Here is a 70,112-nt window from a genome sequence, read left to right as displayed (position 1 = left end):
TGCTTCCAAAGGTTAACACTATAATATATAATTTCAGTTACATGTGAAAATCCAACATTCGCCCTACAGGAAGAGAAGTATTCATTCACCAGTGCTATACAACATTAGACTCCTCAGTGAGAAGAGTTTTCAGGTAAACAGTAGCAAACATAAAAGATTTTTATTAGTAAGTTTCTGCAGTAGCACACTGTAAAGAAGATGTATAAATGTTATATACATGTTATCATAGACTTGACAACCATTAACCTGGGTATGGAAAAGAATTATTAGAATTATTTATTCATTATAGAGAAAAGAGAACCAACAAACCTAAAGTAAATGGGTAGCAATCACAAATAAAATATTTGTTAAAGTAACATTGTCCCATGGTCAATTCAGCTTCAGCCATGCTAGGAACAAAACTAAATCTAAAGGTCAGTAGCAATGCCTTAGGAAGCATACTGGGCAGAAATGAGAGGCTCGTTGTTTACAGTCATAACAAACATGAATCCAAATGGAAATCATGACTGCCTATACAAGCACCCAGCTCTGTATTTAACAGAACTGTCAAGTGCTGTACATACCTCAGTCATCAGTTGGCAATGTAATCTAAAGCTACTCACCAGTGAGCTGAGGATATTTCTAGATGTTAAAATATTAGCATGGTCAGTTCTCATGCTGTAAATCGTGATACAACTCACTGCCATTTGCACTGACTGTGACACTGATGAACTCTGCCCAGACAAATGTAACTCTAGTGACTGATGCGAGACGTATTAGAATACCACATAAGAATACAGAATCAACTCAAAATTGAAAAGTAATAATATTAGAGTTCACGGGATTCATATTTGATTTCCATGAAGAATTTTGAGATTTCAGGATTTGTTTCACTTTTCAACTAAGAAGGAGAGTATCTTTAAATATGAAGAATTTTCCAGAGTGTTTTAGATCAAACAATGTATTGCTAGATATAGTCAAAGTATTTTATGTCAATTTAGCTTAAGATAATTATGAAATGGATATTTTTTTACTTTTAAAAATGAAAAGTAAATCCTTCTGTCCTTATCAGAACTTTCTTCAACTTATGTTGACTAGGGCCATACTAACCACCGTACAACCAAAAGCTACAACTGTAACTGCCTAGCTTTTAGCTGTAAATAGCATTTAGTGCATTCCGGTACTCCACAGATGAAACCAAGTCTCTGCTATGAATCACTATTTTAATTAATAATAATTATTATTATTATTATTGTTGTTGTTATTTCTTTGAGGAGTGGACTGGGTGCAAAGAAGACTCTGTGGTGTCCCATTCATAATGCCTACAAAAGAGGCCCCTACACTAAACTGAAAACCAAATCTCTCTCTTAGCTTTTCTTTAGGAACATGCCAGGTTTTTCTGCTCCAGAAGGGATCTTACTAGTGAGTAGTCTATACCAGTATTGATAGTTAGGGGAATGAGGCTCTACGGAAAACAGATTCCAAACTGTCAGTACAGATACAACTTTTCAATTTTTATCTAATATCCAGAACTATCACATGGATGTCGAAGACCCATATCTAACTCCCAGATGTCTCACAAGATGTGCAAGCACTTCTTTCTGAAATCAGAGGTGGTTGGAGGAAAGGCCTATCTCAAATTTTCCTGATGAAGTGGTTTAGGAGCAGAGAGAATAAAAGGCAAGAAAGACAAGAGCTGGTTGGGATCATCCTCTGTAAAAGAGGAGACTAGAAATTCCCCATTCTCCATTTTCACTTTCTGTGTTTCTAGGGGTAACTGGTTGATAAACTTTTGGTGGCTTCTTGGTTTTACAGATGTTGTCTATTTTGAATTGCTTATATTTAAAGTACTCTTTCATATATGAAAATTGTCTCTCATATGGTGAGAGCTTTTTTCTCAAAGCCTGAAAGAAAAACAAAAATCCAACTTTTTGTCACCAAAAGAGGGTGCTGTGCAGTGTGGTTTGAAAAACAGGTATCAGAACTGCCACTGATGATAATTGTTTTCCTGCCCTGGGAGCCTGATATTAGAGGTGCGTTTCAGTAAGGTTTTGTTTGGTGAGAAGCTGGTTAATCTAGGCAGGATTTCTAACCTTTACAGCAGAGCTAGTGGTCAGTCTTTGGAACCGGAATTCCTCTGGAATTTCCTGCCTGTGCTCCTAGGACTTTAAAAATGTGAGTGGTTTAGAACCATGGAGTGGCTGAGGCTGGAAGTTGTCTCTGGAGATGGTCTAGCCCAACCCACCAGCTCAAACCAGGGTCAGCTAGGGCAGGATGCTTAGGGCCGCATCTACCCAGACATTTTAACATGCTGTTCCAGTGCTCCATCACTCTCACAGGGAGAAAGGTGTTAAACACTTTCCTGTATTTCAGCTTGAGCATTTGTTTCATGTCCTGTCTCTGGACACCACTGAGAAGAGTCTGGCTCTGCTGTCTTTATTCCTCTCATCCGTTATCAGAGTTTATGCACATTGATAACACCCCCTGAGCTTTCTCTTCTCTAGGCTAAACAGGCCCGGCTTTTGACCTCTCCTTGTATAACAGATGCTCCTGTCTCTTAATTATGTTGGCTGCTTTTCATTGGACTTGCTCCAGCATGGTCGTGTTTCCCTTGCAGCAGAAAGTGCAGAACTGGACACGACACTGCAGCTCTGGGGGTGCCATCTCTGAGGAGAGGGGAAGCACCACCTCCCCTGACCTGTTGGTGAAGCCTTTTCTAACACAGCCTGGGATGCTGTTGGCCTTCTTTGCCAGAAGGGCATGTTGCATGTTGTGTCCTGTATATTTACTACCTATATTGCAAGTTTATCACTTTCCTGTGGTGTACATCATCCAGGAAACTCCAGGTTTAATCTGCTCACTCAGCCATGGGCTCCAAATGCCCATTTTGAAGAGCTACAGAAAAAGTCAGGTATGAGAACTTAGCAACACTTTCTGATGAAAAGTCAGGCTGGTTTTGATGATGGCAAAAATGGATGCCTGAATTAAGCTCCTAAAGTTAGGCATAGAAACCAGTAGTCTGATTCTCTGAAAAAAATCTGAGTTATTTAACGCGTTGCTTCTATGTATTAGACATCTATGATGGTCCAAATTTGTCGCATACTCAGAAACATACTTCGCTTCACTGTCCAGAGGAGCAGTAGGAAAGGTAGGTAATAAAGATACCAAGTAATGTTTGCAGGTGCTGGAACCTGTTTGACCGTTGCTTCTGCACAGACCACGGTGCAGCATTGCCTGCAGGAAGGTGAGGCTGCACTGCAGTTCCTGGGGCTCTATACGGAAGGAAGTTTTGGTTAGGAAAAAAGTTAGGGTCCTGTTGCTAAAAATCTTATGAGGCACCTCTTATTCCACATCATCTTGACCTCAGTGTGTTTTCTTATTGCGGGTGTATCGGGATATGCTCCCTTTGAAGTCTGAGAGCAGCCTTTCTGTCACTACTCTTTTTTGTCTTCACACCTATTGTTTCTGCAAGAAAGTCACGATAAAGAAGTTACAACAAACCCACAGTTACCTAGTTTCAGGCAACAGATCTGTAAAGACACAAACGCTTACTCTTTTATACCAAAGGCGTTGTGCACGGGTGGAAGCAATGGCTTCTGATCTACTTTTTGGGCAGGCTGAAGAGGTTCTCATTCCAATAGAGCAGTACAAGAGCAAGCCCTCCACAAAAAGAGGCTTTAATCCTCTGGGAGAGAAATGATTCGTCTCTCTTTGATGCTGCTCACACCTAGGGGAAAAAATTGCAAAGCCTACTCTATTTTTTACAAACCAGTGGTGTAAGGAAGGTTAGAATTTACACGGGGAAGGTTCAGAACACTGGCAGCATGAAATTGTAGCAAGGGACATTGTTTCAACATAATATTACTAAGGAAGATAAGGCAAGAAACATGAGTAGCAAAAAACTATCTATTTTAAAATCTTTTCTTGTTTTAAAAGTATAAAATGCAATGTTTAAAAATCAAAATCCTGGAAGGTACTCTGGTGAAAATGGCTTCTAAAACACAGGACTACTCTGTAACAACTGCCAAGCAATGTTACAGCTCCTGAAAATCCCGCATTAAATGGGCAAAGGTACGATCCAGCTCAAGTAACCCTTTTCAAGAGCACTTTACACCCCATAATCCAGGAGTCAATCTGACCAGTCTCTAAAGAATGTGTCCAGGAGCTCTGTGGCTACAGAGCAAAAGGGTTGGCATGAATTATAATGACTTTAATGCAAACATCATTAAGAGGTCGGTAGGTTTTCTCATTCACAGGCTGCTCCTCCAGCTCATCCAGGGTCTCCAAGCCATCACTAACTCTGGAAAAAAAAAGCAGAAGTACTAGAATCTCCTTCCAATAACCATTTAATTTTCACAATTTAGAAATCTCAAAGCACTTTGCAGTTTAAGTGTCATAGACCAAGGACTTGGCAAGCAAATGATACAAATAAGACAGCCAAATCATTACATGTAGCATATAATGTATTTTGAAAGGAAATACGAAGCATCCGTGAAGGATTCTGATAAAAAGGAGGAATCACTGTCCTGACTATCCTTTTCTTTATCAGCCACAGCTGCATAAAGACCCTGGCTGCACTTCCTAGCAGGCAGGACTGACCACTCACAGTATTGCTTTAAAAAGCAGCAAGAAACTGGTCATACGCAACTTCACTGTGAATTACTGAAATCCTGTTGCTGGAAAATCAACTTCCAAATGCAAGATTATAATTTCTAACATTCTGACTCAAAGACAAGATTGGACACAACCACTAATATCTGTGTAGATCTAGTGGCACGTATGTGTTTAGGCTTTCAGGTTTCCTGTTCAGGCTGAAGAAGCCGCAAGAGCCGTGGTTCTAATGAACCTTTTACTTTTGTGTTTAAATAACCAGCTCTGGTAAATCGTGGCAGTTTATTTCCCCCTAACGGACGTGGCAGAAAACATGTTGTGCCGTTCTCAGTTCAGTTAAGTGACATTCATCGCCTCTTTGAATCTAGGATGCTAAATTGTGGCCTTCAGGGCCTGCAGCCGCTGTTCTGCTGATTGAGCCAGCAGTGGCCCAGGTGGCCAAGAAGGCCAATGGCATCTTGCCTTGTATCAGAAACAGCGTGGCCAGCAGGTCCAGGGAGGGTCTTTTCTTGGTTTCACCGGTGAGACTGATGAGTCTTATGAGGAGCGGCTGATAGAGCTGGGGTTGTTTAGCCTGGAGAAGAGGAGGCTGAGGGGAGACCTCATTGCTCTCTACAACTACCTGAAAGGAGGTTGTGGAGAGGAGGGTGGTGGCCTCTTCTGCCAAGGGATAGGGGACAGGACAAGAGGGAATGGCCTCAAGCTCCACCAGGGGAGGTTCAGGCTGGACATCAGAAAAGATTTGTCACGGAAAGGGTCACTGGGCCCTGGCAGAGGCTGCCCAGGGAGGGGGTTGAGTCACCTTCCCTGGAGGTGTTTAAGGGACGGGTGGATGAGGTGCCGAGGGGCATGGTTTAGTGTTTGATAGGAATGGTTGGACTCGATGATCTGGTGGGTCTTTTCCAACCTGGTGATTCTATGATTCTATGACTGTGCCCCTGCACTCGGCACTGGTGAGGCCGCTCCTTGAATCCTGTGTTCAGTTTGGGGCCCCTCGCTGTAAGAAAGACATTGAGGGGCTGGAGCGTGTCCAAAGAAGGGCAACAAAGCTGGGGAAGGGGCTGGAGCACAAGTCTTACGAGGGGCGGCTGAGGGAGCTGGGATTGTTTAGCCTGAAGAAAAGGAGGCTGAGGGGAGGCCTTATCGCTGCCTACAAATGCCTGAAAGGAGGTTGTGGAGAGGTGGGTGCTGTTCTCTTCTCCCAAGTGACAGAGACAAGGGAGAACAGCCTCAAGTCACACCCGGGAGGGTTAAGATTAGGAAAAAAATTTCACTGAAAGGGTCATCAGGCACTGTTAGAGGCAGCCCAGGGAGGTGGTGGAGTCAACATCCCTGGTGGTATTTAAAAGACGGGCAGACGAGGTACTTAAGGATATGTTTTAGTGGCAGGATCACACACTTTTCTTAAGAATTCATAAATAACCTCCGTAAGATTTAAAAAGGCAGTTTCCCAGGATCTAAGCAACTCTGTCGGCCCAATGTATCGCAGTGCTCCCACGGAAGGTGCTAAACTATGCACAAACAACTACTCTGGGGCTCAAGTGGGGACACGTGTGACATGTCACCTCCCTTGAGGCTGCTGAAGAGGGGTACTGAGTCACAGGTGGAGGGGAGCCAGGCTGAGGTCTGGTGTCAGCTCCACATCAGCGGCCACATCAAAGCCCGTGTGTGCAGTGAGGATGAGTTGGCGAGAATGAGCTCACCATTATGTCTCTGCCACTTGTTTGCCTATCGGGATGGCCCAATTGGCTTCTGGTCATCCTCGCCCTCACCAGAGTTACACCAGAGCTACAGAACAAAGATTCAGAGGGGATCATCAAAGCAAAAGTATTAATAAAATTGGTGAATAGAAATCAACATATATTGTACCTGGATGATCTATAAATATAGATGCCCTAAGTTTTGTGTGATGGAAATGGCCTGATGTACGATCCTGGAGTTTCCTGGACCCTACACATCGGTGGAGGTTGCACCAGCAAGGGCGATGAAGCAACCCACCGTGTCCCTTATCATGGATGCCACTGACAAAAGGTAAAGAAGATAAGGAGCTGGGCCCACTGACACCCCAGATTTTATCACTCCAGAATGGACTAGAAGAGAATGAGAGGAGCAAACCATATTTGCAGCTCCCTCTCAGCTGGTCTAAGATCCCCCACCGACATCAACATCATAAGAACACCGGAGCATTTGCAGAAACTTCACTTGCAGCAGCTTTGGGGAAACATCTAAAAGACTTTATCACTGAACCCTGTACTCCCTCACAAACCCTTGCAGGATGCTAACATCGGTCTAGCCTTAAGCCTACACTTTTGACAAGGAATTGTAACATTATAGGTAAAAACCTAAATGTTGAAATACTGTTCTGGGTCCTACTGTGTCCCCCTCAGTGCGTGACATGTGATGCCTTTCCCTAGCTATTCGGCCCTTTTTCTAATCTGCGCAGAACACACGGGTGGGCTCAGAGGGTCGTGGGTCAATGGGTTACGCAGAGCTGGTGACCGGCCGCGTGTGGGGCTCTGCCAGGATCCGTCCAGGGCCAGGACTCAAAGGAATAGCAGGAAGATCTTCCAGGGGAGGTTTACATTGGATATCAGAATCATAGAATAACCAGGTTGGAAGAGACCCACCGGATCATCGAGTCCAACCATTCCTATCCTAATTCCTATCCTATCCTAATTCCTATCCACTAAACCATGCCGCTTAGCAGCTCGTCCACCCGTCCCTTAAACACCTCCAGGGAAGGTGAATCAACCACCTCCCTGGGCAGACTCTAACACTGCCCAATGACCCTTCCTGTGAAAACTTTTTTCCTAATGTCCAGCCTAAACCTCCCCTGGCAGAGCTTGAGGCCATTCCCTCTTGTCTTGTCCACTGTCACTTCGGAGAAGAGGCCAGCATCCTCCTCTCTACAACCTCCTTTCAGGTAGTTGTAGAGAGCAATGAGGTCTCCCCTCAGCCTCCTCTTCTCCAGGCTAAACAACCCCAGCTCTCTCAGCCGTTCCTCATAAGGCCTGTTCTCCAGCCCCTTCACTAGCTTCGTTGCTCTTCTCTGGACTCACTCCAGAGCCTCAACATCCTTCTTGTGGTGAGGGGCCCAGAACTGAACACAGGATTCGAGGAGCAGTCTCACCAGTGCTGAGTACAGAGGGAGAATAACCTCCTTGGACCTGCTGGTCACGCCGTTTCTGATACAAGCCAAGATGCCATTGGCCTTCTTGGCCACCTGGGCCACTGCAGGCTCATGTTCAGTCTCTGTCAACCAACACCCCCAGGTCTTTCTCCTCTGGGCAGCTTTCTAGACAGACTTCTCCTAGTCTGTAGCTCTGCACAGGGTTGTTGTGCCCCAAGTGCAGGACCCAGCACTTGGCCTTGTTAAACCTCATGCCATTGGACTCAGCCCAGTGGTCCAGCCTGTTCAGATCCCTTTGGAGCCTCCCTACCCTCCAGCAGATCCACGCTTCCACCCAGCTTAGTGTCATCTGCAAACTTGCTAAGGGTGCACTAGATGCCTTCATCCAGGTCATTGATAAAGACATTGAACAGGGCTGGACCCAGCACTGAGCCCTGGGGAACCCCACTTGTCACTGGCCTCCAGCTGGATTTAACTCCATTTCCCACCACTCTCTGGGCCCGGCCATCCAACCAGTTTTCCGCCCAGGAGAGTGTGCGCCTGTCCAGGCCAGAGGCTGACAGTTTCCGAAGCAGAATGCTGTGAGAAACTGTGTCAAAGGCTTTACTGAAGTCCAGGAAGATACATCCACAGCCTTTCCCTCATCCAGCAGCCGAGTCACTTTGTCATAGAAGGCGATCAGGTTTGTTTGGCAAGACCTGCCTTTTGTGAGCCCGTGTTGACTGGGCCTGATCACCTGGTTCTCTTGCATGTGCTTCATGATAGCACTCAAGATCACCTGCTCCATGACTTTCCCTGGCACTGAGGTCAGACTGACAGGCCTGTAGTTCCCTGGATCCTCCCTGCGACCTGTCCTGTAGATGGGCACAACATCAGCCAGCCTCCAGTCCAGTGGAACTTCCCCAGTCTTCCAGGACTGTTGGAAGATGATGGAAAGGGGTTTGGCCAGCACATCCGCCAGCTCCTTCAATACCCTTGGATGAATCCCATCCGGCTCCATAGACTTGTGGGTGTCTAGTTGGGCTAGCAAGGCTCTGACCACCTTCTCTTGGATCATGGGAGCCTCATTTTGCTCCTCTAGCTCCTGGGTTTGTACACAGCTGGAACAACTTTCTTTACAATTAAAGACTGAGGCAAAGAAGGCATCAAGTACCTCAGCCTTTTCCTTATCCCCAGTCACTGTTGTTCCTTCTGTGTCCAATAGGGACTGTATGGCCTCCCTAATCCTCCTTTTATTATTTATATATTTATAGAAAGATTTTTTGTTATCTTTCACAGACTTGGCCAATCTGATTTCTAGTTGAGCCTTAGCCCTTCTGATATTTTTCTCTACACAATCTGACTTCCCTCCTGCAGACCACCCAAGAGGCCCGTCCCCTCTTCCAGAGCCCATAAACGTTTCTCTTCTTCTTGATATCACTCAAGATCTCTCTGTTCAACCAAGCTGTTTTTTTCCCCTGCCAGCTTTTTTTCTGGAACTTGGGGATGGCTTTCTCCTGAGCTGCTAGGATTTCCTTTTTGAAGAGCTCCCAGCCCTCATGGGCTCCCTTGCCCTTAAGTACCGTCTCCCATGAAACTTTGCCAACCAGCCTTCTGAAGAGTTCAAAGTCTGCCCTCTGGTAATTTAATGCTACTGTCCTGCTAACCACCCTCTTCACTTCACCTAGGACAGAAAATCCTATCATCTCATGATCGCTTTGTCCTAGGCATCCACCTACTGCAACATCCACCACAAGGCCTTCTCTGTTCACAAACAGCAGGTCCAGGAGGGCACCTTCCCTTGTTGGTTCATTCAGCAGCTGTGCAAGGAAGCTGTCTTCCATGCACTCCAGGAACCTCCTAGACTGCTTCCTTTCTGCTCTATTGTACTTCCAGCAGATATCAGGAAGATTGAAGTCTCCCACAAGAATGAGAGGCATTGATCTAGAGATTAACCCCAGCTGGTTATAGAAGAGCTCATCAGCTGCTTCTCCTTGGCTGGGTGGTCTGTAACAGGCTCCCATCACAAAATCTACCTTCTTGTGGGCTCCTCTGATTTTAACCCACAGGCACTCAATCTCCTCATCACCACAATCCATCTCAACGGTGTCCAAGTCCTCCCTTACAAAGAGGGCTACCCCGCCTCCTCTCCTACCCTTCCTATCCCGCCTGAAGAGTTTGTACCCCACCATAGCTGCACTCCAGTTATATGAGTCGTCCCACCACGTTTCCGTGATGTCAACGACATCATAGGCTCCTTGCCCTACGACAGCTTCCAGCTCTTCCTTCTTATTCCCCATGCTGCGTGCATTGGTGTAAATGCACTTCAGCTGAGCTGCCAAGCCTTCAGCCCTCTTAGAGAGAACAGAGTTTGTTCCCAACTGCCTGCTCACTGGAGTAGCTAGCACCAGAGTGCCCATATCTTCCTTAGCACCCCGAGGTGTGTTCTCCCCTACTTTCTGTGTGTTGAGGTACTGGTGGTCCTCACCAGCACACCCTCTCCGAATCACCAGTGCCCCACGTCCAGGCTCACTCCTGTCTAGCCTGGTCTCAACCCCCTCTCCCTTCACATCTAGTTTAAAGCTCCATTTATGAGCTTTGCTAGGTTTTTAGCAAGGGCTTTAGCCCCCCTAGGAGACACACATGTCCCATCCTTAGCAACAAAGTCTGGGGGTGTGTGAGCCACCCCATGATCAAAGAAGCCAAAGCCCCTTTCCTCACACCAGGCCTGGAGCCAGGCATTGATCGAATTCTTCTTTCTGACTTCCAGCTCCTCTCTATTTAGCCTTGGGATGGAGCAGAATACTATTTGTGCCCCAGAGCCCTCCATCATTTTCCCAATGGCCCTGAAGTCTTTCTTGATGGCTTTGGTCTTTCTGTTTACTAGACCATCGTTACCAGTTTGGACTACTATGAGAGGATAGTAGTCTGTCTCGTGGACCAGGGAAGGAAGTTTTCTAGCTACCCCCTTCACCGAAGCCCCTGGTAAGCAGCAGACCTCTCTGTGGAGCGAGTCCGGTCTGCAAATGGGTCCCTGCATTCTTTTTAGGAGAGAGTCCCCTACAACAATCACCCTCCTCTTCTTCTTAATGGAGGATGCTTTTATCTTTCTGAGGATGGTGCGGCCTAGGGAAAGATTCTAGGCTGTGGGAGCCATCATCCTCATCCTCAAGGTTGGATTCCACCTGCAGCACATGGTACTTGTTCACCAGGGGGATCTGGGGTTTTGGTGGCTGGGTGAGGGGAGCAGGTTTCCTTCGTCTGGCAGGAACTTGCTGCCATTCCTCATCTCTTGTTCCCCCAACCTTGCAGCTTGCAGGTGGATGATGTTTGGACACACCAGCTCCAGCAGGCTGCTGAGTTAGCGAGAGGGCCCTGCTCCACTGGTCTATCTCTCTCTCACACTCCCTGATGGTCCTCAGCCTCTTTCCCTCCTCCCTCAGCTCCTCCACCATGTGAAGGAGTTCCCCCACTCGAGTGCAGCTTTCACAAGTGGAGCCAGGACCAGAGGCACGAGCCGGTGTGGGAGGGGGCACTGCCTGCAGCCCAGGGTCTGGGGAGCTGCTGCACCCGCTGCGGCTCTGGCTGGGTGGCAGCATCCGTCCTGCCTGCTGCAGCACACGGAGCAGCTTTAATCTTCTGCCGGGTGGCCGCCATGGTCTCCGGGGTCTTCTGTCTAGCCTCTAGGTCCTCTCTGCGCCCTGCCTGCTCGAACTGCCGCCCAAACCACCACACTCCTCTTCGCGGGGCTCCCAGGGGACCAGCCTGTGGGGGTTGTCGGGACCCCCGCCCCTGCCTGGGTTTTTGTGGGATTTTCGTGGCTCAGGGAAGCTCCCACCACCTCAGAACATCCGCCCCGCCGCAGAACTCACCGTCCTGCTGCCGGGTGCCGCCAAAGAAGGGGTTCTTCTCGCAGAGGGTGGTGGAGCACTGGAACAGCTCCCCAGGGAAGAAGTCCTGGCGCCAAGCATCACCGTGTTCAAGAAGCAGTTGGACAACATGCTCAGCTGCGTGCTGTGAATGTTGGGGTTGTCCTGTGCAAGGACGGGAGCTGCACTTGATGAGCCTTGTGGGTGCCTTCCAACCCAGGACGCTCTATGATTCTATGATAAATACCAACCGTAATACAAAGAAACTAAATGCAGCTCTTCAAGGAAGCGCACAGATGATGAAATTCTGTCCCCACAGAATGAAAGAAACCGGCCCCTCATCAAAGGATCTCGTGCTTCCTCTGCTGCTCGCTATTACTGCACACACGATGGTCTAATCACGGCCACCCCTCTTGCCACCCCGTGCCTCGTGGCAGGCACTTCAGCCACTGCCTCTCAGAAGGAGCTTTTCAGCCTGTCAGCCCTCTGAGTGCTTAACAGAAAGGCTCAGGACAGCTCATAACCTGAGAAAGAGCTGCTGGAAGAGGAAAGTCTCTACTGCTTCACGCCAACAATGACCATTCACAGGTACTGGTAACCAGAGTACCCCTCCTAAAACTAACAAAAATAATAATTCCTTATAGCAGTGCAATCTCGTTAATACTACAGGGATCTTCTTTTCTGTATAACTTTTTTCTTTCACCAAATAAAGGCCATCCTCGCGCTTACCAGCAAGGGCTGTCCTTGTCCTCTTACCCAGAAAGAAAGCATCAGCCACTCACTCAAGGGTAAACATCAGCCTTAGGTCTTTTGCTCTTCCAATGGCAGCTGGGTAAACCATAATTATATTAATACTTTCTGTCTCTTAGGAGACCTATAGAGCAGAGGGTGCTCTCGTCCACACGATAAAGGTCTCCCAAGATTTTGACTTACTGAGGAAACAAAACCGGGCTCATCAGTTTCTTTTTCTTAAAGAAGTTTTATTCCAACAGGCAAATTAAATGACAGCATTGCTCAGTAAATAAATAAGTAGATAAATACTTAAGAAAGATTAAAAAAATAAATAAATAACAAACAATTAACATTGTTAATTAACATTGTTTAACATTGTTAATTAACATTGTTTGTTTACGTTTCTTAACAGGCAGACAGAGATGTTCGCCTGCCTCAGCTCTAGGAGGTTGTGTGCTTTTTTTGCTCTTCGGTGGGAGGAAGAAAGGATGTTCCAGTGCTTCTGCCAGAGTAATGCGCTTGCCTGGGTCGTATTCCAGCATCTTTTCAATCAAGTTCAATCAGGTTCTCATGGTCACAATTGTGGCAGGTCATGAGTTCCTTCATGAAGAAAACAACAAAACACGGGCTTCCAATCTTATAATTGCACTGGGAGCTCCTCTGCCCAGAAGCAGCATCTTGCCTCTGTAATCTTACCTTCAGGGGTTTGCAGCACCTTGAGACGTGTTGCCCAGCAGCACTGTTTTCATCCCAGGCCAGCTGGCCGTTATGAAAATACTTCTTTTTTGTTGGTGAACAAGTTCTCTTTATCATTTGCTCTGGCAAAGGCCCCAGCAATCGCTCCATCATCACCAGGTGCATTGGTCTCGGGGAAAGTTAAGAGAGACGTTTTTCATTCTTGGTTATGTGGAAGTTATCAAGAAACACACGCCAGCCTGACTTCATTTTTGACAGTACCCTGCAAGCAATAAGCTGAACTTGGTCAAGGAAAAAGGAGAGGCTTGAGTTCTGTTTCCTGAAAAAAGTTACAAAGTTTCTTCCCCAAGCCTCTGCCAAAATGTCTACTGGAAGCAACTTGTTAAGATCTGCTGCTGAGATCAAGTTCCTTGATGCCTACATCTTCCATTCCGTTCAACTTGGCATTACAGAGAAATACAGCTTACTTCCTTGCATGGACCGTTCCTCTGAGTTCCCAACTCTCCGTAGCCACTGTTCATCAACTGGGGGAGCGATATGCATGCTGCACCCTTTTGGGTTCATAGTTCCCTACTTTAAATACTAAGTCTCCAAGGTAGTATTGCAGGAGAGTACATCCTATGCTCCAAACATCGCATGGCTGTGACCATCCGAGCTCTGTGAAAAGATTCAAGTTTTTCATGTTTAGACCAGACTGCAAACATTCAACAGCTCAAGCAAGACACCAAACACTTCTCTAGCTTCGTTCAATAGCACTCAAAAACTCATACGTGAAAAATCAGCCAAACAAACCGCCTTCTGCTTACCAAGGCCCACTTCAGGAGCTCTGTAGGCTCTGGCAGTCACCGAAGTGTTCTGATGCTCATGATCATACGTCGCGCACCCAAAGTCCACAAGCCTGATGTCTGGTTTTCCTGGTCTGCGTTCCTTGCGTTTCCGTGACGTCATCTCCCCGCGCCCTCCCGTCCCCGCGGCGCCGGCGCCATGTCGGTGTGGCTGTGCCGCCTGGGCCGGGCCGCGGCCCGGGGCCGCCTGGACAGAGCCGCGGGGCCGGCGGTGAGCGGGGCGGGGGAGGGTGAGGGTGAGGAGGGGGTCCCCGCGCCCGGAGGAGGGTAGCCTGGCTGCGGCTGCCGCCCCTCCTCGGCGCGGCCGGGCGGTCTCACCTTGGGGAGCTGGGTCGCCGCGGCCTCCCCGGGCGGCTCCGTTCCTGAGCGGGTTCGGGACCGAGGGGAGAGCGCGGGGGCCTGGCGGGGGAGGCCGGGCCTCCGGGGGAGGCCGCGGTGAGTGCCTGGGAGCCGAGCGTGGTGACCCGGTGACCTTCAGCGTGTGGCCGCTGAAGGACAGCCAATAGCAATAAAATATAACGCGTTGAAGGGAGATTTTCCGCTGCTCGGAGTGAGCTTGTGTGAATTAATTGATAAATTTGGCTGCACCTGGTTTGTATGTTTAATTAATTTTTTGTTGGGAATGGTTGGACTCGATGATCCTGTGGATCTTTTCCAGCCTGGTGATTCTGTGGTTGTGTTGTCGTGTAACTCTGTCTTGTAAGATGTGGCTGGTTTAGGTCAAGAGAGAACCTGAAGAATTTATTAATATGCTTAGTTTTCTTGTAAGATGGAGCTGTTCTAGGTCAGCAGATAACCTGAAGAGAGTCTCCGGACATGGTTGGATAATCTAAAAAAATAATGAACGTTCTTTGAGGAATTATATGGTGCTTTGTCTAAAACTAGTATATATACCTACTGCTTTTGTAAGATGTTATGCCTTTTTCAGAAGGGCTTCCAGTTTAGTGCTGAATTGTAAAATAAAAATATTATTGCCTTTTCTTAGAAGACCTTGTCCTTTTCAGTATTTTACCAGTGAATGAGTGTTTCTCAAGCTCGTTCAGTTTTCACGGGGTGCTCTGGGCAGCTTTGCTGTGCTGGGCTCAGTAAGGGGCTGCCTTCAGCTTCATTGGCCAGGTGAGTGCTTCCACCTCTGTGCAGGGATTGTGCTGTGCAGAAGTGGAGCTGTTGCTGTCCCGAGGGACTGGGAGAGATTTCCAAGGGGCTGGGCAAGGGTTTAATGTTAATATCAACCCAACAACAAGCAGACAGAAATGCAAAGAGAAGCCAGCTGTAGTGAGTCCAGAGAAGGCCATGAAGATGATGTGAGGGCTGGAGCAACTCCCCTACAAGGACAGGCTGAGAGAGCTGTGGTTGTTCAGCCTGGAGAAGAGAAGGCTCCAGGGAGACCTTGTAGGTGCTTCCATTACTTAAAGTGCCTACAGGAAAGATGGGATGGACTTTCAGCAAGGTCTGTTGTGACAGAACAAGTAGCAAACATGTTAAATTAAGGGAGGGGAGATTTGATTGGATGGAAGAAGAATTTTTTTACACTGAGGGTGGTGAAACATTGGCACAGGTTTCCCAGGGAGGTGGTGGATGCCTCCTGCCTGGAAGCATTCAAGGTCAGGTTGGATGGGGCTCCGAGCAACCTGATTGAGGGGAGATTTAGATTAGATCTTAGGAAGAAATGTTTTCCTGTGAGGGTGATGAGGCCCTGGCCCAGGTTGCCCAGAGAAGTCGTGGCTGCCTCACAGTTGGCTGGATGAGGCTTTGAGCAATGTGATCCAGTGGGAGGTGTCCCTGCTCATGCCAGGGGAATTGGAACTGGATGAGCTTTAAGGTCCCTCTTGGCCCAAATCATTGTATGATTCTATGATCTCCCTTGGGAACTCTAGGCACACCGTGTGCCTGTGGCCTTCAGGAAGTCTGGGAAGGTTCAGTCATTGCTAAGGTTCAGAGCATAGGTCTGACAGAGCAGTCCTGCTTCGAGCCTTAAGCACACTGGAAATGTTTTTGGTTTCTGTCTTCTCAGCCTTGCGTTTCATAAACAGCTACTTAGTCTAAATACCACTTCAGCTATGAAGCCGAAATGACCGCTCTAACTTTACTGCATGAAAATTCCTTGTATTAATTCCAGAAGCGTGTATCCTCCTGCACGTGCAGGTCTGCAAAACCTGTGTTTTAAGTGTGCTTAGTTCAGCTAAGAAAACTGAAATCTGTTAATTTCGTTGTGCTTTCTTTCAGGCAAGGATTCATGTCAGCCCTAAGCAGAATCTTCAGTATGGGTGGCTGGCTTATATATTGGGAGACAGAGCTACAAAAAAGTTCACTGACTACAGCAAAGTCTTTACGGTGGAGGGAAATTTAGCTTCTGGGAAGGGCAAGCTTGCACAACAAATAGCGGAAAAACTAGGTACGTCTTATTTTACCTATTTCACTAATAGTTAATAGAATTTAACATTGTGATTGTCATTCTTGGGTAAAGAAAGTTAGTTCACCAAAACAGCTGTTCTTGCTTAGCAGATTACTGGTTGGGCAATGCTGCAGTTAATGTGGAGGGACTTATAGATAAGGGGAGAAAAAAGTGGTGGCATGGTTTGAGATGAGGATGGGGCGCTTGTGAGAGCTGCAGAACACATATGGAGGTGTGGTTTGTTGTGAATGAAATTCCAGTTCCCCTGAAATCGGTTTACTCACTGAGCTCTGGGCTCTGGTGGAGACACTGAGCACCTTTGGGATGTTCTGCATGAGTGTATGCGAAGCGCCAGGGGAACTGGAGGATTCGTGGCAGAAAGGTTCTGCTTAGAATGGCAGCTCAGCTCTCGCTGTGGAGTTGAAAGGTGGCAACGCTTCACATGAGAGTTTGTGTGTGCTCCATGGTGGGATTGATCAGTTTTTTGTGCTGTTTTCAGGAGCTGTTTAAAGTAGAGCTATATATTTAAATTAGCTGAATAAGTGTTTGCTCTAGACAAACAAAACTTATTATTTTGATTGATGTTCTGTTGTGGGTTTCTTTTTTTTGTCAGGAATGAAATATTTCCCAGAAGCAGACATCCATTACATAGACAGGATTACAGGAGATGGGACATTGCTGCATGAGAAATTTAATGGTTTCTGTAACCTGGAGAGATTCTACAATGACCCAAAATGCCCTGATGGACACTCTTACCGAATGCAAGCTTGGGTGTTTGGTAACCGCGTTTTACAATATGCTGATGCCTTGGAGCATCTGCTGGCCACAGGTAAGATTTTACAGTAATTAAATGTAATCTCTAGATTAATTTGAGTGCAAGTAATCTGTTCCAAAGTGCTTTGCTAGTATCTGCATTTTTAACTGAAAGACTGTTATGATGTTAAGCTTTTTGTATTCCCCTCCTCAGTGAGTACAGGTTAACAGTCCTTATTTTGTTAGAACAGTAACTTGTATCATTTCTAGTGAAGGAAATAGGAACCAGTGACCAGGGAAGGAGGAGGAGCAGGTGCTGTTCTCTTCTCTCTGGTCTTCCGTGGCAGGACTGGAGGGAACAGCAGGAAGATGTGCCAGGAGAGAGCTAAGTTGGATGTCAGAGAAAGGCACTCAGAGAGTGGTGGAGCACTGGAACAGCTCCCCAGGGAAGAAGTCACGGCACGGAGCCTGACAATATTCCAGAAGCATTTGGACAATGCTCTCAGACACTGGTGTGATTGTTGGGGCATTCCTGTGCAGGGACAGGGGTTGGACTCGGTGATCCATGTGGGTCCCTTCCAACTCGGACGTTCTATGATTCTAGGGTTGTTTCGAAGTGATATTTTAAATGTGCCAAGGCAGTGGCGAGTTGTACAGCCTTTTAAAACTCTTGCTAGACTTAGTTCCTGATTGTCTCTTTTTTTCAGTCTTTAATGGTTTCATTAAATAGTGGGTTTTTTTGATATTGTTATAATTTGACTGCCTTCTAGTGAAAAAAGGTTTTGTACACCAACACTGATGTACCTGTTGCTTGTATTTAATAAGTGTTTTCCGAAAAAGGTGACAAGGTGTGAATGCCAGGAAGTCTGAGACAAATGGAAACACAGCTCTTGAATCTAGAGCTACGGTAGAGATAGGCCCGATGGGAGAATGTGGGTGAGACAGGAATGTTCAGCATATGCCCCCAGTACATTTGCGCAAGCCGAAAACTTGCTCTTTTAATTAAAATCTTTAGAAAAGTGATGAGGAAGTTGACTGTGAGAACAGCACTGTCTTTAGTTCTCATTGTTGTTGCTAGCAGTTTCTTTGACCTCACTGACTGGAACCTACTTTCACTTACAGGACAAGGTGTGGTGCTGGAGCGCTCTCCCTACAGTGACTTTGTGTTTCTGGATGCAATGTTCAAACAAGGCTACATCCACAAGAGATGTAAGTTACTTGCATGCAGAAGGAAGTAATTTTGCTGTTATCTCAGCCAAAAGTGTGTGGTAGTTTAGTTTTTAAAAACAAACAAAGAAACAAACAAGCCTAGTTGGGAGATGACTTCTTTAAATACTCTATAGAGTTGTTCCTAAGGTGCTTAGCACCTTGCTGTTCCAGGAGCAACCTCAAGCCATGAGACTTTCAGTTTTAATTCAAGGCTTTAGTTCTGGTTGTGTTGAAGATAACAAATACATATAAAGATAACAATTCATGTTAAAGAACATGTATTCTGTGTATTGCTTACTTGGACCCTGTCAGCCAGAGACTCCTGCAGTTCCCTGGAGATGTGGGTAAACGTGCTTAGTTCCTTCGGGCAGACCGTGATCTCACAGCATTAGGTGGGAGGTAGATAGTGGATCAACAGCATTTGACTTACCTCAAAGAGCTGGCTCCCTTTTGAATCTCTAAGAACACGAGTGTTGCTCTTGTCTTCAGGAAGGATGAGGAGGAGGATGCAGGGAGCTACAGGCCATCAGCCGCAGCTTAACCTGCAGGAAGGTGATGGAGCAAATCCTCGTGGAAGCCATTTCTAAATATACAGAAGATGTGAAGGTGATGGAGAATAGTCGTCATAGTTTTATGATAAGGAAGTCATGCTTAAACACCTGTAGTCAGCTCCTCATAGAAGACCAGCTCTGTGGATGAGTGGAGAGCAATGGGCGTTGTTTATCCTAACTTGAGCAAGGATTTCATGCTGTCTCTCATAGCCTCCTCATTGACAAACTGATCAAGTATGGAATAGATTCGTGGGTAGTAGATTGAAATGTTGCTGAGCTGCTGGGCTCAGAGGGTTGTGGTCAGCATGGCAAAGTCCAGCTGGGCTCAGAGGGTCCCTGGAGCGAGGGGGGAATTGGGTCACGAGTGCTCGCTGAAGCTGCTGATCCAGCTGGGGCAGGGTTAAATTGTGACACTGAGAGATTCTGTGGTTTGTGTTTATGGCCGCTGAGCTCCTGAGCAGCGCAGCATTGTGCTGGTGCCATGTGGGCAGATGCATCCCATGGCTAGGAGTGGAGCAGCTATGTCTGGAGCAGGTCTCTGTACATCGGAGGTCAAATGTGCAAACATACAGCTGTGCAGAAGTTTGTCAGTCTGTAGGAGATCGCTGTAAAGCCTAGTCGTCAGCTGACCTTTTGGAAAACAGCTGTTGAAATTTCTGTTTCTGCCTGGCAGTTTGGCCACTCCTGAGGTGAAGGTAATTGTTTCCCTGACTGCCTGGTGTTTTTGCTGTCTTATTTGATTTGGCTTGGGTTTAGGAGGTGCTATTTGCTTTTTAACACCTGCTGTGAGTTGTAGATTCTTGCTGAAGGAGTTTGAGAGCTGGTTATAACAAACTGTCTTTTACTACTATGTTGGTGAGACAAAGCCCAGCAGCCTACAATTTACATTTGATATCAAATTCCAACAATGAGCAGTGGGTTATACTGAAATTCTTAAACAGCAAACATCTTGATTAGAGGTACTGCTGACTGCTGCTTACTGTGATGCAGAGCACATTGGGCTTTTTCATGAACCATTTGAATTTGAAAGCTTGCACTATGTTTCTAGCTAAGCTGGTGAGCCTTGCTGAGGAAAGCTTGTACTTGAGCTAGATTCAATGGATCCTGTGCTAGTCATGCCACCTAAACTTGAGTAGACGCTTCCCCTGAAACTACATGGCTTCCTAATCCCCAACTACTACCCCAAAAATGCTTTAGGCTGTTGATATGGGAGAAGAACCCAGTTGCACAGACCTGACCAACGTGCCTCAGATACATTTTTCTATATAGGGAAGTGTGGTCCTTCAGTCCTGTTCTCCAAAGTGGAGTCTGGTCGTAGAATCATAGAATAACCAGGTTGGAAGAGACCCACCGGATCATCGAGTCCAACCATTCTTATCAAACACTAAACCATGCCCCTCAGGGCCTCATCCACCCGTGCCTTAAACACCTCCAGGGAAGGTGAATCAACCACCTCCCTGGGCAGCCTGTTCCAGTGCCCAATGACCCTTTCTGTGGTCGTTATGTTTTTGGAGAGAAGATCCGCTGTTGCTTGCGTAAAGGCATTGAGTAACAGCAGTTGCAGTGCATGCCTTCAGCACAGGTGGAGGAGGACACTGCTGGGTTGGTGACCTCTTAAAATATTTGCTTTACCTCATTGTGTTTTTGTGTGTACATCAGAGGACACAGCAAATGCCTGCCTGATCCTTTGATTTCCTCCCAGGGTGGGAAATAGAGTACTTCATAGAATTATAGAATAGTTAGGGTTGGAAGGGACCTTAATGATCATCTAGTTCTAACCCCCCTGCCATGGGCAGGGACATCCCACTAGATCAGGTTACCCAAGGCTCCATCCAACCTGGCCTTAAACACGTCCACAACTTCCTGTGGCAACCTGTTCCAGTATCTCACTATTCTCATGGTGAAGAAATTCTTCCTAATGTCTTATCTAGTTCTTGGAAAGCCTTCTTGAACCATGTGACTTTTTTCCATCACTACCTTTGCCACGCTGTCATCTTTGTGGTAGGACGGGGCCATTTATTTCATGTATGAGGCTGTAGCAGAAGGCAGCCACAACCAGAAGTTACCTCAGGTGACCTGAGTGCTGCAGTCTCTCCCTGATGTTTTGAGAGGCCATCACTAAATGAGGGGGGAAGATCTGAGGTTTCTCTAAGCTTCAGTCAAACATAAATCCCTCCTTGACAGAGCTGATGTTAGAGTCTTATATCTCAGTGCAGGTAGTTTAATTGTGGCTTACCTTCTGTTTCTGGAAGATGGCTTATTCTAAAAGCTTCTTGAATCCTCTTTGAGGAAAATTCTACCTTAAACTTGGTGTATTGACCAAAAAGAGGAGACTACAAATACAAAGGTGTGGGTGATGTATTTGCAAATAGAATGTGTTTAGAAAATGAAGGAAAAAACATTCAAGAAATGATTGCAGATTCATTACCTGATAGGTTATAATTTCGGTCACTGTTCCCGTTATGCTTGTCCTCATTTGCAGTGTGCATTTGTGTTCAGCTGGGCTGCCTTTAGCTCTTCAGTCTGTTTGGGTTTGTTTTTTACACAGGTCTTGATCACTACAAGGAGATCAAAGAGATCAGCATCTCTGAATTCCTGCCACCTCACTTGGTCATTTATATTGATGTACCTGTCCCAGATGTGCAGAAGAGGATTCAAGAGAAAGGCGAGGTAACTTTGTCTCTTTCCTCTACTACTGCCTGTCAATGTCTTTTTATTGTGCTCTTATGCAGGATTTGCTGCAGGATTCTGCTTCTGAAAAGCTTCTTGTCCTCCAGGATCCAAGAACTGCCTGTTGGTGATGGCTGGGTGCTTGCTATGAAAAAGTAAAAATAATTTATTTTTTTTTTACTGCAGCAATATGCTGTCATTTCTGTAATGAGAAGCTCTGTTTAAAAGCCATTTGCCCTTAAACAGCCTTTGTAGCTGCTGTTTAAGGAGTTGTGTCCAGGTAATATGCTTCTTGCAGTGTGCTCTAAGATTATCTGTGCTTCTCGAGTGCCAGAAGCCTCAACTCTCTCCCCTTCTCCAGCTTCCTCGCTTGACTGCTGTTTCAGGCCTGTGTTGATGTTAATGTGTCACTTGTGATCAGCAAGTTCAATTAATTTTATGAAATGAAGAAAATTGCTGCTTCACACTTTTGTATTAATGCATCAAACCCGCCAAATTTAAACTTCAAACTAATTTTGAACAGGTATTCCATGAGACAGAAAATGTAGAGTGCTTTCTGGCAAATCTAACAAAAAGTGATAAATACAGTTGTTTTTTGTCACTTGTGCAACTTCAGTCTAGTCCAAAGTCAGGATATGTGACTCTTACCTATTGTTGATCTTTGGCCGTTGTGGAGCATTCTCGCTTTTGCTCTTAAACCATTTTGAAGGCAGCATACCAAGTTGTCTTTTCATTTATAAGTCAGGATATTGAATGGAGATTGCTCTTAAAAGAAAACTGACTTAGGCTGCCATGATCCACGGTCTGTCCCCGTGGTCTCAGTCAATACCATGGTCTCTGTTGTCACCATATCTGTCCTTACAGTCTCTTGCCACAGTCTGCATTGTTGCCGTTGTAGCTGTTGTCTCCATGGTTCCTTGCCATTGTCACTATGGTCTGTTGCCATTGTTGGTTCCCATTTTCCCCACTGTCCCAGTTTTTCATCTTTGCATCTGTCCTCATTATCTCTGTCCCCGTTGTCCATCCCCATTTTCTCTGTTGTCCTTGTTGTCTCTCTACCTTGTCTCCATTGTCTGTGTCTTTTGTCTCTCTCTGTATAAGAAATTGGATTACTGGCTTATTGAAATAATTTTGGGTCAGGGTGTTTCTGTATAATGAGTTAAGCTACATAAGGTTTTTGGTTTGGGAGTTTTCTTCCCCCTTCTGTGATATCTGGACGCGTGTTTGTTCTCAGATGTGTTGTGAGGGTTAAAGGATGTTAAATGACATTTACCTTCAACCTGGCTCAAAGGCTGAGGGAAATTGTAATCAAGCAAAGTATTTGTCTGTGGATAGTCTGGTAGATGCAAAAAAAAGTTTAATTTATTGCTAAAGAATTCTGAGGTCTCAAATGCTTGGTGGCGCCTGCTTCTCTGGTTGCATGTCTGCGTGTGTGAGTGTGCTGGGGTGAGCTGAGGGTGTTTCACAGTGTGGTTTCCTGCTCATTGAAGAGGGAGGCTGATGATTGCCAAAGGGAAGCAACTTTCAAGCTGTAATTATAAGGCTGTACTTACTGCTTTGTGATCTGCATGGTCTAAGCTGTGTGGTCAAATGCTTCTCCCCTTTTGCCCTGTGGCAGTTTAGGCCTTGTCTGAATGTGCTTCTGCGCTTTAGGGAACAAGATACTTTTGTCTAGGAAAACCATAGCTATTTGTTTCAGCAGCTCCAGGGCCAGAATTAGAAACTTATTAATGTGTTGTGGGAACTTGTGAGTTCTTTGCCCTTATGAGCACAGAGGTCAGTGGCATTTTTGAGACCCTCTGGCAGAAATTGCTGCTGTTATTTGTGACCTCCTTGGGGCAGTGGCACTGCTGAATGCCAGTACTTCTTTGGGGCTGGTATCTTGGGGCATGCTGCCTTCTTGGCAGATGGTGTTTCACTGGTATTGAGCTTGCTCTTGCTGCAGAGCACTGGCAAAAGAAAAGCTCTCCAGTGGGCCCAGCAAGCAGAGGCACTTTCCGGTATCAGTGGACATCTTGGATGAAGATTTCAAGCAGGAAATGTAATGTGATTTTAGGATTGAACTGAAGGAGCACATAGTAGATGAGAAAAATTCCTGGTATTTTGCAAATATGGCATTAAAGTGCACTGTGTGGAAGATGAACTGTGTAACGGCAGGTGTAACCATGGAACGTCAAAGAGATCTTGGAGTGGATGGTTGCCCATGTACTTGTCTGAAACTGAGAGTGGATGCATGTTGGCCCTCCAGTTGAAAAGGCAGATTAGGACAATCTTCTCTTATTTTCTGAAGAATATATATGAATTCCTGGAACGTGCAGGTATCTAGGGTCATTTGCTCCTTGGAAAGCTTATATTTTGAGGCTGCTGGTGTATGGATCTCTTGCTTTATGCAAACTTGGGGAAAATGAGACAATTCCTGCAACAAACTGAAGGAAATTGGCTGAAAGTTTATTGCTTTTATGGTTTTCTGTTTAACTTGCCTTTCTTTTTCTCTCTGGATTCACTGGCACATCAGAAAAATCTTACTTTTATGGTCAATCATTAAAACCATGGACATAATAGTACAGGGTAAAGCAGCAATTAGTGTGGACTGACTTGTTCCTTAGGTTACTTCAGGTACTTAATGCCCTGTAAGAAGTTCTAACCACTCCAGATGTCTTAATTCTTGAAACCTTTGAGTGTATGTGGTTCAGTTGGATGTTTGACTGCTAATAAGAGAGTGAGCTCTTAGCAGAAGGTGCTGCTACACCATCTGCCCCTGAATCTGCGCTGGTGGGAAAAGAAACTAATTTCACATTGTTTTTTTCTGTTTGTTTCTAGCCATATGAGAAAAAGGTGTCTCCTTCTTATCTTCAGCACATTGAGGATGCTTACAAGAAAACCTTCTTACCAGAGATCAGGTTAGTAACCAAAATGTTTTGTCTGTTAACTCTGGGTAAAAATATTTGCAAAGCCTAAAATCTCTTCTAAAATAAACAAATAAAACCAACATCATGTGAGAAATCCTCCTTGTGGTATACTGCCATGATCTAATGATTTGCATCCAGGACATACCAGCTCTGTGTCCTTCTGTGTTGTTTCCTCTGGAATCCGAGAAGCCTGATGCCAGGCTAAGATACTGGAAGATAAAAAATCAAGTCTTTTTAGGTATGAGCTTTGTAAAGCAATTTTTTCTGACTCTTAACAGAGTGGATGAAGTGTTGTAGTATACAATAGTCAATTCATTGGATTTCATTAATTGACCTACCTAATAGGCTGCAAAACTGGTGAGCCCTGATCTGCAGTGTGTTTTTTCATCCTGCTGTCTTTGGGCATTGCAACTTTGTTGTCATGGAGTCAGATGCAGGGAAACAAACCTTTTCATAGTTAAAAGAGCACTTTAGGAGAAAAGCTGTTTGCTGTGCAAAACCAAGTTCCGTCTCCTGTTCTGACAGTGACTGGCACCTTTGCTTCTCTTTCTGTTAGCTTGCAACAGTGGTTGGAGCTCTTTCTTGGAGTCATGTCCAGAATACCATGGCTATAGCTGTCTGTTCGTGTGACTTGAGAGTGTGGTGTAATCTAAGCTCTTCTCAGGCCTTTTTTGAGGATTTGGACTTTTTCTCTCCTTAAATGTCCTTTCGGTTGTTGTAGCTCTGGCTAGTTTCTTGATAGTGGTGTGGAGGGAGAGGGGAAAGGCTTTCAGGATAAGGGACCGTTTCCTTTTCTTGTTCTGTTTCTCCACCTCAGTGAGGCATAAGACCTGACAGCCTTCCGTATTTGAAAAGGATTTGATGGACTTGTTGGTGCTGGTAAATGAAGACTGCACTGCTGCCTGCTCAGAGAGACTGAATGGGCTCTTCTCTGGGCTCCTCTGGCCTCCTCTAGCTGGGAAGCAAGCATGTACTGTAAACTTGAGACGAGAGTGTTATAGATTGTCAGCAATCCCAATTGTTATAAAAGAGCTCTATCAAAAATCTAATTGTCCTAAAAATCTAAAAGCACATGAACTTAAGCAGTTTTGGTCCCTCAGAAACAAATAGCTTTCTGAAAAGGAAGCTCTTAAAGGTCACAAAGCCAGGCCTACTTTACATGGAATAAGCGATAATTGTGCAAGGTTCAGTGTGTGCATCAAGCTGATTGTTGAGTTACACTTAAAGTATCAATAGATCTTCAGGTATATTGTCGCCTGCTCGTTTCTCCTTGCTTTCTTGCTCTATCTCCCGAGGTAAATGGATGTAATTGTGCTGTCAGCTGTTGAACTGAATAACTTCACATTGAGTGTGTCATTCATAGAGGGCAGGAGCTGTTGGCACAGGGTATGGGCAGCTGCCCCCCAGTGCATCCCCCACAGATTAGTGGACAGCACGTGTCTATCGGAAAGGAATGGGAGGTAAGGATGGAGAGGGAGAGTGGGAACCTTGAGACTGTCATCCACCCAAGGGCAGAACTGTTTTGAATTTACTGGTGAGGAGGAAAACGCTGCTTGATCTTTGCATCAAATTGAGCCACAGAAATACACTGTGGTGTTCAGTGAGGCCAGCTCCTAGACTAGCAGGTCCTGCTGTGATTTCAACTCTTTCCCCTTTGTCTGTACATGGTCAGTGCGCTTGTTAAGCAAACACCCTCTGGTTGGCATCCTCATCAGCAGATGGGCTTACAATAGCTTGTCAGATTAATCTTTGTGGTCTGGTCTGAAGGATATCTCTGTCCCCTTGGTGTGGGGGAGTTGTGGATATGTGAAACTTCAGCTTTGCGCATCTCCGGACCTCACCAATGGCTTGTGCATTGAATAAATGTACAGAAGCTTCAGCTGTCTTTAACTGTTTCCCAGCTTGCAGAGTGATACAGTGAACTGTGTTCATGCCTGGCTGTTAGTCTCTAGGCAGGCTAAGAAGGATTTGATTCTCTGATTCTTGAGGATGACCAAAAGCTGATTCAGAGAAGCTAAGGAGTTATTATAGACTGTTCAACACACTACTGTATACTTGCCGTGTTCGGGCTTATGTTTGCTTGTTCTCTTGCTGCTCTTGAAATGCAGCAGCAAAGTAGTCCAGTTAGTTTCTTAGCAAAATCCCTGTTATCTTGTTCCATTTAATTGGAACAGCTTAATGCTGCTTGAAGTGACTTGTTTTATAGTGAATACTTGGCTATCCTAAAATTGATGCTGCCTTTCTGATCTGACATGTTGATGAATGTCTTTTCATGTTTCTTTTGATGGCAATTTGTGCACCCAGTGTTGTGGTGAGAACTACCTTGTGATTTTCAACAGCTTTTGGTTTCAGCTGGATTTTCTTTTCCTGGGCCAAAGCTTAGGGCCGCTAATGGTCTCTTTCATATCCAATACTGCTTCCACCAAGCAGCTGTTTTCACTTAATGAAAGCCTTAGAGCATCAAGTGATTTGATCTGCATTGTTAATGCAGTTGCTGGTATCAGTCTGACCTCTCCCTTTAATTGCTGATGGTTGATCTTGAAGATGTGAACCCATGTGCAGCACTGTCACAGCAGCTCCCCTGGGAAGGAGACCATTTGTTTTCTTTCTTGGCTGAAGAGTTGTGTGAGGCTTACGTTCTGTTCTCCAGTTGAGAATCAGTTCTCTTATGTGGTTCCCCTCCTAGGAGCACCAGTTGAGTGGCTGACTGTAAGAGGTAGGGGTTGTAGGAATAAAAGGCTTCTTATAAATGTGCCAGAGCCCTTTGGACTGACAAGTGTTAATGCAGACCAAGACTAACTTGGACGGCTGCAGTTACAAATTATTTGAATACAGTGACAACTTAGACCACCAACGTTTAGATTGCCAGCCTTAATCTGGATTGAACTTTTAAGTGATTATGCTAAGCAAAAATCTGCGTATTTTTCCCTATGCCTTTGCTCTGTGGTGTTTGCTGCACCCTGCACATTGTGCATCCATTTTATTTTCTCTTTAAGGCTTTACTGGCTAAAGGAAAAGTCTTCCAGGGCAGCTGGGGCAGGTTTGGGAACAACTGTTACTGAGGGTGGCTGTGCAGATGTGGTAGTGAAATATGTTCAGATAGGAGCTCCTATCGTGGCCCTGCTCTGCAAGTGACTTTTCTATTGAGGCTGCGAATAAGGAAACAATCTTGTAACTAGGAAGCTGTTACCTGTTTTAAATGCTTTCATACTTACAGATCCTGCTGCTCACGTTGTATCAGTCAGTTAATTCAGTCTTAGTAAATGGTGATGAATGAATATATTTCCCTTAGAAATTACCCCCAGGTGTTAATGTACTTATGAAAAGGAAGGTCTACTGAAGTTTTGGGTTAGGCTGGTGAGAAATTCCACCTGGCTTCAAATAGATTGGGCAATTGTAACTGGGGCAAATGTCCGCATTAGTGAAGTGGAGACAAATTCAGCACTGGAATTTTTTTCATTTTAGTTTTTTTTGACTGAAATTCTGTAGACACCACAGGCCATTTGCCCTTTAGAAACAATTTTGCACCAGGAAAGAAACAACTTACAGTTGTGATAAGAATTCTATTGCAAGAACTCCATAAGTATTCTAGAAAATAGAATAGGTTCTGGTTCTTTGTATGTGCCATTGAACTTCATTTCTGCTTCATTTTGGAGAAGGCCAGGGGATGCATATAGCAGTTGTGTCACGGGAATTCAAATTTTTCTTTGCAGTGAGTCCAGTGAAATTCTGCAGTACACAGCGACTGAGGCAGAGGACGTGGAGAAGGTAAGGATTTGCTGTATGTATTGATTTTTTTCTTAAGCTTCCAAGACTGAAATGTAAAGAGAACATGTTTTCCTAGATAACAAACTAACGCATTTAGTGTTTGTTTCTATGGCAAAGATCTGAGCTGAGTCTGTACTAGAAACGGCATTTACTGAATCTGTGCTTGGCTGCACAGCATTTGGCTGTTCAGTCAGCATCCCTGTTCGAAGTGGCTGGTTGCATGGGCAACGCTTGGCTTATCTCAATTTGGGAGCCAATGGCATTAATCAAGAGGTAAGTCACGCGCAGCATTCAGCTTAGACTTTGCCAGTTTAAGGCCTGTCTCTGGCTTTTGCTGTTGTGCAGCTTCTTATGAGCAAGGTGTATACATAGGTTCCTGTGTGACAAAAAGCTGTTTTCTAAAAGCCAGTCGTTATTCGGTTGTAGCAAACAGCTGGATAACCAGAGCTGTTATAAGTCCCTTTCCTTTGCAACCCTGGGTTATTCATCTGTATGAACTAGTATGTGGTATCTAAAGAGCACTTTTTTTCTCCAAATGCTTTTGCCAGTCATGTTGGCCCTGGACCAAGCCAGATAAGGTGCTGTAAATGAACTTCTCTTATGCGACAGGGTTAACGTAAGACCACTGTTTCCTCCTACTCCCCTGTGTTATTTTTGGGAGTAGGTGAAATGCATTTGCCATTTTTCAGCAAACACTCGTGCTCATGGAGTGTTACTAGCGCAATAATAGGAAACTTTTGCTTCTCCATTATTAACTTTTCTCTGTAGCTGCTATTCTCTGCTGGAAGAAACAACAATCTTTTTGCAATTCTAGGCAGGCTTGTAGTGGGCCCATTTCAGTTATAGGGTTGAAAGCTATTCCTCATGAATTAAGAAACTGCTGCTCTTGCCTGGTTGGGAGGCTGATACTGTTGTTAACTGGTCTCTTCTCATACTGTAAGGAGTGTGCGAAACTAATTTGAATAGAGATTTATTTTTCCCTTCAAACGTATTTAAGACTGGAAGGAATGGCAGGAAGATGTGCCAGAGGAGGGTTAGGTTGGACATTAGGAAAGGCTCTTCACCCAGAGGGTAGTGGAGCACTGGAACAGCTCCTCAGGGCAGCAGTCACGGTGTCAAGCCTGACAATATTCCCGAAGTCTTTGGACAACACCCCAAGACACACAGACACAGTGTGAATGTTGGGTTTGTCCTGTGGAGGGACAGGAGTTGAACTCAATAATCCTTGTGGATCCTCTCCAAATCAGGTCATTCTATGATTCTATATTCTGAGCCCTGTTGTTAGCAACTCTTAGCCCTGTCATCAGCCATAGCAGGGAGTTTCCAAAGCTTTGCTGTGGATTGGAGCACTAATTGCTTTTGCATAGTGAATGGGAAGTATAGAGGAAGTTCAGCTTCTAATTACATAAACCAAATAATGGATATTTGAACTAGCTTATTGTACAGCTTTCCCTCTCGTTACATCTTTGAATGCTTATCTTGGGGAGTTACGTTACAGCAGCTTGGTCGGAAGAAGCAGTTTCTAAACACGATTTTGAAAGCTCTTCTAAATGTCTGTGGTGTCATTTTCTGTAGTGTTTTTGAAGATAGAAATATTTTTTCCATGAACAGCTGGGTTTGCCCTTGGTGTTTTTCTTTATGTGAAAAATAGATTTCCTGTGCTCTCAGTTACAGTACCTGGCTTGCCAACTTTGCCTCTTTGTAAGAGATCAAAAGTGGTTAAAGAGCATCTAGACTTGCTCAAGGTTTTAAATATGCTCTGGTGGTGTCATGTCAGCTGTTCTTTTTAAGTTTTTGTCAACTAAATTAGTATTTTAAGAAATATAAATGCCTCAAGGAAGATGATGATGCAGCCATATCACTAAGTCATTATTTCTTACCATAACAACATAATACTGGTAATAGAATGGGCCTTTATATTCAAAACTACTTTATAATACAATTTTTTTTGTTGCCTTTTAAGTGGATGGGATTTAGTGTCTGCTGTGATTGCAGGGTATAATTATAGTGGATTTAATGTACAGTAAAGAAGCATTTTTCATATATTATTTTCACTCACATTTTACTGGCATCTGCTTACTTGTTGTCAGTGGATTGACAATGTGTCATCAGGATTTCAGTCTTGATCTCATGACTTTATCGTTTTCCTCTGGAAAAGGCCTCTGAAGAGCGATGTTTGGACCTGTAACAATCTACTCCTTCCAAGTTGCTTCAAGGGATTATATCCACCTCATTGTGCACCTTAAGTGCATCTTTCTCGCACTAGGTCAGGTTTCCTTCAGATCCAGTCAGTCATGTGTGACACCCTCAGGCTCGTGTTAAGCAATTACCCAGTGGACCAGCAACAGTCTGTGTTTTGTGATAGAGCCGGGCTGTAACTGAAGCTCAAATATGGGATTGATAAATTTAGCAGTGCTGGAGGAATGATTTGCTGAGCTGGTGTTAATTCTTTGAATGTTTCTGGGTGCTGAGCTGCGAGTTTTACCTTTCTGCTCAGGGTGCTTGCACGCATGGGTAGGTCATGATGACTGATGAAGCCATGAGCCTTTGGGCTTCTGTCATTGCGGCTGTTTCATGTGTCTTTGAGTTTTTCAGCCTGGAATGTACCTCAGTGTCTGTGATGTGACCCACAGCAAGGGAAGCAGTTCCCACAGCGTTAGTAGTGTTGCTCTTCAGCCTGTCTCTATTACTGTGCTACTGAGCCGCCTTGAAACTATACCAATAGCACGATAGTTTTTTGCAACAAAAGGGTGTTAAATTTAGAGTTATTTCCACTTTTTTCCTCATTCTGCCTTAGAGTTTAGGTTGTACCTTTTTGCTTCGTTTTAGCCCAAATAGCAGGGTGAGGAAGTATCTTCGATCAGGTAAGAGCTTGGAAACAAGGCACATCTCAGCCCATTTATTCCCTGCCACCAAGGCTCAAAGCACTGGAAACCTTAGAGCTGGCCCCCACGTGTCTGCCCAGTGCTTATGGCCAGGCCACGACCTCGGAGATATGACTAGGAGATAATGTTAGCCCTAAACATCTGCATTGCTAATAGAGTATTAGCCTTTTGCCAGGGTGACTTGTCTAATAAGTAAATAAAAACATTTAATAATATGCTTACATTATTTCATTGATTTGGGGGGATGTCTACATGGATTTTGGATGTTTTGATCAGACCACGTCTCAATGTGATTTTTATCTTCCGATTCCAGGTAATCGAAGACATTGAGTACCTGAAGTTTGACAAGGGGCCATGGCTGGAGCAGGATGACGTTTCTTTGCATCATTTGAGACTTTAGTAAGTAAGATGTCTTCCAGTAACTGAACATTACTTGGCACCAGATCTCAGGGAAATGGTTAAAGCCTCGAATTTTTAAAGGTGTGTTTATATTTGTCCTCTGACTTGTTTTTCTGTCAGAAGTCAGCAGTGATAGCAAGCTTTTCTAATAGAGGTTCTTGACACTGTAATATGGTGTGGCATTTTGCTGCTACTAATTGATTAGACAAGAGACTCCAGACAAATAGATCCCATTCCATTAATGAAACACAAGAACTCTCCAGGCATTTCCCAAGTGCTGTGACCTGTGGTTCTTACTTTTAAGAATATCATTTTCTGAGCTCTTCTGTTCCTGGATGATCACAGAAAAGCATTTCATTTTAAAACAGACCAGTTATGCCCTTGGCATGGTGGTTTCTCTGCTGCCCTGGCAGCATGACATCCTTGAGGGACCTTGTAGCAAGTTTTGTGTGTGGTGCTGTTCAGATTTTCTAAAACTAGTCTGATTTCTTATGTTGTCTGATTTTTAAATCTTTCCAGCGGTCAAGAAGCTGGCTGAACAGAGTTAGAGGGGGGGAAAGGAATCGAGCGAACTTGAGTGACTGTTCAATAAGTCATTTTTAACTCCTTTCCCTGACTCCTAGTAAATAATCCTATGTAGAAGCTTTAATCATAATTCAGTGTGAAGTATCACAGTTCTGTTCACTCTCTGTAATAACCAGGAGGATTATAAAGTACAGCAGCTTAAGGGTGGGGTTTTTTGTGGTCTTCTAATGTTTAAGATCCTTGTTTGTCTAGTTGGATATGTAGAGATCAGACTCAGTAGAAAATTCCATGCTGGAATGGAATCAAATTTGGTTATAATTCATTGCAAGTACTCTATGATTATCTGTCCTCCAGCTCTGCTGTGGAGTGCTACTGGTGGGGCTGCAGGTGTTCCTAGAGCAAGGCTGGCAGGAGAGGTAGCCTTCCAAACTCCAGCAGATGCTAAACTAAACCACTGATGTGTATGTAAGGAAGTGATATCAGACCTTTTATCCCTGTGTTACAGATAAAGTGTCAGGAGTGCTACTCTGAAGGCGTGCTGCTGAACAAAATGTTCCTGGATAGCTCCATATACACAATATATTTACACTTGGCAGACTATCAATAGGGATAACCTTGCACTGAAGTGAAACAGGTTTCCCATAATGTTAAAATTTCATCTTTAGACTGAATGTGCAGGTATCATGTGCAGAAGGGTTACCACATTTGTAAAAGAAAATTTAAGAGCTACATTTGTGTCATTAATTTCAGGTTATCTCACAGGTTAATAGAAACACAAGGATTTTTTTAAGAATTGAGTGTCTGCCTCTTAATTTGTCTTTAACGTGGCAGGCATCGGAGGAGTAAGCTAAACTTTTTTTGCAGGCTTCTGATATTCTTTGCTTTTTAGTTTTCTGTGCTGTTACTCTATATGTCTCTCAAAATTAGAGTTAGCATTCCTTTTCTACGACCCTTCTATCAAGGGCTGAAGATGGATCACAGAAGAGCAATGTTGGGTGGCATCTAAGAGAAACATATCATGATTCAGGTGCCCTTTACCTCATAAGAGTTTTCTTCGTGTAGTGATTAAAGTGTAGCGTATGATGACTTAGAGCCTGTCTAACTGTCAAAATCAGATTTCCTTTGAAAGAGAAAATGCAGTTAAGTCGCTTGTTTTCCTACAGTGTCACACTAGTACAGGCATTAAGAAAGGATTATTAATTGCAGAGTGTAGGAGGGAGTTAAGGGAAAGCTTACAAATAAATAGCAGTGTGTTAAGAGATTGTGTGAAAGTTCTTCGCAGCTGTAGAAGGGAATAAATTACATTAAGGACTGAATTTGTCCTTGAACCCTGAGGGGAGGGTGAGAGGGACTCCTGTACAAAGCTCTTGTCATTATAGCTGGTGCAAGATAATTTCTTCTGCTTGACTGGGAGGCTGTTAGGATCTTGCAGTGGAGCAAACTGCTAGTTTAAATGTGCTTATGGTTTGGGTTTTGCTGTTTCCTGTTGCCTTCAGAACGGCATTGTCAACATAGTGTTTGTGTTCGGATGGATGGTGTATGTGCTTTGCGTCTGCTTTTTATCTTCATTTGGTGCTTGGTATTAGGGTGTGATAAAATGTGTAACACCCGTTCCTGTGCCAATTCTGTGCTCACGCTCAGCTGGATGAGAAAACGATGGGCAATTGTTGGCCAGCCTGGGAAGATCATGTTGGTAACTTCATAGAAACGTGGAAGTTTGGACATAGTCTTTTCTTATGTTAACTCCAGAAGAGCAGGACAGGTGCGAGTCTCCTGTCACAGCTTGTGCTGTCTTCACCCATGAACACGTCAGGCCCAGTGCCAGACAGAGGGCAAACATGTAAGGACCGAACAAGGACTGCAGGGAGTCTCTTGCATGGCTTCAGTGTTGGAATTGCATCCTGGAGCATCAAATACCAAACTCAGGTGCTTGCTCATGAATGTAAAGCTGATGTTTTCTTCACCTTTTCCAATTTTCAAGTAGAAGAGAGCTTGTAGTACCCAGCCTTCTGCAGCTTTGCAGGTGTTCCCATGCCTACACTGATTTTTTTTTTTGTCTTGTAGAGAGAATTGTTTCGGGCACTCTTGATGGGTGCCTGTGTCGTATGCTGGTAGGTGCTGCCCTCTCGTGGGTGTTTCTGCAAGGCTGCAGGAGGTATTTATTTTTCCACCTGCAATTGCTTCCTTTGCTGACCTCCCAGCACTTTGCACAGCCCCATTCTTCTGGCTTGGGCTGTCTCCGATCCTATGCTTTCAGAGGGCAGCACACTCTGGCTGGGTACCACAGTGGGAGACGGGGTGTTGAGGTTGTAATCCTGCTCTATTGCTGGTTTGGCGCAGTTTTTCCTTTACACCTTCAGTTTGTCTGGGCAGGGGATCAATGGGCAGGGCTGAGGAGAACTTTTCCATTGCCCGTGTATAGGGCCTAATGCACGCAAACCCCAGCAGGACCTCAGACTGCTTTGACAATGCAAATAAGGAAGCTAATCAAGCCAGTGAGCAACACCAGTATAAAATCAGTTGCATAATGATACCTGCAAAGGGATCTAAACAGGCTGGACTGCTGGGCAGAGACCAATGGGATGAGGTTTAACAAAGCCAAATGCCAGGTCCTGCACTTGGGGCACAACAACCCTGTGCAGCTACAGGCTGGGAGAAGCCTGGCTGGAAAGCTACCTGGAGGAGAAGGGCCTGGGATTGTTGGTCGACAGCAACTGAACATGAGCCAGCAGTGGCCCAGGTGGCCAAGAAGGCCAGTGGCATCTTGGCTTGTATCAGAAATGGTGTGGCCAGCTGGTCCAGGGAGGTTCTTCTCCCTCTGTACTCGGCACTGGTGAGACCGCTCCTTGAATCCTGTGTTCAGTTCTGGGCCCCTCACCACAAGAAGGATGTTGAGGCTCTGGAATGAGTCCAGAGAAGAGCGACAAAGCTGTTGAAGGGGCTGGAGAACAAGTCTTACAAGGAACGGCTGAGGGAGGTGTGGTTGTTTAGCCTAGAGAAGAGGAGGCTGAGGGGAGACCTTATTGCTCTCTACAACTATGTGAAGGGAGGTTGTGGAGAGGAGGGTGCTGGCCTCTTCTCCCAAGTGACAGGGGACAGGACGAGGGGGAATGGCCTCAAGCTCCACCAGGGGAGGCTCAGGCTGGACATAAGGAAAAAATTTTTCACAGAAAGGGTCATTGGGCACTGGAACAGGCTGCCCAGGGAGGTGGTTGACTCGCCTTCCCTGGAGGTGTTTAAGGCACGGGTGGATGAGGTACTGAGGGGCATGGTTTAGAGATTGGTGGGAATGGTTGGACTCGATGATCCGGTGGGTCTCTTCCAACCTGGTGATTCTATGATGGTATGATTCTATGATTCTTTTATCTCATTCCTTGCCCTGGGAGAAAGTAATGTGATTGTGGGGCTGAGGTAAAGGATTTAAAATGTGTCTGTGATGTAAGCTGGAGAAATGCTCTCCACATTTTTACTTCCTCTCCAAGCGCTGTGTCTGACATAAACCATTCTGCTGGCTTTTTTGAAATGTCTCAAGGAGTTCCTGTGTTGCCACTGTGCTCTCTTGAGAATGTTTTTATCTCTGCCCTTCTCAGTGCAATCGTCTGAGTGTCTTCATGCATTGCAAAATGAATCATGTTTGTACTGAAGAGCTGTATTTTGTGTAACGTTGCATTGAACTTGTTTCGTCAGAGAAGTCCATGTTAAATCTGTGTCATCCTTGCACCTCCTTTAGAATTTGCTACAGCAGAACATTTTTTGTATTGGCCAATTTTGACCTTTCTTCAGCCACTGCTAATTTAATTTTTAAAAAAAGGTTGAAAGGTGTTGTCATTTGTATTACCTTTATGAAAAGGGGACCTGTTGCTGTTTGGTAACAGTCTAGCTGTGTAATAGTCTGCCACTCTCATCTGTGCAATTTTGTTCATTAATAACTATTAGCATGTCAGAAGCCCTGTGTAGTAAAATCCTCCAGTATTGCATTTGACAGGACATCAGATGTATTTTGAGGTTGTCGCCAAATGACCTTGTATGTACGTGCAGTGACTGGTGATTTTCTTGACACTTGTTTAGCTTCTTGGAGCTGTTGCTAACCCCAGTGTTTGGCTCCTTCCTCTACATTTTGCTCCGGTTAAATGAAACATTGAAACAAGGAAACATGGGAGTGAATGAGGGTGAATGACCCTGCAGCGCTGTTTCAGAATGTAATTGAACTTGTTTAGCGATGGGAAGAAGTGTTCGTCCTTCTCTGTCCGTTGTGTTTGAGTTCAACAGCAGGACTAGAAGTGCTTGCAAGAGGCACGTTAGACCTGGTTTTGAAGCTTATTGTCATGGAGACGCCAAAATCCCATGAACCATTCATGATAAAACTTCTGGCACTCTTAACACCTGCTTCCTTTAGCACCTTACTTCACTCTTGCTTCAACTGAAAGAGCTTGTTATGATTTTGTCTTTGCAGTTTTATTTTTTTTGGAGACTCAAATAGCTATTGTTGCACATTCTCCTCCTGCACACCTGCTTTTTTTTGAAAGCTCTTTTTTCTTTCTTGGTGCTCACAGTGAGTTTTTGTTGTTCACCAAGGGAGTGGCCATGGTTCACCTTGGGCATGACATTTGTTCTGCCTCACCGAATGAATGGAGTCCCTTTGGCAGAAGGGGGGCTGTATGTCATTGTCCTGCCTTTGCTACATTCTGGAGAAAATGAGCGAGGAAGAAGTGATAAGCACGGAAAGACTGGGGGGTGACACAGCCCACGGCTGTCCCGTGTGCCTGCTGAATGTGTGCAGGAGCAGAGGAGGTCAGGATGGTAAGAGCTGCATGCAGGAGCCATCTCTCCCACACAGCTCTCTGTGTTCGTGGCGTGAGTCAGGAGCTCCTTTCACCTGCTCTCACGAGCATAGGCAAAATCGTGAGCATGTCACATGCTCACTGGTTCGCTCGTGTTGTATCCTACCCACAGGAGGCAGGGAAGCTGAAGCCATCCACGGCAGGGATAGAGGAGTCCTGCCCCGGGTAGTAAGGGTGTGAATAGCAGAGGAATTAATGCCACCTACTCGCTCAGATTCAAACCTGGAATACAATAACTGGTTGGTGAGAAGCTGGTTTTAAGGAGTGTAGTAAAATCTTCTGTTTTCCAATAGGGTCCACCTGCTCTTTCTCAAGTTACGTTCATGCATAAGTGCAGAATTTAATTTGATATGCCTTCATGTTGCTGGCTGTAAGCCTCTTAGGCTAGAAACTGCTTTTAGGTAGGAAGTGTGGTTTTCTAGTACTGCATATTGTCACTTCAGTTTTTGTGACTATGCCAGCATCAGTTTTTGACAAATCAAAGCTCAGGCTATGCAAGCAAGGCTTTTTGTTTGATTGACTGGTTTATTTTTTTCCGAACAATCTATTTCCTTATCCTACCTCTCACCTTTAGTGAATATGGTCATAAAACTTTCTAATGTTGATTGTTGTAGGCAATCTTGGAACTTTGTTTTATACATAGGTGGAAAAAAACCAGCCAAGCTACTATGTGTCATCAGGTTTCTGCATGTTCCCTGAAGAACGTGTGTAGCCTTGCTGTAAGCTGCCTGTACGGGAAAGAGGACTGTTCTCTCAAGAGAGGGAGGAAGGTGTCAGTCCCAATTCCTCAGCACCTGCTCGTGTGTGTTGTGCTGGACGTAATTCCTGAAGTAGGTGTCTAATAAGAACTTTCGGAGGAAAAGTGAGCTACCCATTGCTGTCACATACTTAAGGATGTGATTCCTGTGTAGCAATGGGAGGAGCTCTAGGTAATAGGGTTATGGACCTCTGCAGTGAGGGTGAGCTAAATCTCGATGTTCCTACAGTATCAGGACCATGATAAGCTTTCATGCTTTCAGCTGAATTAGAAATGTAACGTAATCTTATGGGTAAGTAAAGCACGCTCTGCGAGGCTGCTTCAAGAAAATAGACTTAAGTGCCAGGAAATAATAAATAGTGATAATTCCGTGATGTGGGAGAGAGAAAACTAAGGAAATATAAAATGTGCCTTTAAATGCTTCCTGCTGAGCAGTGAATTAGCTCTGGCAAGTGAATGTAGTTTTGTGGTTAAAAATGTTGTGCCAGGTGTCTGTGTGGTACTTTTAGGTGGTATTCAAGGCCATTTCTTAAGGTGCAGAGCTGAAGCTGGAGAAGTTGTCACTGGTAGCATTAGGTTTGCATTTTTTGTTATGCAGTGGTTATGAGCAAAGACATTTTAAGAGCAGCAGATTTTCCATCTTGGCCATTAACTTAAAATAACTTGTGCCTGAGAATTGTCCTCTACAACTGCCATTCGGCTGAGATTCATGAAAGAACGGATTAACTGTGAATGCGGTGACTACTGGACTCGATTTGTGTGTCGAGTTATACTTCACATGTGCCCAGACAAGTTTTATCTGTTTTCTCTAAGGTCCTGAGTGTCTACTGCTACTTGACAGAGAGCAGGCTCTCCTTTTTCTGTGTGAAGAACCGATGGAGGTGTTTATTCACTAATAATTAGTGAATCTTCCACAGCCTGTGCTGTTAAGCCTGAGTTCAGCAAGATCTTTAAACATCACCTGCAGGTGATCCTGTTCAGATCAAACTCCTTATCTTGCTGTCTTGACCACCACTCATCTGCTCTCTGCATGATGAACATGCAGATTGAAGCTCATAGTGTTGGTGTGGATGATGAGTGCAGCTGCAGGATGGATTGTACTTAAGGAATTAAGAGCTGGGACCTGAAGAGCTGCTTTCTGCTGGAGTTGGTTTATTTTAATTCTGAGTTAATTAGCAGTGGTATTAGAGCTGATTCCTCTTAGCAGAACCCCAAGAGGAGAGACTGAGCAGGTGCAAAGGTGCTCTTCATGAAAAAGGTGATTTTCTTGGCTGCCAGTGTGCAAAATATACATATACCGTATGTGAAGAGAGGTAACATTGCAGTTTAGTGGACACATCTTTGGTGTTTGTCCCTGTTCTGTAAAAGGGAATTTGTCCTTACCTTCTGCCATCTCAGCTTTTACTAGATTTCCTCATTAATTTGTCTACAGTAGGATAATTTACAGGGTGTGTGTCCAGATGTGTTAGCAGGCTAGTTTACTTGTTGAAACTGTTCAGTGTTGTGATGCGAGGTCCCCAGATTTGTGATTTAGGGAAAAAAAAAATTGCTTAAAGATTATTAACTTTGCTTTGCTCAGGGCATTTGCTTTATTTGTCTAAATATTTGCAAAGAAACGTGATTCACTGAAGACATCATAACTTGCAGAGTCTGAAGTGTTGAATTTCAAATTTGGTCACTGGCCACTGCAAATGGATGTATTTTTCCCCATAGAAGTACAGGTGGCACTGTTGCTCTGTGTATAACAGCCCTGTGCAGGACGTGCCTTTCTAGCAGTTTCTCAGACATCTTAAATGTGGATATTTGAAAGTGCTGGCACTGTGCAGCACGGATTTTTGGTGGATCCTGGTATCTGTCACTACAGCTGCTGCAGCAGCCTTCCCCCAGTTCCTGCCAGGCAGAGTGCTGGAGGTGCTGCCTGCTTCCAAACCCTGTGGTTGCCTCAGCATTGATCCATTTAGTATGGGAATTTGGGGAAGAACACCCTTACTTCAAACCTTGTGAGGGTTCATTTGTGTAAACTAATTGAATAGGAGGCAGTTAAGCGAAGTTGATTATAGCAGGATAGTATGTAGGATTCAATAAAACCATTGGTTTTACCTTGCTTGTATATGAAAGCAAAAAGCTAAAGCTGCCTTATGGAGAATGCTCCCAGGGATGACAGAGCATCTCCAGGGAGGAAAAACGTGGCAGGGGGAATCGATAAGTGGGAAGAAATTGGAGCAGGAATGAGCTAGAGGCAAGGACAGGGGAAGCAAAACCACTGTAACTGTGCAAGGAAAACTGCTATATATTCATTATAATCAGAAAATAACCAAAAACTGTGAAAGTATTATTTAACAGAAAAGCAGTTCTGTAATAGTTGGTGAAACTCAGCACTGATGTTGCTGTCTTTGGGACAGGATGTGAACTTACTGCTCCTTTTTCTTCTTTCTTTCCCCTTAGTGTGCAAGAAAAAGATGGAGTGTTGGATCCAACAGCCATCCCTGTCTTCATTCCAGAAATCACAATTGGAGGCACTGAATTTGATAAAGTCTATTATGAATATCGATCGGTAAGTAATACTGGAAGGGGAGCAGTTGTACGATAGCCAGGCAGTGGTCCCTGACAAAGTGCAAGTATGTTCACAAGCGTCCTGTGCACAGCCTGGGTGTCCATCTCACCCACGGGGATACCCAGTTCTAAGAATATGTTTTGGATTTTGCCCAGATCCCCACCTTTTTTGAAGCCTAGCCTCCCCACAAGAGAAATAATGAAGCAAATGGTTTGTTTTGTAAGCTGATTTTCTTTGTTGATCTTTAGACTTGGACTAAAGGATCAGTGGTTTTCATTTGTTTTTGTTTCTTCTGCCCTGATTAGTCTCTGACCTCTGGAATCGAAAATAATCCTTTGAGTCAAACAAGAAAATTGGAAACCCATGGCGACTTCTATAAAGACGACCGCTTATAAAACACTGAGGGAGAGGGTGGTTTTTCTGGAGTAGGCTGAGGAGATACGAATGTTACATTGCTTCTCAAAACTGTTGTTGCTTTAAATAGTGTGTTTCTGTTTGCGGGCATACATCCAAAGCCTGTTGTGGCCCAGCACTCTCTTATACCTCATGCAGGCTCCCACACAATGTTTTAATTAGCTGCTTGCCTTTCTGATTCTGGAGACAACGGCTTCCAATGGACTTAGCACTTTGCCCTATCACTTATTGTTATTTAGCTGGCATGGGGTCCTCTCGCGCCATGTGGTGTTTTCCTAAGGCCCAGGAATTATAAATTCTCATTGGAGAGATTGTGGAGCAGATGACTATTAATACTGATTAGCAAACTGAAGTTACAGGTGATGTTAGATTTTCAAGTTGGGTTGAAATTTCTGCCACTGTGTGGATTTTTTTTTTTCAAGCAGTCATGGAAGACAAAGGCAGGAAGGTCTGTATAAGTTGTAAATCATGATTTTCATAGTCAAAACCATATAGGATACAGTCTCTTGCTGAAATTAAAATATAAGGTACAGGTTTGTGGATTTGTTTGGAAACTCTAAACTACCAATGTTTTCTTCTGGAATACTCAGTTCAGAAATCCCTGTGAATATTCAAAATAATTTGTTCCTCCTCAGCTAACTATGCAGTAGAGAGGCTCCTGGCTTCATGCTGTTCTGCCTTATTTTTTTTTGAGATTTAGTCTCTCCAGGTTGTAAAAGGGGCTGAAGCTAAAGATTAAAGCAGTATAAAGCATCTCTGTACTGCTTGAGGTTGTCTAATGGGTTTGAAAACTCCCTGGTCCAAGAAATTGCTATCAGAAATTTGTGCTTCTTGGTATCACATTTTTAAGTCCAAAACTTCAAGCTCAGACTAAGGATTTTTGGAGTCCTTCGCTCCAAGAGACGTCTGTGCGTGTGCAGCACATATTTCAGAAAGATCTGCTGCATGACTTGTCGCCAGCATGCAACATCCATCTGTACTGACGGTGCCTTTCTTCCCAGAGATGATAGGGTTTTTTTGGCTGAAATGTCACTTTGCCACGGAGCTGGGAATTACTGAGGCTGCCTGACACACAGCTAGATGTGACCTCAGTACTGCGTGCTGGGAACCAGGGGTAATACTTCTGAAAGCCTTTTTTTCTCTAGCTGTACAACAGCACATTCCCCTTTGTGCTGGCGAGGAACTCACAATGCCCTGGCTCATCAAATACTACCTGGCTTCCAGGAAAAATTGTGACTTGCCTTGCAGATGTAGCAAGGATGCTTAGAAGTAGGGATATGAATACCTGGGAGGGAAAGCGGTGCTCTTAGATTGCTCTGCTTGATGCCAGTTAGTTGACAGCAGAAGCTGAGGACTGTCAGTGCAAAAAAAGCCTTGCCGAATATCATCTCCTTTCTGCAGGCATGCTTTTAGGCCCTGATTCAGGAAAGTACAGTGGAAAGCAATGATGTCCTTTGGAATAAGGAGGAGTTGTACATTTCATGAGGCATTCTGTTAAATTCAGGCAATACTAGCTATTCTTTCTCTCTCCTGAACACTTAGGCACTTGTAATCCTTCAGGGATGGGGTGATGGAAGGTCTCTAGGGATGGTGCACAATGCAAAAGAAGCTGAGTTTTCCTGCTTCCCCTAAGCTACTGGAAAGGGAAGCACAAAGCCAGCCCTGCTGGCTGTTTTATGTTCTAAGCATTGGGTTCTTTGTGTTGAAACTTTGAAGATCGTGTTTTTCCCTCCAACTTTGTTTAGCAAATGAAGGTGTGAGTTTCTTTGAAGACAAAGCTTATATTCAGAGGTAACGCAGCATGAGACCAACCAGTGCTGGCAGAAAAAGCAAATGAACTTCTAGACAGACAAATCTCAGCTACAAGGTAGCTGGGTTTAAGCAGAGGGAATACTAAGCCCTTGCTTGGCCCATGTCTGTGCAGGGATGGTTACAGCTATGCTACCACTTCTGCATTTGAAGACGGATAAAGATTTTAGGCTCACATGACTTGTAAGTAAAGGTTTAATTATGGTATAATTACAGAACTTTAACTTTTCCTTGTGGGAAAAATGTGCTTTTAAAGTTTGTATAATGATGTTTACCACAAATACAACGATTTGCATAGGGGATTTTTTCCTCTGCAATCCTATAACTAGTCATAAATCCTTGATCATACTAATAGGCAGGGAACTGCTGTGCTTTTCAGTCGCATGCACACAGTTCATGCTGTCTAATAATGGTGGCTTTCAGGGATTTGTAAATTCCAAGCAGAAGCTGGTTTTTGTTCAAATTATTCATTAGTCAGTAGCAACTGAGAAGGAGGAGGAAACACTCTTCAGAGCCCAAGATTTTAGTACATGTGCCTTTCCACAAAATAATGAGGTAGCCGTATATAGCTGTATATGCTAGAAATGTGCTTTTTTTGTGTATATCCTCTATTTCTTTTGTAAGCATTCTTTTCACGTGTGAGGAGGTGGCTTTTTGCTTCCTTCTCTCACCAGAAAGTCATCTGGCAGGGTTCAGCCTTTCTGTTTAGGCATTTGTAAACTTCTAAAGATGCTTTTCTGGCAAGGGAAGAGTAACCTTTTAGTCGGGTTCTGTAGATCGGAGATAAGCATGTTCATTCTTAAGCAACATTATTTTAGGAACTGTCAGACTAGTAAAGACTTGACTACTCTTTATTTTTTTCTTAACAACTGCTGTATCTCTGCTTTCTTCCAACCGCGCATAGTCCCTACGGATAGTGCTCCAAACTCCATGTGTGCCCTGTGAAGCTGGAGCACTTAGACAGATGTGTTTGCAGAGAAGACGAAAACAAATGGTTCTGTTTAATGGAATCAGTGTACTTAAATAACGTACTTATGTACTTCACACTCCCGAATGCTGTTGGCAAGTCCTGCTGAATCTCCTAGGGGTGGTGAAAAAAGGATTCTTTTACGTGCATGCTCTTTTCTGTGTACATAAAAGTGCAGCTGTCTAAGATTCATAGTCAAGCCATCACCTCTGAAAACAAAGCTGGAGAGCTTTAAAGTAGTCTTTCCTACCTCTCCCTTCACTACAGATCATAGGGGACTGATCAGTATTTAGTTTGTGTAAATTTTATGTTTAAAAAGACTAAAAAAAAAAAAGCTGGCTGCATATTACAAGGTGTGCTAGAACCTGGAGTCAAGTGTTTACTGGTGTTTACTCAAGGTGACAGCAAAATGATTAAAACCTCATTTCCTTTCTCATGTCACCAGCCCTAGCAGGAAGCATTTGTGCTGGCCCTCTCACCCCAGCCCTGGTACGTGTAACTCAGCTCCTCTGTTTGTCTGGTGGCTCTCCCCAAAGTCTTTAAACACAAGTCTAAGAAATTGTGAAGGAGAAAAGGACTGGTTTAATTAGTACGTGGCAAAAAACCTGTGGCTCATATCTCATGCTCTAGGATTTGTTTGGATTTTCTTTTCCCATCTTTCTCTGGGAGGGTAAGATTGTGCAGTGGGAGGAGTATCCTACCCTCTCTGTAGTTTGCTGGGATTCTTTAGTTATATGTGCTGGTTTGTATATTAAAGAAAATGACCAAATGCTTGAGCACAGCGATTCTTCTTCAGACAAGACAGATCTAGGCACCATGAAGTTCTTTTTGTACTAAGGCAAATTGCATATCAAAATGTTGTATCTTTTGTTAGCCTAACTTAAACAATTAGAAAAAAGGAAGTCAGGGATGCATTCCTTACCCTTGAAGCAGACAGTGTGTGATGAATTCTTTGAAGAATTTATTCCACGCTCTTGAACTATTTTCAAAGATGCTTCCTATCCCAGTACAACCAGCAGCTCCAGTGAGTACGTGTGCCTGTGTGTAAGGCATTTTTAGATTGGTTTTAGTTATCTTCCCATGTGAAGTGTCCCTTTGCTCTTGCGTTGAAATGGTGAGCCACATGCTTCCCTTCCTTTCTTTACCCTCATATTGCTTTTCCCCACTGTGCATTGGCTGTTTGCTGATCCTGGCACACCTTACCCTCCATCTCTTGGCTCTTTTTCTTTATGGTGCTCATTGTCCTCCTTCGAACTATTGAATTATGTGATGTCCTTTTCCGTGGTGAGGTGAAGTTTGCACATGTGCTGTATTCATCACGTGAGGAAAGCAGAGGTTCATTTTGCAGTAGTATTGATTCTGCTTTGTCCATCCTTGTCTCAATTCTATATTAAGCACAGAGAAAATGAGGGGCTGGGATTTTTCTGCCTAGCATTTAATTAATTAAGAAAGCAAATAAATGTGCCACTGAAAGGTAAGAGAAGGTCATTTTCTTTTTCCCCACCCCTCTCTGTTGTTGGAAGACTGATTTTAAAATACAAAGGTGCTCGCCATGAGGCAAGTAAAGCTTGAGCTAGTCAAAGGACTAGCTGCTGTGCAAGGTGTAGTCCAGATCCCGTAACTGTGTCTTTGCAAAGTCCCTTCAGCTTGCTAACGTAGCAGGGGTTTATTTTGTTCCTGGACTAGTCTTACACTGGAGTGCCAAACTGAATGGGTTTCTGGGGTTAGGTGAATACCAGAGCTGTGGAAGGGAAGTGGCAGCAGCCTGTGACTGGCTGCCTTTCCACAAGAGCTGCACCAGCTCACCTGCCTTGTCAAGCTGCATCTTTGTATCCTGCTCCTTGTCGTCTTCCCTCCTGGCCCAGGACCTGAGAGTGTGAGGCTGCCAGTCCCCTGCAGTTTTGCATGGCGACAAGTGGGAGAAGAGGCAACAGGTTGGAGGGGGGTCCCACGCTTTTCCCCCAGGTTTTTCATTACTGTTATGCATAAGGATGCAGCCTTAGGAGGGGAAATCCTGAAGTGCACAGTGTCTGCCATGCCTCCAGTTATTTGGGTAGTAGCTGGGAGACAGATGTAGCACAGCGAGCGATGGGAAGGTGAGCTTCACAACCCAGAAAAAAATAGTATTGTCAGAGCATGTGTTTGTAATGTGGAGATTGTAACTAGCCCCAAAGGGAGAGCATTAAGGGAAGATTTTCTCCAGGTTGATGTGGCCCAAGCTGTGTTTGAAGTGCGGCCCTGACCCTTCCTGGTATCTGTGGTTGCAAGGGGCTGAAGGTGGCTGCTGGCAATTGAGGGGGTTAGGAAGTCCTTTAGTTTTCCCATCTCCTCTGAGAGTGGAGAGCACTACTGTCTTACACGCACATCTTTCATTTAAAGTAACTTCAACTGTAAAAGAACTGTTTGAGCTTTCAGGAAGCTGGAGTCACAGGGAGTGTTTGTATCAAAATCGTGCGTTGAGGTTTAATGTGGGGATACTGTGTGGTGAGGTCCTGTACATCTTGGCATTTGGCTGCAGATTTTGGCTTACAAGAAAAGGTACAGGCTTCTAAAAAAAACCTCTGACCAATTCTAGCAGTACACACAGAGGAAATTACCCTTGTGTACACATGAAGTACAACTGCTGAAATAAACTTCAGCCAAGCCATGAGTTACCTTCCTTGATACTCCTGCTTTTGCTGAAGGAGGGTGATAGGATATGTTTTGTTCTCCATGTTTTGCTTGTTACCATAGTGCCTGTCTTTGATACCATCTTCTGTTTTCTCTCTCTTGCCATTTTTTCTTGGCTGGATGAAATTTTCATTTTTTTAGGATCAAGGTCTGCCTTCCTGAATTCTTATTTTTATGGAGGTGTTTGACAGCAGTAATGCCAAGCCCTGTCTGCTATTGAATCCAGGAAGGAATGAAAACAGACACACAATAAATTATGAAAGGCTTAATGTAAGTTTCTTTTCTGTTTTATCTCTGCAAAAACATTTTTAGCCTTTTCCAAATTTACAAGATGTTGCCTAGCTAAATGTCAGTAAGAGCAGAAGAATCTGAAGAATAACTAAACCTAGGAATGACGAAATTGTTCCCGAAGGGTACCTGGAAAGGGGTGGGAATAGGCATGTGATTTCCTTTTCTTCGCACTCTTTCTGCACTCTTGTATGTACAGAAAGAGCGTGAGAGCAGCCCTTACGCTTTAGAAATGTGTAACTTCTGTACCCTGCTCCCCTTGAAAAATATCATGGGAAGTTGGCAGGGATATCTGTCCCAGATGGGGTGAAGGAACCCGAGACACATTGGGACTATCTCAAATCTTGATCTTGGTAGTTGCGTCTGTTTTGTTTTAGATGACAGACCATGCTGTCCCAAGCACTGGGTAGCTGTGTAAATCACAAAGACAGTAGAATCCCACTGACATTAAAATAATCCATTTCCAACTTGACAGTCTAGCTGTATGAAAAACCTCACTTTTTTATGTGGGAGCACATTGTTTCTCTCCCAAACCCCTCTTAATCCCATACCTATGTAGGAATGTGATTCCAGGGTAGACCTCTATTAAATAAATTAAAAAATAATAATTGCAACCCCCCAAGGAAGATAGCTTGGAAGAAAGCTCCTTTGTTAGTGATTAAGTGGAGAAAAGTTGCAGGTGAACTGCTCCCACTCCACTCTACTGCATCTCCTAGGAAACTTTAATTGGAAAAAAACCCCAGCCCTCCGAGGACAGTTTCATTGTAGTATCTGATATTGAAAATTGTGCTCCAGATCAGGAAAAGGCTTTGGCAAATCGTTTTGAAGGCTGCTTGGATCTATTTCTGGCTTGCCCTGCCTTGCTGTATGTTCTCAGGGGTAGCATCTCCATGGGTCTTAAACCATGGAATAATGTCAGCTTGAGGTGCTTAACTGAACTCATGTGGGGGTGCAGCTTTGGTTCAGATGGCGTTAGAATTGTAGAATCCCTAGGTTGGGAAAGACATCTTAGATCATCGAGTCCAAACATGCCTGTCTGCCACTAAAACATGTCCTTGAGTACCTCATCTACGCGTCTTTTAAATACCTCCAGGGATGGTGACGCAGCCACCCCCCTGGGCAGCTGTTCCAGTGCCTGATGACCCTTTCTGTGAAAAATTTTTTCCTGATGTCCAGTCTGAACATCCCCTGGTAAAGCTTGAGTGAATGGGCTTCCTTGTTTCCTGATAGCATTTTTGTGTGGAGAAGTGCTTTTGGGCTTTTTAGTCTAGAACTGGTGTTCCTAAGGCCCGCTGCTGCCTTGAGAAGTGGAAGCATAGGAAAGCTATGGAAGAGGCTTTTTGTTTTTCACCTGTCCAGTTAGAAAAGCAGTCCTACAGTCAGGTTAACACTTTATCCAGCTTGGATATGGTTCCTTGGCTTTCCCCTGTGGCAGGCTTGTGCTCTGTGATGGATAACTGGCATTTCTAATGTATTTGCTGAGATAAACCAGAGTAGGTGTTGTTCTGCCTCTGTGGGGAGCGGTCACTGGGGCAAGCAGGCACTGCAGAGTAAACCTGTAACAAAATGTTTAGCCAAACTCTGCTTGTTTATTCTTGGCTGTCCTGCAAAAGCAAGGCTAGAGACAGGCATTAGATTGTTTATGGTGTTTGCAGTTCTTCAAACTGCGAGTCAGAAATTCATGTCTACAAATTGGCTTCTGCTTAAGCTCACTGGTGGTGTTTGAAATAAAAAATACTTTGGCCTTAAAGAAAAATGCTGTGTCCTCTGTATGGATACTCCTCTTTCCAAAAGATTTCTTCTGTCTTGTCTGCCCTTTTTAATTAATGAAAGAAGGGTAGGACAAGATTTGCTCAACAGCTTCAGTAAATTGGAGTTAGTTTAACCTCAATTCAGTAAAGCTTTGGAGTGTTGTTATGAGAGCTAGAACCATAGAATCATAGAATAACCAGGTTGGAAGAGACCCACCGGATCATCGATTCCAACCATTCCCACCAGTCTCTAAACCATGCCCCTTAGCACCTCGTCCACCCGTGCCTTAAACACCTCCAGGGAAGGTGAATCAACCACCTCCCCGGGCAGCCTGTTCCAGTTCCCAATGACCCTTTCTGTGAAGAATTTTTTCCTAAATGGTTTGGGTTGGAAGAGACGTCAAAGCCCATCCAGTTCCAGCTCCCCCAGTCAGTTTCCCTGGATCCCTCTGGATCAGGTTGCTCAAAGCCCCATCCAGCCCGGCTTTGAACACCTCCAGGGATGGGGCAGCCACAGCTTCTCTGGGCAACCTGGGCCAGTGCTTCACCACCTTCACAGTAAACAATTTCTTCCTAATATCTCAATCTCCCCTCTTTCAGGTTAAAACCATTCTCCCTCATCTTATCCTTGCCCTCCCTGATAAAAAGCCCCTTCCCAGCTTTCCTGGAGCCCCTTTCAGTACTGGAAGCTGCTATAAGGTCTCCCTGCAGCCTTCTCTTCTCCAGCCTGAACAGCCCCAACTCTCTCAGCCTGTCCTTGTGTGGGAGGTGCTCCAGCTCTTGGATCATCTTTGTGGAATTGCAGGAGTTGAGCTCTAAACAAACATCTACCTATGCCAGTCCTTTGGAAACTAAACCATGTACACCTTGAATGGGTACTGAGGGGTCGTTAACATCCCCTCCCCATTTTATCTGTTCTCCTGCAACATGGGAATTGAACCTTTCCTGAATACAGCCACCATATGAAGCTACACGTTTCTATATTCTCTACAATTTTTGCTGTCCCAACAACAAACATTGATGATAAACTTGTGGAATTAAGGATTTCTACTGGAAAAAGCAGTAGTCTTCGCTGCCAGCAGTGGTGGGAGATGCCGTTGTTAGGCTTGTTATAAACAGCCACTAAATGAAAAGCTTTGGATATCGATGAAGGAGCCCATGCTTGCAGAGCAGTGGTTCTGTTTTTAAATGCTCTTTGATCAACGCTGCTCAACACATGCCATTTATAGATCTATTTTAGCTGTGAAGCCCAGCCATTAGTAGAAAGCAGTACAGGAATAGAAAGAAAAAATAGTTCTTTTTGCTCCTGAAAAGCTGGAAGACAAGACAAGACTCTAACCTAGTGGTTGTAGACCTTTTTGGATTGTTAAAACTCTCCAGAGTTCTACCTGTACATGTCTGGTTTGAAATGATTTTGAGGAGCTATGAAAGGCAGCGTATATCACGAACAGCTGGCTGAAGCTGTTTGTTGCTACTCTGCAGCCTGTACCACTTTATAGGGCTTTTCATCATGTTTATAGCTTTGACAGACACTTCTGTGGCAGAGTTCTTAATTTAACTGATGAGATGATCTTGTTCTCATCTTTTTTACTGATGCTCTTTTAAAGTTGAGCAGTTTCATTCTTTTGAGCTGGTTCTACCTTTCAGTACAGCTGATTTCATTAGTTTCATGCTCTGTGTGGTGGATTTTAGTGCATACTTCTTGAGATAATCCCTGCTGCCAACTTTTTAAGTTCTGCACAGTGTAATGCAGCAGACCAGAGCTTGATTCTCCACATTATTTATTTCCACTGAATGGAAAAATCTGTTACTTGGCAGTGACCTTGCAGAAGCTCACGTTTCCCTCCTGCCGCAGGGGCGCGTGTGAGCTGTTGAGCTTGTCTAGTGGGATCTCTGTTCCTGTTTGCTTGGCCGGTGCTGCTTCAGTTGCAAGTTCTTGAGGGCAGAGACTTAATTCTTGTGTGGCAAAGTCTGTGTCTAGATGGCTGCTGTGATAACTATGCTGCTTTTCTTACTTTTCCTGGGAAAGATGATTCAGCTTTGGATCCACTGCGTTCTCTGCCTATTGGTGCTGGATGGACCTGTTAGTGGCTCCATAGGTCTCTTCGGGAGATGGCAGTGCCAGACTGAAAAGATTTTGAAGGGATTTATTTGAATGTGTTGGCTTCTGCTTTTACTCACTTGGGGAAATGTGTTGTTAATAATTAATCATGCATAATAAGATGCACTAATGTTATCTTTAACGTAGCCATTGAGTCACACCTTTCTTTGCCCTCATTCTAGTGTGGTTTGAAGGTAATGTATGAAGTGTTCTGTGAATGTGCCAGTCACTTGCAAATGATGTGGCCTTGCTGATTTTCATTATAATTCAGACTGGGAAGCTTACTCATAGTGCACAAGTCTCATGGGAAATGTGAGTTTCTTCCAAGTACTTGCTTGCTTTCCCATTAAGACCCTCTAAATTTTGTGTCAGCAGTATCCTTCAGCAAGGAGTCCTTCAAGCCATTGGCATCATTTTATGGCACCTGTATCTTGTACTGGAAGACACAGTGAATCTTCAGTGTCTCCTCTGTTCTCTCTGATACTGGCAAGTTATGCAGAGTTTTGTTCTATCTGCCTTCCATTATCTCTCTTCTAGGCTGGGAAGTTTACCTTTTCTGACTGCATCACCAGCAGCCTCAGGGCTGGCTGCTTGTTCCCATCCCTGCCCTTGTACCAGCTAAGCAGCTGTGGGCAGAGCAGGCTGGGAATTTCAGCTGGGTGCAGTTTGGAGCACCACCTTAACTATTTGTTGTCACCAAAGAAAAGCACATCCTACCACCTGCCCTGCATCCACAGATCTGTCCTGGTACTCCTACACTCTACTTTGCAGAGTTCTAGTGTGTTTGACTGAGTGAACTTGTAGAGCCACCAAAAACTAACCTGGCCAGAAGGAGTGAATGGCTTCTCATTGGTGGAGCTCATGGACTGATCCAGCGTAGCTACAGAGCTGCCTGGCCTGCACAGAAGAGAGATGAGAGAATGGATGCTGTAGGACATCTTGTTGGCATCGTGCTGTTCAATCCGTTCAGCCACGCTGTGCAACGTCACTGCGACACTTTTCATTTGTCTGTTTTATTCCAGGCTCCTCATGACACTGAGCAAACGCTTTTCTGGCAGGAGGGAAGGCAGAAGACCACAAGAACAGGAATGACTCCTGTTCCAGTGTTTTTCCAAAAGCTCAATAAGTGCTAAAAGATACCCTGCTCCCTCCCCTCTGGGACAGACCCACCTTGGTCCTAGTTGTGGAGCTTTCTTACAGGCATGGCTGTAAAAAGTGAGCTTTAAAGAATCAGCTCTTGGGAAGACATCCGTGTTACTTGTACCTGGTGCAGACAGGGTGCAGAACATAAAATTCACATCATTCTGCTTGCTGTGTAATACGGGATTTGTTTACTGTGCCTGGCTCTTCCCAGTTTTTTTGGCTGTTTGGAAAGATTGGCTGTAACGTATCCCAAAACTCAAATACTTCTGCCAAGGCCCACTGTGAACGATGGAATATGGATGAATACTTATTATAAAATTTGCTTTGATGTATTGCATGTCTTTAACCAAAGGCACATGGGGAATTTGTTTTGGATGATGAATTTGGATTCTGTTGGGATTGATATTGTATCTTTTAAAGAGGGCAGATTTACCCAGAAACAAAACTGTAAACTGCAGTGTTTTCCCAGAGAGCTCCTGTTGCTTTAATAATCTAGTTATCTGGGAATCTCTTGAAGTATCAAAGGGCCAATTATGTGCTGCCTGGAGAGGACCAGGGAGAGCTGGTTTTGTGCTAGAATTAATAGATACAGGCTGGTCACAGCAGGTCTGATGTCCTCTCTAGCTCACCACTGTCAGTTTGTGGGGCAGAGATAGTCATCATTTATTTTCATCTTGCATCTCCTCTTTGCTCGGCAGGAGTAACCCTTAACATGACTGCATGATTTCTTCTGATATTTAGAGAAGACGTTAAAGACAGCTTGAAATTAAATACTTCAGGAGAAACTGATCAAGAATGGCTTGTAGGGGTTTGTGACAAGTTGGGGTGGGCAATGTCTTACGAAGGAGATAGAATTCTTCAGTGAGCTTGATGTTTTAGGGAAAGAAGCATCTTGTTTTCTGATTACAAATGAAAAAAAACCCCAAACCCCACCTTCCTCAAAACAACAGGCTTCATCCCAAATTAAATAGCTGGTTTTGTGGCCTGGATGTAGATTTCGTTGAGACTGGGCCTTGCTTCTCTCTGCAGTGGCAGTTCTCATACAGGACAATCATACAGGTTTTTAAAAGGAAGAATTGTAGAGATAAGTCAGGGGTCCTGTGTGAAACCAGCGTTTGTGTGGAGATGAGCAGATGATCTGTGCTTAATTATTTGTACAGGCTGCCAGCGGAGAGCTTATTTTTAAATGAAGGGTCTTATAGCACCTCTGCTTGCTGCAGGCTTTCTCAAAAAACTCATTTGCTTTTTCATGGTGGTTTGCTTCTCAATTCCAGTGCCGTATCTAAAGATGAATGCTGTGTTTTGCCTCTCTGTCATTCTTGGAGATAGGAAGAGTGGTTCTGAAGGCAGACTCTGGAGCTACATCTCTGGCATTTCAGACTGTAGTTGATACTTTCTGAAGGAGACTGCTTTAATACCTGAGGCACAGGGGCTGAAAAGTGTCTACATCTCTGTATCAGAAATGGTGTGACCAGCAGGTCCAGGGAGGTTATTCACCCCCTGTACTCTGCACTGGTGAGACCGCTCCTCGAATCCTGTGTTCAGTTCTGGGCCCCTCACCACAAGAAGGATGTTGAGGCTCTGGAGCGAGTCCAGAGAAGAGCAACGAAGCTGTTGAAGGGGCTGGAGAACAAGTCTTACAAGGAGTGACTGAGAGAGCTGGGGTTGTTTAGCCTTGAGAAGAGGAGGCTGAGGGGAGACCTTATTGCTCTCTACGACTACCTGAAGGGAGGTTGTGGAGAGGAGGGTGCTGGCTTCTTCTCCCAAGTGACAGGAGACAGGACAAGAGGGAATGGCCTCAAGCTCCACCAGGGGAGATTCAGGCTGGACATAAGGAAAAAATTCTTTACTGAAAGGGTCATTAGGCATGGAATGGTCTGCCCAGGGAGGTGGTTGAGTCATCTTCCCTGGAGGTGTTTAAGTTGCGGGTGGATGAGGTGCTGAGGGGCATGGTTTAGAGACTGGTGGGAATGGTTGGACTCGATGATCCGGTGGGTCTCTTCCAACCTGGTGATTCTATGATTCTTTCTTCCATAGGATCACTCAGTTCAGAGTGATTGCAAAGCAGCTACTTTATGCACTGATCTTGTACCCATGCCTTCGTTCTTGAGTGGATACAGAGCCTGCTTTATGTTTATTCAGGCTGAAACTGCACTAAAAATTGTGTGTTGCTTTTGCAAAGCAAGTTGTGGGGAGATGATTTTGATGACAGCGTTGTTGGCGTGCTTGTGGTGAGTCTTCTGTCACATCAGCCTGCTTTCTCTGACCCAGTGCAGCCTGCTTTGCCTGGAGGAGCGCTTTCCTCGCCCGCAGAGAGAGCGTGTGCACTGTGTGAGGGGAGTTTGCTATTTTAACCATACTGGCAGGATTTCTCCTGTAGTCCTGCGTGCTGCATCAGTAATAGCTTAAAATGGCTGCTACTTAAACAGCTTCTTTTCCCCAAATCTGTAAAGCTGAAGGCAGAATGGGTTGGCTGCTGTGTTTTTGTGTCTGTGATGTTGCCTGCGTGCTTTTGCAATGTGACTGCACGTGGCAGCGGGCTGTGAGGGGCAGGCTTGGCTTTGTGTCCCAGTGCACGACTGCAGGCTCTCTTCCTCCTGAGCCCTGATGTGAGGCTTTACCTGTAGGACATTGGGCTAGCTGGACCGCTAGGAAGGAGGGGTATGTGTGCTTCAGTCTCCCGCATCCTTTCACAAACTGGGAGCTACCAGATCTTCAGCTCTAGGTCTAGACACAACTTGAATTTCCCAAATGCCAAGGCTCTGTGTAGGCTACTGCTGTTCACCTCTGTGTTGACTCTCATCTCTGTGATAGTTTGTGTTTCCTCCCTGGCTGAGGGCACAGACCCTCTAGCTTTCCTACTACACCCGATGTCCGCCTTCCAGTGCTCCAGTCCATCCAGCCTTTCCCCCTACGATGTGTTTCTTGGCTCACTGGGCTTGAACTACTTCTTTTATCATCTTCTTGTGACCAGTACAACCAACCCAAGCTCTTGAGGTGCTGTCAGAAGGAAAGGTGTCCCGCTGCGGTCCCCAGCCCTCTCCTGTTTCATGTACATCGATGTGCAATGAACCGTATGGAGAGGTGACTGTGCAGCGGCACCATGGTTCCTTGAGCCCTTGTTTGGGAACCACAGGTACAGAAAGGTTGCTTAGGCTAAACCCACCTAGTCCGAGCTCCCTAGGCAGAAGCTGCTCCTGACAGTGCTAGGAGGCTGTACAGAAGGGTTGGTGGGGTTCAAAGGCAGCATGTGAAGGCTCAGGCCCCGGCATATTGGTAAAATATGGGAAGGGGGTTCAAGAAACTGATTTTTCCCTGTGGGTGGTGATTTCTGGCTTTGCTTATGAAGACAGGCAGACACTGCTTTGCCTTTAATGAAGTTCAGCTCTTGAAGGCTAAATGTGCAATTTCATTTGAATGGTTTAATTTAATGTAGTAATTAACTCAGTATTTCTTGCATGAAATATTTCATGTATTCAATAATGTGTGTCTATTTTGGCGTGATATTCGACTGACTCATTCAGTCCTTTTATTCCATGCTGCAGTTAGAGGAGTCTTCTCTTACTAAAACTGGGAACAAGGGTATGTAGGGGAGAACAGTTAGATGAACCCAGGTGGAATATGCTGTTGTGCTGACTAGATTATTGGCCTAGTTTATATATATCCTATGGCATAGTGGTTTCCGTGGGTCCCCCTTTGGCTGCACATCTCAGTTTTTTCAAAGGGACTGATTTTTCTGTAAGCGTTAATCATTACGTTTTAAAAAACATATTTCATGCTGCACTTCTGCAGATACCATGAGACACCATAGCAAATCTAAAAATTTCTGTAAAGAGTGAACAGAGAAATTTTTCTTACTGACCTTTCTGCTTTCTCTAGCTTCCTGGTCGCAATTTTAGGAAAGGCTACAATGCTGATGTTGGTGACAAGTGGATCTGGCTGAAGTGAGACCTGTTCCTTTGGGAGCCCTAACCGCGATGGACCACAGAACTTGAGTGAAGAAGAAGCCAGGCTCAGCGTGCCTGCTCTGCATCGGTTGTGTGGCATGAAGAAAATGCTGGTGAAACCATCTAAGAGGAACAGGCTGCTAGAAGGGAAATCACTTTGTTTTGGTTTGTTCTTCCCTGATGAATTCGGGTTGCTTTGTCTCTGGATGTCAGACTGTCATTGTGTGATAGCAGAGTTGTATTACTGGGGCAGGCTTAAAATCGATGCTGAACTTTCTCTTCATTAAGACTGTGGCATAGTATTATACAGGATTATTGTTGTTTTGCTGAATCAAGAGAAATTAAACCTGTATCCTCCTGGCTCTCACAATGTTAATTTCTTGCTCTGTTGTGCGTGGTGTTTTATTAGGTTCATTAGCAGAGTGCATTTGCTAAAAACCCATGCTTGCATGATGTTCTCAAGGCCTCTTACTGGACATCAGCATCAAAGCAGGCAAGCATAAAAAAGTTCATTGGGAGAAGGAAATAAGTGTTGATCTCAATTGAAACAGCAAAATATCTGTGCTTAAAAGTATAAAGTATTCAAGCTGATTGCCAGCTGTTATACTCGTAGCTTCTTCCTTTGAATGGGCAGTATAGAATAGAGTGTTTGTTGGGTGTAAAAAAACAAACATAATTATTATTTTTTCAAGTCTCTGAAAGTCCAAGTTGGAGTTCTTTTTAAAGAAATGATTCATTTGGTGTTATTTAGTCACAGAAATGAGGCACCTTGGCATTGGTTCAAGCAATACTGTCCAGATTTAGTCTGCAGTAATTCTGCATTTCCAGCAAGGGGCTAACTACTTCAGTCACAGAGTAAAAGTGCTGCCAGGCATTCCAGTATTCAGGGCAATGCCTTTGAATTAAGCAGCCAAGTCTTGCCCGTGCCCCTTTCTGGATCAAAACTAGTATGAAAAGACTCCTTTAACAAGATCCTTGGGGGCCTGGGTAGATACTGAAATAATGAACAGGGGGATAGAAATGTGGCTTTTCTCACTGATCTCTTGGCTCTTTGTTTCTGTGCTGTATGGCTTTATAGAGCTTCACTTCTCTGGTTGCAAAAGGACTGAGTCTGCTTTGCTTATGCAGCTGGTGGCTTCACAATGATGTGTAAGCGCTGGGGTGCAAGGCCAGCTTCTTCCTTTGGATTCATGTGTGACGCAGCAGGACTGGTGTAGTCAGTCCTGTGAGGCTGTGCATTTTTTTTGAACTGTTGCAAGATCTTCATGTGTTTTTGCCTTCCAGAGGATGGTTATCAGGATGCTGGACCTATGCATGTTGAAGCTCAGCTGTGTGCCTCCTTGTCACAAGTCTCCCCTGGGAAGCTGCATCTTGGTGCTCTCATGCTTGAGGACCTGCCAGCTTGACCCCCTGTTGTCTTCTCCTATGCAGTGAGATCCTGAGCAGTTATCTTTACCTATCCAGAGTACCCTCTGGATAGGTAAAGCAGTGAGTAATGAGTGTAGAGATGAAAAGAACACCTGCTGTGGCTTTAGGTTCTCTTTGGAATAGTCCAGATCTGTTTTTACAGCTGTCCTTGATCTCAGCATTGCTGTGTTCTCCAGGTGCTGTAATTCACTTGGCAATGTGCATGAAACCTGATGTTGGATCTCCTTGAATGGCATTTTGTGCTCTGTGTAGTGCTGGTGAAGCTGTTGTGTTCAGCTTTGCCATAGAGGGGCACAGTTTGGTGCAAAACATTTCTAAGAGCCTCCTCTGCTGGCTCCAGCAGCATGGTGAGAGCTGAGCTGAGCTTTGGATATAAAGGAGTCAAACTCCAGACAGGAAAAGTAGTGTTGGCTTGTATGACAAGCAATGTGGTGTGACAAAATGCATGTTGAACATACTTTTTTATCCTGGTTTTAACTCTGCTTTAAAAGTGAAACTGTTTATAAACTGAATTTGTGAAGGAAATAACTTTCTCTCCCTTGCTGTAGGAAGGAGCGTTAGCTGTGTTTTTCTCTTTCCTCCTTTCCACTCCCAACACCTCAAAAAAACAGCTCTTAGCAAACCAGCTGAAAGATTTTGGCTTTTGAAACCTATGCTGTGCCAGTTGGATGAATCTGTCTCTAGTTCTTTATTAGACTGGAAAAGTGAAAATGGCTCAAGTCCTCTCCATGCTTCTGCGTAGGTGCACGTGTGATATCATCTGCAGTCTGTCCTCTTATTCCAAGTTCCCATGGCCTGTGTTAACGCATGGGGAAGTTTGCCTCTTTCCTGTCATGTCCTGAGCTTGATTCTGCCTGCTTTACAAAGGGAGATGATGGTGGTTCATTTATATCCACCAGCCACCTTTTCTGGGCAGACCCACCAGCTTTCCCAGTGTGTGCGGTTGATTAGTCCAGTAGTACAGTGACTAAATTTCCCCCTTTGTTTCACTCTGCAGTTGTACAAGAGGGATGAAAAGGAAGAGGAGGTGAGAGCGATACACTGCAACCTCCCATGAGATGGTGAGGATTGCCCCCTAGCCCCAGGAAGCTGTGATTTCACGCCAACACCTGTCCTGCTCTAAAAACTCTGCTTACTGCATTTCAGTTTTTGTCTCTACCATCCCCCTCTGGCCTCTGTGGTGGTTGACTGGTGAGTTTTTGTGCTGTCCCACCATCTCCATTAGTAGCTTTCTCATCAGCTCCAGCTGGGTGACAGCTGAAGCTGTCTGTGGTCTGACAAGGTTGCCCTCTCTGCTAAAGGTACCTGTATCAAAGCCTCCTTGTACTTTGCACTTCAGCTTGAGGTATTAACTCTTCACCTGCTGCCTCCCACTTTGTGTCCTTCAGCAGTGCCATTTGGCCCGGGGCTACAGTCATAGAATCATTGAATGGGTTGGATTGGAAAGGACCTTAAAGCTCATCCAGTTCCAACCCTCTGCCATGGGCAGGGGCACTTCCCTTGGGATCAGGTTGCTCAAGGCCCCATCCAGCCTGGCCTTGAACACCTCCAGGATGAGGCAGCCATGACTTCTCTGGGCAACCTGGGCCAGTGCTTCACCGCTTACACAGGAAAGAATTTCTTCCTAATGTCTAATCTGAATCTCCCCTATTTCAGCTTAAAACCATTCCTCTTCCTCCTGTCTCTATACTCCTTCATAAAGAGCCCCTCCTCAGCTTTCCCGTAGTCCCCTTCAGTACGGGAAGCTGTTCTAAGGTGTCCCCAGAACCTTCTCCAGACTGAACAAGACCAACTCTCTGTCCTCATTTGGGAGGTGCTCCAGCCCTCAGATCATCTTTATGGCCTCTGGACTCACTCCAGCAGGTCCATGACCTGCCTGTGCCGAGGACAGCAGAACTGAGCACAAGACTCCAGGTGAGGCTTCATGAGAGCAAAGTAGATGGACAGAATCCCTTGCCTCATCCAGGTGGTCACAATTCTTTTGATACAACCCGAGATATGGTTGGCTCTGTGGGCTGCAAGCACACATTGCTGGCTCATGTTGAGCTTCTCATCCATGTTTCTGCTCAGGATTAGTGTCAGCTTGAATTCTTTATGGAGAACTTCAAAAGCCATCTTCTTGGAGGAAAGGGAAGTCCAAAGGTCGATGAAGAGGATTGACCTTTCCATGTGTCCCTGGCCATCTGTTGACTTGCGTGTGATCTTGGGCAAGTTTCTTGGAGGTGCTGGGAGCTCAAAACTGAGCCCATTTGGCAGTGTTTTTTCCCATAACCCTGCTTAGCTCGTATGCAAAATGAGTATTTAATAACACACTGGTTGAAAGATGGGGTAGGCATTCAAAATGAAGTTCTCTGATGCTTCCTTGGTGCTGAAGCAAGGTGGGGTCTAAGTTTTCTCACCAGAAAGGTGTAGCAATGTGGTCCCAGCTTGTCTTCCTGCTGCACTGGTGAGAAGGTGCCATGTCTCAGTCTTGCTGCAATGATGAGCAAAGCCTTGGCCACCCAGGAGACTGCTTTGCTCCAGTTTTTGTGTCATGGGTTGGAGATACCTATCATGCTGGAGAGAGGAGGTCATGCTAGAGAGCTTTCCTAAGAAAGGAAAACTATTTCCCACCGTAGTCTCTCAGTGAGAGCAATTAATTTGCTCTGACCCCTTTAACCCTGATAAGAGGGCAGCATTCTTTACATAGCTGCTGCTCAGATAGCGTCATTGCATGAGCCTTGCAGGCAGCAGGGTGGCATGAAACTTGCAGGTTCTGCTACAGCTCCCAGCTTTAAGTCTTTATTTGCCAAATACGTATTCACAGTGAGATCAAAACAGGCATGTTGCCTGCTGATGCTGTGTAATTCCTCTGCAGGTGCTGGAGCCCAGCCTAGCTGCTTCTATCTGATGGGACAACTCCTGGCTGTTTGATTCCTGCTGGTGTTCTCCACCCTCCCAAACAAAAACTCCCAAGTACAAATGGTACCCAGATCTTGGCTGCCTGAGAAAACTTCATCCTAATTAGCTTAGTGGCTACTAAGCATCTTCAAAGATAGCCAGGCATTGAAATCCGTGGCAGCCAAGAACCAGAAATCCATGGTTCCCTCCGGGAGAGGCAGACACCACACCTCATTCCTCCACCTGCTCATGGATCAGCAGTTCATGGAGCATGGCCTGGAGACATAATCCCAGACAGTGGTACATGGAGGATAACGACTATCTGCCAGTTGGCTTGCAGGCTGCTACACCTACAGGAGAACGTTCCCAGGCATCAGCTGTGTCTCCCAACAGAGATGTGAAGTGGAGAAATGTGAGTGTGCAGCCAGGGAAGGAAGGATCACTGGGGAATCTGGCTGGGAGTGGGGTCACAGGCACGCCAGACGGGAGCGTGTTTCTCCCAGCTGTGCTCTAAAAGTCATGGCAGAGCAAAGGTTTTGGTTTCTGTGGGTTCCTTATCTTGCTGCTTCAGGCATCTTCTTTTCAGTGCTTGTGGGGCTCTGGCATACAGTGGGGAACAAGTTTGTGCTGCACTATGGTGCCAGAATAGCACAGCAGTGCCACTCTTCGTTTCATTAAATGGGATGTAAGTGTGATTAACTGAGCCACTGATGTACAGGTTTGCTCTTCTCTGGTTTCATTTCTTACTTAAAAGAAGGCTTGTCCAAACAGATTGCTGCTTAGTGTGGAAGTCCTTTTTGGGACTCAAATTTTTACATTAAAAGTTCATGGTAGAGTTTCTGTTTTATAAAAGGCATTGATGCATGCAAAAAATTGATGGTAGCAGTGCTAAGAAAATAGGATGGCCTGTCCAGCCCTGGCATTGCCCATGTTGGCCCCCAGGCTCTGCCCATTTGGTGGTGCCTTCCATCATCTCAGGGTATCTTGGAACCCAAGGCTGATTTTCATCATCCCATAAGAGAAAGAGGTGTTCAGAAACTGATGGGAGCCACCACTGAGTAGGGTGAGTTTTGCATTCTGGCAGAGACTCTTTTTGCTGCTTTTGGGTTCTGGTTTCTGCCTGGTTACAGAAGAGACCCAAGCCTCTGAGGGAGGAACTTGACAAAATCTTTTGCTTTGTCTTTGAATGTGGGTAAAACTCAGGCTCCTGCTGTTCTCAGTGGCCAAGACAGGAGTGTGGAGACTGCCTGTCATGGTACTGCCTCCCTAGAAGCCCTGGCTACTGTAGAAGCTATTTCCTACTCTCAGAATAAAGTCCTAGTTGCAACACTTGGAGCCCCAGCTCTTCAACTGATCTGATTTTCTTTGAGGATTAATGTTGGTGCCCAGGCATGGTTTTGATCATCTGTTCTGAAAGAGCTACTTGCTACTGGAGTCATTGCTGGCAAGTGGAAGAGAGAGGGGTCTCGACAAGTGGGATCTTCTTCAGGGTGAAGTGAGGTGTGGGGTTAGTGGAGAGTTAGCTGGGTTTTGAGCTTCTGGCCCGTGTTGTGTGTGGTAGGACCCATGGCCAAATCTGTGGCACGGCTTTTATCTTTGCTCCAGCCCTGATTCACTCTGCCTGCTCCCTCCATTGTGCAGTGCTCTCTGGGAGGTGAGGTGGGTGAGCCAAGCTTCTCGTGCCAGCTGAGATGGTCCTGAAAGTCAGGCTGATGTGGGTAGGGACTGTACTCTTCAATGAGAATGGGACACCAGAGTCATCACAGACTCTTGAGAGATCTCTCAAATCCTCACTGACTTCTCCCTAGGGTGCACGAGTGAGAAAGAAATACTGCAGCTTGAGAGAGGAGAGGGCAGATGAGGGACCAAACTGGAAGGAGGCATCAAAGCTGATGCTCTAATTGCTGCTTCCTGAGCACAGTATGGATGTGCTGGGTTGAGTTGGTGATATAGACCAACCACCAGTCCTCAGGCAGGAGTAGGGAGAGGGGCAGATGCTTCTGGTAGCCTGTTCAGCTCAAGCATTGCTTTCAGATGACTTTGTCCCTAACAGGATCCTTGCTGCTTGCAACAGTTCCCTGTAAAGGACCATGCACCATTGGGGCTGATGGATGCCATGTTGCTGTTCAGCTGGTGGAGAGCTGTGAGGTAGATGGGAGTTTGTCTTATAGGTACGGCTTCTTTACGTGTGCTGGCGTGCCTGACTTTCTCTACTACCTGCATCTGTGCCAAGAGCAGCTCCCAGCTCCTGTCAGCAGCTTCAGACCCGGCTGCAAGTCTTGGGGATAGCCCTGAATTTTCCCCGTGCAAAGCAAGGCCAGACTGGGGAGTCCTGGGGCTGCTCCCGCATAGCCTTTGGGTTCCCTTAGGGCCGGAGAGAGCAGGTGAAGCACATCTCTGCTGTTCCCAGTGCATGTCTGCAGTGGGAGGCGAAGGGGACAGGCAGGGGTGTCAAAGCTGTGCACCGCAGGCTCCCTCCCCCAAGGTGTTTGTGCAGTAAGGCCGCTGAAGTCGAGTTGTGTGGGCTCTTGCCAGGAAACGTTTTGTCGGCTCTGTGCTTTGAGACACGGAGGGTTAGCTGCATCTCCCAGTGAGGAGCTCAGCAGGAGGGCTGCTTCTCAACCCTGCAGGACACTGATGTTCTTGGGCACGAGGAGGCAGAAGTGGACAAGTGCTTGGAGCCACACAGCAAATCTGGAATTGCAGCAGACAGAGCATCAGTCTCTGCCTGTACTTTCATTGCACAAATGCCCCTTTTTCTCTCCCTCGCCATCCTGTGGACTCAGCAACCATTGCTAGACTCCCTGCGAGTCTGATTTTCACCTTGCAGTCTGTCTGCATGCAGCATTTTGGCAAAGACACATTTAACTGGACAACGTATCCGCTCCCTCAAAGAGCTTAATATTAAACATACCGACTGAACATGAGCCAGCAGTGGCCCAGGTGTCCAAGAAGGCCAATGGCATCTTGGCTTGGATCAGAAACGGCGTGACCAGCAGGTCCAGGGAGATTATTCTCCCTCTGTACTCGGCACTGATGAGACTGCTCCTCGAATCCTGTGTTCAGTTCTGGGCCCCTCACCACAAGAAGGATGTTGAGGCTCTGGAGTGAGTCCAGAGAAGAGCAACGAGGCAGGTGAAGGGATTGGAGAACAAGTCTTACGAGGAGCGGCTGAGGGAGGTGTGGTTGTTTAGTCTGGAGAAGAGGAGGCTGAGGGGAGACCTCATTGCTCTCTACAACTACCTGAAAGGAGGTTGTAGAGAGGAGGGTGCTGGCCTCTTCTCCCACGTGACAGGGGACAGGACAAGAGGGAATGGCCTCAAGCTCCACCAGGGGAGGTTTAGGCTGGACATTAGGAAAAAAATTTTCACGGAAAGGGTCATTGGGCAGTGGAACAGACTGCCCAGGGAGGTGGTTGATTCACCTTCCCTGGAGGTGTTTAAGGGACGGGTGGACGAGGTGCTAAGGGGCATGGTTTAGTGTTTGATAGGAATGGTTGGACTCAATGATCCAGTGGGTCTCCTCCAACCTGGTTATTCTATGATTGTATGATTCTATGCTCCGCTGGCAGGAGCTTTTATGAGCTGTGGAGGCAGTGAAGGGAAAATGACTTTGATACCAAATAAACCTTTTCCCTGTGTGCTCAGATCTGCGTTGCGATACCTCTGGGTCACAAGTGGTTGCCTCACGCTGATGTTTCCTGGCACAGCTCTGAGTACACAAACCTGTTTGCATCCTCTTTGATTTGTGCCCCCTGCACTGTTTTATATTACACTGCCGGGGACGTCCCGACCAGATCTGTGCCGGCGCAGGACACCTGGGTAAGCAACTCCACCTCTTGCAGAGCCTCCGATATTCCAGTCTTGCTGGTCTCCGGTAGGATGCACAGGACTTTCCCAGCACATCCCATTAGGTGGCAATGCAGCCTGTTCCTCTGTGCAGCACTGGAGGATGATCACAGAATTATAGAATGGTTTGGGTTGGAAGGGACCTTAAAGATCATCTAGTTCCAACCCCCCTGCGATGGGCAGGGACATGTCCCACTAGATCAGGCAGGCCATTGCTGTCTAGATCTAGGTAAAGGCACAGATAAATGTTCTGCCTCTTCGAGCACACAGCAATCACTAGCATACGTTTTGTTAAGACTTTTCAACACCAGGGAATTTAAATTATAGTACTGTAAAGTAGTAATGGGTCTTTCCTGTGAATTGTAGGTAGTTGCTATCAAGGTAGGAAGAAAACTCACTGCAAGCATCAGCCTGCCTGGGCTTCAGACGCAGGCTGGAAACTGCTGTGGGGTGCGCTGGGGCAGCCAGAGCTCTGAGCACGTAGGAAGGGCTCTTAACTCTGAACTTTTAACTCTGCTTTGGCTGCCAACACTCAAGAACAAATCTGGAATTTCCCATCCTCCTGGCTTTGCTGGTGCCCTGTATCACATGGCTGTGGTGAGCCTTGTCCAGCCCTGTCACTTGCTTGGGGTTCTCTTCGCAGGTGCTTTAGCCTCTGTGTCCATAAGCTTGGTATTATTTCCAAGGAGGTCAACAGGAGAAAGTGCCCATGTAGCATCAGGTCAAGAGGGGCTCAGAGCATCTCTGAGCTGAGCTGCGAGCAAGGCAGCTCCTGTTTGTCCAGCTGCCCTACAGACTCTGCCCCAGCTGGAGCTTCAGACCGTGCGAGGCTCGTGCTCTCTGTCCTCAGCAGACTTTCACACGCCTGCAGAGGGTGGAGGGAGGCACCTGCAATGCCCTTGGCCAGGGCACTCAATTTCTTGCTCGAAGAGTGGGTGAGTAAAGAGCTCATCTAGCCAAGCGCTGCTGGGAATGCCGGACTGTGGCCAGGGGACTTTCCAGGACAACTGCTTGGGCCAGACAGCTGCATTACTCATGGACCGCATGGAGCATCATCTGTGTAAGTGCCCTGTGCATTGGTGGCTAGGAGGTGCCTGAATTTCAAACAGGAGTTGAGATGAAAGCATGGGGCTGCGTTGGTCCCCGTGAGGAAAGCGCGAGGGACTGGAAGACTTGTCCTGGGTAGGGGATGCAGTGAATGCCTCAGCCACCGTGTGGCTTGAAGGCTGCGCACAGCAGGAGCCCCTACACAGCCACATGCTCTGGCGCTCCTCCTGGGCTCTGGTGGGTCCCACATCCCATTACCTGCCTCTCCCTTGTTTAACTAGGACGTTTATCTAGAGATCGGAAAGCACCTGGGTCCGGATCTCAAACAGAGCAGCAGTTCAGGGCAGCCTGGCCAAGAGGAGTGAAGCAATATTGAAGTGTGATATTTCATTGCTGTGTAATTAACTTAGCTGCTTTCGAGCTGAAACAAATTACCCTCGAAGACCGTTTTTGTACCTGGGAGAACTCTGAACTGCGGTACCAGCCCTTTTGTTGTCTGGGAGGGGAGCAGCCCAGCTGGAGCAGCGAGGCTGCTCCTTCTGTCTGTGGCTGCAGCTCTGTGTGTGGTTTTAGATGTGATAGCGTGGCCCAAACCAGCCCCTTCCCACCGAAGCCAGTGGGTACCCAGTCTACAGTGTAAACAAAGACTAATATTGTTAGCTGTGACTGTAATTAACCCCTAAAAGGGAGAGCCTGAGGCATGGGAAACTACCACAGCACCCGAGGAGAGCCTTTGGTTCCACCCTGTGTCTCTTCTCTGCTCAGATATCCCCTGATGCCCCTGAGATGTTGGGCTTGCTGGTGGGTGGCAGCCGGAGGAGTGGCCACCCCATGCCACATGTTTCCCCTGGGCCCCTGCAATTGCCTCACAGGCTTTGAGCGTGTGCTGCTGTTCCCCGTTCTCCCAAGTTACTGTATGCAAGTTAATCGAGGGCTGACAATCTTCATCCAGCTTGTTGAGAGAGAGAGAATTCATCTGAGCTGCCTTATCTTGCAGTTGTGTGTTAGAAGGCAGCTGGCTGGTGCTGGGATTCAGCGAAGACCTGGTGATCTGATCGTGTGCAGGAGTCACTGGCGCCCTTTATAGATCACAGAATCACAAAATGGTTTGGATTGGAAGGGATCTTAATGCTCATCCAGTTCCAACCCCCCTGATGTAGGCAAGGACGCCTCTCACTGAATCAAGTTGCTCAAAGCCACATCCAACCCAGCCTTGGACACCTCCAGGGATGGGGCAGCCACGACTTCTCTGGGCAACCCGTTCCAGTGCTTCACCACCCTCACCATAAGGAATTTCTTCCTAATGCCTAGTCTAAAGCCATTAGATGGGGAAAGCGATGGCTTAAAACACAGCTCCGCATGTCCCAGATGGGCCCCTCCTGCTGTAGCTCCCTGAACGCTGTGGAATATGCTTAGCACTTGTCTGCGTTTACTTTTCATTTGCATCTCGTATCTCTATCCAGCGGAGACTGTGGCGACGGCGCAGCCTGGTGTCCTGTGCCGCCCAGCCCAGGGCACGTGGCGCGGCTTACGGCTCAGCCCCTGCCAGATTTCCAGTCCGAGGGGCTGCCTGTGCCCACAGGGCTCAGCTCTGTGCTGTGAGCCTTCCTTGTCCTGGAGAAGCTGCTCTGGAAGAGCAGGAGAATTCCAGGAGCCTGTCTGAGATTCCTCAACCAGGGGCAGCTTAATTATCTTGGATAAATTCATGAGGTTATAAAAAACAAATGAAGATGAGAAATGCTCATGTGAAGCCCCTCGTTGCCGGTGGGATGCAAGGCAGACGCGGTTGGAGCTGGCCTGGGCAGATTAAGCTCAGCATCTAGAGGAACTGCAGAGACAGGGAAGACCTCTGACTTGGCCAAAGCAAAAATGCAATCAAAATATGTGGAGAGAAAGCTTTCCCGCTCTGTGGTTTTATCTGGGTGTTTATTGTGACACCCCCCACCTCCAAGACTGTGAAGGGCTGGGAAGCTCTGGTGGGCATCCCATATCTTTACCACAAGGTGTTGGCAGTGACCTCATGGCTTGGTCCCTTTCGTGTCCCTTGGGATCAGAGGTTTGAAGCATGCTCTGTGTCCTTGAGTGAAGGCTGGCTGTCCTCTTGGGTAGCCCTGTAAGAGGAGGAGGGAAGAGTTGTTGCTGGTCTGGACCTCTTTGCCCACCCATACGCCCACCAAGGAGATGGTCAAAGGAGTTTCAAGACCTGCTCTGTGACTTTAGATAAAGATCATAGAATGGTTTGGGTTGGAAGGGACCTTAAAGGTCATCCAGTTCCAAACCCCGGCCATGGGCAGGGACATCTCCTGCTGGACCAGGCTGTCCAAGGCTCCATCCAACCTGGCCTTGGACACCTCCAGGGATGAGGCAGCCATGACTTCCCTGTGCAAGGGTGGGAAATATGAGTCCCTGATCTGGATGAGAGGCAGACCTTCTGCCCTAATTCCCAGGCAGAGAGCTCAGATCCTGTTGTCTCACCTTGGTCTTGCCTCCTTTTCTGCATGCAGCAGCAAGTGCTCCTTGTGCCGAGGTTGCTGGGATGGGTTGGTCCCAGGATGAGTCCCCAGCAACCCCGTTTACACCTCTCAGTACCACCTGCAGTGGGTTTCAATGCCTGGATGCAGTGTAGGAGGGGTCACACAGAGCTTGATTCATAGGCAAGAGCAATCTGCTCAGCCTGACTTAAAACTAGGGGGTGGTGTTCATCTCTGGTTTCAGTGATGCCATCGGAGCAATGGTGAGGGCCACAGAAGGATGTGTGAAGCAGCAGCATGTGGAAACGTGGGATTGGCTGCATCCCCTGAGACAAGGCAAGAGGAGGAGAGGCCATGTCAGTGCTGTGAGCTAGCAGCAGCTTTGCCAAGACGTTTGCTGTTGCGGATGTAGCACCGCCATGATGAAGCCTGTAGGATGAGAGGGAATGGCCTCGAGTTGCTCCAGGGCGGGTTCAGATTGGACATTAGGAAAAACTCCTTCACTGAAAGGGTTCTTAAGCGCTAGCAGAGGCTGCCCAGGGAGGTAGTACAATCTCCGTCCCTGGAGGTGTTTAAAAGATGAGGAGATGAAATACTTAGGGATATGGTTTAGTAGTGGACAGGTACAGTTTGGCTTGATGATCTCAAAGGTCTTTTCCAACCTAGTGATTCTCTAGTTCTATTTCATTTTTTTCCTTCCTGATAAGTGACTGTGATTTCAAAAGTGTTTAAGCCACTGGCTAGTGGAGTACACAAAGGCACTTCTGCCAGTGTGTTTTGACCAGCTTGTATGGAGATGTTTGGTGATGAGTTGTACCCAGCCTCTCAGAGAAGCAGGGCATCTCCCTCCTGATGCTTATAATATTACAAAACAGTGTGGTTGGGTTTTTCCAGAGAAATACTATGATTTTCCGTCCATGCTTAGAAGCCCTCTTGGTAGGTCCTGCAGTTAAAATTCAACAGGCAGCTCACTGCATTTTGTTTAAAACTCCTTCACTGAAAGAGTTTCCAAGCACTGGCAGAGGCTGCCCAGGGAGGTGGTGGAATCTCTGTCCCTGGAGATGTTTAAAAGATGGGGAGATGAAATGCTGAGGGACTTTGATTTAGTAGTGGACAGGTACAGTCTGGCTTGATGATCTCAAAGGTCTTTTCCAACCTAGTGATTCTATGATTCTATGAAGCTGCCCTTCCCAGGGAAGGCATTTGATTTGCAGCCCACTATGCAGCTGCAGAGCCAGAGTTGTAACCTTCAGATAGACCAAATGTAGTAAGTTAATGATTAGATTTATCATAAAACAATCTAATGAGAAACAATATAGCCAAGCACTTTCCATTCAGTGACGCACATCCAAATCTTAATAGAAGCTGACAGCCTGCCCCTGTTACCATGCTGTGGCCAAATAGAATCATCCTGATAGCTCCCTGGAGAAAGCAGCCATGGCTTTAATAGGTCTTCTCAAAACATTTATCTGACCAGTTTTAAAAAAACAAACCCCAACCTGCAGTGATTCCGAGCTGGTTTGTGTGACCTCCTGTCGTGTTTGCTTCCCCAGCTCCTCCGCAGTGCAGGGGAGCTAAGGTAACGCAGCTCAAAGAGCCTCCTCCTGCCTTGCAGCCTGGGACCCCACGACAGTGCTGGCTGCAGGACAGCTTGACCCAGCTCGGGCAGTGTCCTCTGTCCACTCCAGGCTGTGCTTTTGTGTACCCCGAGCCTGCAACGCTGGCACCTAAGGCAACTTTTACTGTACTGTAAGTATTGACAGAGAAACTGCAGTAATTGGAGGTATCTTGGGTCTCTTATTGGCATATGATTTTTTGCAGGTAGTGTTTTACTGCACTGGCTCTGCTCTAAACCTTTCCCCGTGTTCTCCCTCTGCAGTTTAAAAGGGAAATACATGTGTTTTAGTGCAAGTTCCCAGTGCAAACCTCTGTTGCTCTTGCTGACTGTACTTCTATTAAAAATTCCAGGCATGCCATAGGATCTCAGCAATCGTTGCATCTCAAGCAAAAGATCAAACCTTGATATCAAATGTGACTGGGAAGAGAAGAAAAATTGGTCTTTCCAAGCCCAAGTTGTATCCTGACTGATGCTGTGTATTCACATATTTGCATGTTTTCACAGCCTTTCCAGTGCTGGTTTTGATAATCAACCACTTAACTACTGTAGACTCATTTATTGCACTGCCACCTCAAGCCAAACCTGATGGTGCCACTCATAGAATCACAGAATGGTTTGGGTTGGAAGGGACCTCTAAGATCATCCAGTTCCAACCACTTGCCAGAAGCAGGGACACCTCCCACTGGATCAGGTTGCTCAAAGCCCCATCAAACCTGGCCTTGAACACCGCCAGGGCTGGGGCAGCCACCACTGCTCTGGGCAACCTGGGCCTCACCATCCTCATAGAAAAATATTTCTTCTTGACATCTTACCTAAATCTTGCCTCATTCAGCTTAAAACTGTTCCCCCTTGTCCTATCCCTGTGCTCCCTGATAAAGAGACTCTCTCCAGCTTTCCTGTAGCCCCTTTCAGTACTGGAAGCTGCTCTAAGGTCTCCCTGGATCCTTCTCTTCTCCAGGCTGAACAACCCCAACTCTTTCAGCCTGTCCTCATATGGGAGGTGCTCCAGCCTTTGGATCATCTTTGCAGCCTCGCTCTAACAGATCCACATCCTTGCTGTGCTGAGGACTCAAGAACTGAACACAGGATTCCAGGTGAGGTCTTGTGAGAGTGGAGTAGACAAAGTACCATTAAGAAGCAGACCAGCTTGCTGCAGGATGTCATGGGTGCTAAACAGCTACGTGGCTTCATCAGGTGAGGTCTCAGGAGAGCAGAGAGGCAGAATCCCCTCCCTTATGGTGATTCCAGAAAGGCTGGGACATGGGATAGAGCTGCAAGTGCCTTTAGAGCCCAGCACCTAGGCTGAATGCTGGCTGCAGCTCCTTGCAGGGCAGGTGCTGAGATGACTCACCTTCCCTGGAGGTGTTTAAGGCACGGGTGGATGAGGTATTGAGGGGCATGGTTTAGAGATTGGTGGGAATGGTTGGACTCGATGATCCGGTGGGTCTTTTCCAACCTGGTGATTCTATGATTCTATGAAAAGCAAAGATCTTCCTGGGAATGCCAGTGTGGTTTAGGGGATCAGGCTGGATGTAAGAAAACCTTCTGTGAGTGGCTGGAAATGGCAAGTCCTGACAGCCATCCTTGTGGTGGGAGTGCTGGTTGCCACTGTCACTAGCAAAGGATTCTTCTTACTCAGTCAGGGTGGAATCAGCTGGTACCAGGAACCTTAG

At 45.7% G+C, this 70,112-nt stretch overlaps 1 protein-coding gene and 3 long non-coding RNA genes across 4 annotated transcripts in view; 3 read left to right on the top strand and 1 right to left on the bottom strand.

Moving 5' to 3' along the window:
- Positions 1-12,585: 12,585 nt before the first annotated feature.
- Positions 12,586-13,885, bottom strand: LOC138722935 (uncharacterized). The gene is made up of 3 exons (XR_011337776.1): positions 13,803-13,885; positions 12,997-13,653; positions 12,586-12,900 (listed from the first exon to the last, which is right to left on the bottom strand). It is a non-coding gene; the product is annotated as an uncharacterized lncRNA (long non-coding RNA).
- A 74-nt stretch (positions 13,886-13,959) lies between these two features.
- On the top strand, positions 13,960-55,523 carry NDUFA10 (NADH:ubiquinone oxidoreductase subunit A10). Its single transcript, XM_069860682.1, has 10 exons — positions 13,960-14,052; positions 16,068-16,236; positions 16,850-17,065; positions 18,112-18,198; positions 21,298-21,419; positions 24,240-24,319; positions 28,042-28,096; positions 31,295-31,380; positions 39,949-40,057; positions 55,080-55,523. The coding sequence occupies exons 1-10, from the start codon at positions 13,981-13,983 to the stop codon at positions 55,146-55,148; spliced, it is 1,065 nt and encodes a 354-aa protein (XP_069716783.1). The 5' UTR covers positions 13,960-13,980; the 3' UTR covers positions 55,149-55,523.
- Positions 55,524-57,455: 1,932 nt separating this feature from the next.
- On the top strand, positions 57,456-60,790 carry LOC138722474 (uncharacterized). The gene is made up of 2 exons (XR_011337711.1): positions 57,456-57,636; positions 59,433-60,790. It is a non-coding gene; the product is annotated as an uncharacterized lncRNA (long non-coding RNA).
- Positions 60,791-68,917: 8,127 nt separating this feature from the next.
- LOC138722473 (uncharacterized) overlaps positions 68,918-70,112 on the top strand; it is a 5,098-nt gene continuing 3,903 nt past the window's right edge. The window contains exon 1 of the long non-coding RNA XR_011337710.1: positions 68,918-69,533. This is a non-coding gene — a long non-coding RNA (uncharacterized lncRNA). The remainder of the gene's footprint in view (positions 69,534-70,112) is intronic.

This window comes from Phaenicophaeus curvirostris, chromosome 7 (genome assembly GCF_032191515.1).
Source record: "Phaenicophaeus curvirostris isolate KB17595 chromosome 7, BPBGC_Pcur_1.0, whole genome shotgun sequence".
Taxonomy (NCBI): Eukaryota; Metazoa; Chordata; class Aves; order Cuculiformes; family Cuculidae; genus Phaenicophaeus; species Phaenicophaeus curvirostris.
Note: the sequence above shows the minus strand (reverse complement) of the source record. Positions and strands in the feature narration are given on the sequence as shown.

Excerpts from the sequence above, each read along its gene's own strand:
- NDUFA10 (XM_069860682.1), top strand. The coding sequence starts at position 13,981 with ATGTCGGTGTGGCTGTGCCGCCTGGGCCGGGCCGCGGCCCGGGGCCGC. Across the intron at positions 28,097-31,294 it reads AGGCAGAGGACGTGGAGAAG|GTAATCGAAGACATTGAGTA; the intron begins GTAAGGATTTGC and ends TTCCGATTCCAG. Across the intron at positions 31,381-39,948 it reads TTGCATCATTTGAGACTTTA|TGTGCAAGAAAAAGATGGAG; the intron begins GTAAGTAAGATG and ends CTTTCCCCTTAG.